The 72,089-nt window shown below is 40.0% G+C and overlaps 1 long non-coding RNA gene across 1 annotated transcript; it reads right to left on the bottom strand.

Moving 5' to 3' along the window:
• Positions 1-14,701: 14,701 nt before the first annotated feature.
• On the bottom strand, positions 14,702-65,941 carry LOC116595349. Its single transcript, XR_004287628.1, has 3 exons — positions 64,278-65,941; positions 17,183-17,294; positions 14,702-14,807 (listed from the first exon to the last, which is right to left on the bottom strand). It is a non-coding gene; the product is annotated as an uncharacterized LOC116595349 (long non-coding RNA).
• Between the last annotated feature and the right edge of the window lie 6,148 nt (positions 65,942-72,089).

Raw genomic sequence — 72,089 nt, 5'->3', positions numbered from 1 at the left:
CCACAGACCTGTACCCCTGAAGCAAACAATGCATTATATGTTAATAAAAAATATTGAGAATTTTAAAAATTTAAAAAATGGAAGTGTTTTCTCCCAAGCTATAGGGTTTTTTGTTTTATGTTCTCAGACCATCTCCTTCTAGAGCCCTCAGAACATTAAAAAATCCTCAGCTCAAGACAAGAGGAAGCTAACATGCCAGTTTGTAAAGGAATTCCTTGGGTCCTGCTTTTTCAGATGTTCCTATATGATAAATGCCCGATTCCTTCCTCCTCCCAGTGTGGATTCTGCTTCATCACAATGTCCTGATCATAAACACACTTCCCAGAGCCTGGCCTTTGATTGCTGTTATTGTTATTTACACCATTTCCCCTCTCATCTCAACCCATGTATATCTATCTGAAACTCAGATTTCATCCCCTTTCCCTTCATATGACTCCCCCATCTATGGCCCGGCATGGCTGGGCTTTCTCTGTTTGCCGCATAGAAATTTGTTTTTGGTTTTTTGTTTGCTTGTTTTTTTTTTTTTTAAGATTTTATTTATTGATTTGACACAGAGAGAGATCGCAAGTAGACAGAGAGGCAGGCAGAGAGGGGTGGGGGAAGCAGGCTCCCTGCTGAGCAGAGAGCCCGATGCGGGGTTCGATCCCAGGACCCTGGGACAATGACCTGAGCTGAAGGCAGAGGCTTAACCCACTGAGCCACCCAGGCACCCCAGAATAGAAGCTTTGTTGTACCAAACAACATCCCTTACATTCTGCTCCACTTATTCATGAACCTAGAACTTGTCCTTCATTTTATCTGATGGTCAGGTCTGTCTTTCCAGAGGCCATGACACCTCTGACACCCTGTTCCTGCATGTCAGATGAGCACAGAGATCACTGCTGTCTGTGAAGGGGAGTGGGCCATCAAGGTGGGCTGTACTGAGCCCCATGTTTATGCATAGGAGCTTTCTCTTCCTTTATGCTCCATGAACCCCAACTGGGATGAGCCTACTGGCAAACCAAGTCTCAACTGTTCAGCCCACTTGGCAAAGGGCTCTTTACAAGGCCTTCTTTACAAGGTTAGTTACTGAGTTAAGAAAACTCTTGGGGCACCTGGGTGGCTCAGTGGGTTAAGCCTCTGCCTTCGGCTCAGATCATGGTCCCAGGGTCCTGGGATCGAGACCCTCATCGGGCCCTCTGCTCAGCAGGGAGCCTGCTTCCTCCTCTCTCTCTGCCTGCTTCTCTGTGATCTCCATCTTTTCAAATAAATAAATAAAATCTTTAAAAAAAAAAAAGAAAGAAAACTCTTAATATGGTCATCTGTAGTCAGAGGAAAATCAAACCTTGATCAGCATGCATACATGCCTTGTGAGCTTGCCATTAAAAGAGAGAATTTTCTTTTTCAACTTTTTAAGATATAAAATTAATTAATGTTTGTTATGGCAAATGAAACAAAGTCCATGTTGTATACAGAAAAAGAATTGTCTTCCCTCAGGTAGCCTATGCCCTGACAGCACAGTCCATTCCCAGTGTCCTCCTAAGTCAAGCACTCAAGTTTGCATACACATGGTTCAGGGACTGTCTGCCGATTTCTTTTTATTGTGGTAAAATATCCATAACATAAAATTCACCATTTAAATCATTTTTAAGTATACATTTCAGTAGAATTAAGGACATTCATATAGTTGGGAAACCATTACCATACCTGCTCCAGAATTTTCATCTTCCCACACTGAAACTCTCTTTTGATTAAACAATAACCCCCTACTCTTTCCTACCATGATCCCTGAGAATCACCATTCTACTTTCTGTCCCTATGACTTTGACTTCTCTAGATCCTTTCTATAGGTGGAATCATACAGTAATTGCCCTTTAGCGAATGTCTGGTTTATATGCTATATACTATTTATAGCTTGTGTCAGATTCCTTTTTAATGCTGAAAAATAATATCCTATCTTATGTATACACCAAACTTTGTATGTCCATTTAGCCATCGATGGACATTTGGGTTGTTATCATCTTTTGGCTACTGTGAATTTTTTGGCTACTTTGAACATGGGTGTGTGAATATCTGTTCAAATCCCTGCTTTCACTTCTTTTGAGTGTATACCCAGAAATTGAATTGTTGGATCATGCAGTGATTCTATGGTTAATGTTTTGAGGAACCACCATCCTGTTCTCCATTGTAGCTGCCCCATTTTACATTCCCACCAGCAATGCATAAGGGTTCCACTTTCTCCACCTTCTTGTCAAGACATTATCTTCTGATTTTTTTTTTACTTTAATTGTGTTTATAATTTTCATATCCCTAATGATTAACAATGTTGAATGTCTTTTCACATGCTTATTGATTATTGTTATATCTTTGGAAAAATGTCTATTCAAGTCTTTGGACAATTTTTCATTAGGTTGTTTGTTGTTTTTGTTGTTTTGGGGTTATAGGAATTATTTTTATAGTCTAGATATTAATTCCTTATTAGATATGTGATTTAAAAATATTGTCTCCCATTCTGTGGATTGCCTTCCTACTCTCTTGATCGTGTTTTTTGATGCATAAAAGTTTTTAATTTTGATGAAGTCTAATTTATCTGTATTTTCTTTTGTTGTCTGTGGTCCTAATGCATGTCCAAAAAATCCCTACCAGATCTAAGGTCATGAAGCTTTTCCCCTAAAATTTTTATAGTTTTGGCTCCTATATTTAGGTCTTTGAGTTAGTTTTTGTATATTGTATAATGCAAGGTCCTGATTTCATTATTTTTCCTTTGATATCTAATTTTTTCAGCACCATTTGTTGAAAAGACTGTCTATTCCCCCACTGAATCTTTTTTGTGTCCTGTTGAAAATTATTTGACTATATATGTGAGGATTTATTTCTCTATTTTGTTCTCTTGGTGTGTGTGTCTGTCTTTACGTCAGTCCACACTATTTTGATTATTGCAATTTTGCATTAAGTTTTGAAATCAGTAAGTGTGAGACTTCCAACTTTATCCTTTCCCAAGTTTGTTTTGGTTGCTTGGGGTTTACCTTTGTTTTTAACCAAATAGATCATAGTTTCTCATGTAACTGCTCTGTCTTGCTTGACAGTGTGTCATGTACATTCCATTAGTGCATGGCTGTAGAGGTTGCTATTTCCACATACACATAATGTTACGGAAATGAGTCATATCACACATACTAGGTTTTAAAACACAACATTCTGTGTTTGTTTGTTTTTTTCTTCTTAATATGTCTCTCCTCCTTTTCTCCTCTTATATGCATAACTTCCCAATCTCACATGGCTCTTGTAAATTTTCCCAGGATCATGTGATTATCACACACACACACACACACACACAAACACACACACACACACACAAAGTTACACAAAAAATGTGGCTCTGTGTTCCCACATAAATACCTGTCCATGCAGAAGGCCTTGGTCCTCAGTTGTCACCCCATACATGCTTCTTTGAATTTCATGCTCTTCTGTCAATAATACTTCATTGAGACGACTCTGTGTTGATACTGAAGCGGCTCTATGCTTTTTGTTCTACTTTAATAACTGTAATTTTGCAGTGTGATAAACCGTTATTTATTCAATTATCCCCCCAACTTTGAAAATATTGCTGCATTTCAAAGATTTACCATTAAACACCAAGCCACAATAACAACATCCTTAAACATAAAATAGCTTCATCACCTGGTGTATCATTTCTATGAAATGGATTCCCAGGAGTGCAATTTCTGGGCCATTGATTTTTTACAAGTTAAAAGGCAACCAAAAGTAATAATCAACTTCAGCTGATGTTTCTCTTCCCCCAATTCCACCCAGCAATAGATTTCATCATAAATTGAACAGCAAATAAATTAATAGAAATTTTGTTCTAAAGCCCTAGAAAAGTATTAAGAAGTCCCATGGAATTTTTTGCCAGCATGATTTTCCCTCACTAACAGACAGAGAAGAGACTTTAGTGCTTCTGTTAACTCATAAGACCCTGCAGAAGATACTGCATCTCTCTGTACATTTCCAGGACCAAATGGACAAAGTTTATAGACATATAATTTGGTTTTATTGTCCAGTGACATTCCTGGGGAAATTACTTATCCTGGTGCAGCAGTGTCCCCAAACAGAGGTTGATTTGGGAGCTTTAAAAATAACAGGAACTCCTAAATGTGATCCAATCAGAGGGAATTCTTTGGAAGCAGGAGGGACTGGACTGTGGACAAACGTCAGCTATACTATCGCTGACAAATATGTTCTTTCAGGTACAAGACCAATTATTTCATTCAGTGACTCATTCAATCAGTATAGTTAATCAACTCTCATGGGAAGGGGAGTATTTGGAGATTTGACAGCATAAAAAAGGAATACTTAATCAAACACAGACCTCCCCAGTGATCTCAGGCAGCTCATTTTCCCACTGCCCCTCTCACCATACACAGACCCTGTCTCCTGAGGTAGTCACCCCTCTGCCACAAAGTCCCCAAAGAATCATCACAGTCTGACTCTCTCTAGCCTTCCTGTGAAAGAACATCAGTACCACACCTGGAATCACAGTCAGGTTTATTACCTGATGCAGCTCAGAAGACCATGAGGGCAGGAAGGACCTTGCACATTCTGGTAAGAGGGTGCTGGGAAGTTTGTGATGGGGTCAAAAATGGTGATCTGGAATGGAGCCATGAAACCAGAGTTTGTCTAGATTGGTTGCTGTCAGATAGTGGGGTAACTGTGTCTGGACCTTTTCAGGAAAACTTTTTCTTTATAACCTTGGTAGTTATGGAGACACCAACATTATTCACTGTACATCTACTGGGAAAGGTCCACAAGGATGGAGTTCATATTCAAATAGTTACCCAGAAAGCTTTCTTTGTATATTCCCATCATGCTCAGAACAGCTGACTAAAACTTACTAAGTCCATGTTCTTCTTCTTTTATGGTGCAGTTTATTAAAAACAAAAAAATTAAGTTACAGAAAATGCCAGGCAGCAATATACTGCTGCTCCACAATTACTCCACATGTTAATCATCCTGGGAGAATAATTGCCAGGAACAATAAGTGATTATGGGCCGATTTTGACTTCCTCCCTGTCTATTATGGAAAAGGCACTAAGATGCCTTTGCAGATAAGGACTCAGTGGCTCCAGAATTCTTTCCAAGCTTATCAGATAAAAAAAAAAAATTATGATGCTCTCAGATGGGTTTTATTTCTTACTGCATATGCATATATCTTAAATATATGATGTCCCTAGTAAGTGATGTGGTTGCATGTTTTCCTACTATGGAAAAGAAACAAATGAGTATCCTTTCTTAAGTTCTTGAAAAAGGTTGGTCATGAAGAGCGATATTAATCAGTTATTCATTTTCCTATCTAATGTTGTCAGAGAAAAAGACCTCCAACCAATAGTACTAAAACTAAAATCAATGATTTGTCAGTATAACCCCCAAATTTACTTTATAATCAATAATAATACAAAATGGCAATTCCTTTAGTTACTTCAGAATACATTATACAACTAACTCATCTCAGCATTTCACCCGAAACCCATATGGTTCAAAAGAAGACCTCTTGTAGTATTTTAAGAGAATGCTAATTTTTGTTCGTCAATATAAGGGGCTGGAGCAGCTGATTTGCAGTATTTCTTAATCATAATTATTTCAGGAATGATCTATGTTTATAAATTAAATTCTCATTTGTTCATATGATAAACATGCCTGATAAAGAAAAAAAAATATCTTCTGTGTCAAGGAGTTTGAATTTGCCCATGCAGAGATGAGAAAATTGTGAATCAGAAGAGTTTTACTCAGGCTCTTCATTTTCCACAAAAAGAGCACAGAACCAGTAGTGATATGTTTCATCTTGAAATTCACAGTGTTCTTCCTGCAGTCCAGATCCCTGCCTTCTGTTCCAGCAGGTGAAGAGATCAGGACCCCACAGATGCTATCTTGCACACAAGGGTGCTGATGAAATGAAGTGGAAGGGAATATCTAGAATATCCTTAGATCAACCTTACATTAATAGATTGTCCTGAGCACTTCATAAGCTTCAGGTGCCTACGTGGGTGAAAGCAGCTGGCTTCTGAGAAAGTGTTCAGATGCCTTGCAGCTCAGACATTGGCAAGAAGCTAATGGGAATGGCCAGCATGTGAGTGATGGTGGTTCTGCCCAGGACCTCCTTTCTCCACGGCTGTCACACCACCATTGGGATGAAATGTGGATGCTCCCTATGGCAGCACAGGCAGGGGAGAAACACTGTCCCACTGGATTCATGCTAAAGTTGCATAAGGGTGCAGAGCATAATGAACAACTCATTCTGAAGGTGAGGAAACTCTTCATATCTGTCAGCCCATGACAGTGGGGGCCCATTGTTCCTGTACAGAGTTATGCAGTCCATGACAGAGTGGGACTCTGCAGATTTCATAAGTCTCCAATTGTTTGCTCAGTCTCAAACCTCCAGAACCCTCATCCAAAGCTTACAGGTAGAGTATAGACTACAGACCACCTGAGCTCTGGGCTTTATTACCTAACATACAATCTTGTGGCATGCTGAGGAGAAGGAAGAAACCCAAAATGTGGTGAAGTTCTTTCTTTTCCACCTACAACAACTGTCATTTTAACACCTAATTGGTAGCTCCCCCATTCCAAGTGATTCATGCATAGTCACTGAATGAATCATGTCCCTACTGAGGGCATAATTCCCCAGAGAACCCTTCTTTCCTCTGTCTGTTAAAGAAAGGCAGGATCAGATGAGGAGTTTTGATCTAAAGACACATCGCTGTCCATGAGTGAGGCTCTGGGGGCCCAGACTGAAGCAAGGAGCTCGTTGGCCGGAGTGGGGAGAACAGTGGCAGGAAGTAGGCTCCCTCTCTTGTTAGCCCTTCCTTGTCCAGTCATGCTCTCAAGTGAACTGACCACTCTTGGCATTTGCTAGAACCAGAGTTTCTTTTCTTTTCTTTTCTTTTCTTTTCTTTTCTTTTCTTTTCTTTTCTTTTCTTTTTTTTAAGATTTTATTTATTTATTTGACAGAGAGAGAGTGATTATAAGTTGGCCAAGAGGCAGGCAGAGAGAGAAGGGAAGCAGGCTCGCCACTGAGCAGAGAGCCCGATGTGGGGCTTGATCCCAGGACCCTGAGATCATGACCTGAGCTGAAGGCAGAGGATTAACCCACTGAGCCACCTAGGTGCCCCAAGAACCAGAGTTTCTAGAGCTTTTTTTTTTAATCAAAACGAACCCCTGAAAAGAGACTCAAAATAGAAAGGTGAAAGCACCACTGGGAAGACATTTGTTCAACTCCCATCACACACATCCTATTGCCTTCAGTGCCACCTGGCCAGCGTCCCAGAATACCTCCTTCATCACTATGGCAACAGGTCCAAGGGTGTACAGGCCAGCTGATATCCTCCAGAAACCAGAATGAGTCACCTGCCTGCCCCTAGAAACCAGAATGAGTCACCTGCCTGCCCCTTTGCCTTCATCTTGTCCAGATGTGAAGATGTGAGGCATAGGGGAGCAGCAACCTCACCTGACACACTCACTGGGCATCACAAAAATGCACAGAGACCCTGCACATCAGGAGTTGTATCAATAACCAACAACCTTCTATTTATTTCAGAATTTTAAATACTATTAAAGAAGGAAGAAACATCAAAGTTTTCCTAAAAGAGTAAGGTTGAGTTTGGAAAGCTTTGAAGAAACATGAATTTATAGAGTCAAACAGGCCTAAAATTTTATACCTACTCTTCTTGGAATTGAGGGAATAAGGACATCCTCATGAAAGATGAGGTGGTGGTCCCATCCCTGAATTTTTTATGTTGTACCAAGCAGTTCTGTTTTATCACTAGATGTTGTCCGTGGTTGTAATTTTTCCCTTTGCCATTTTTTAAAAACTGACTGTGGCTTCCTGTTTGAATATCAGCCTGATCAGATCTGTGTCATAACTTCTCTCTACTCAGGATTTACTAGAATGTGATTACAGTGTAATCAGTTCAAAGAATGACGTTCAACACATCAGATACCAAATTATGCCAAAATGATGTACATAGATTTATAGTATTTAACCAGTTAGGATTAACTGCCCTGGGTTTTACAAGGAGCACCAAAAGCACTTGCAGGGGAAACCCAAGAACTGTGTCAATGCTGATGGCAAGATAGGCAGAGGGACACAGGTCCTGGAAAATGGGAAGGAAGACATCCACAGTGGCTTCTGCTTATGTGGGAAATTGTTGAATTTGCCTTCCTTTACTAGAAACACACTATCATTTCTGTAATCTAATATTATGTGTTTCAAGAGAGACAATCTAAATGTGTAATGGTCCATGCAAAGGCAAAACCATGGAGTATGGGTGCTTATAAGTAGAATGAATGAACTCACAAATCCTGCCTCAGTCAACATAGACAGTGGTAAGGAGAGAAGGCAGAGACAGACAGACACTGAGGAAGAAAAGGGAAAAATTGAGGGAAAGGTTCCCTTCATTTTAAGAGCTTTAAGCACTGCCTGGACCTGAGTCCCCTTGACCACTCTAGTTTCTGTCAAATTAATTAAGAGGACCCCTCCACACCCCAGACCATTACTCTTCTCTGAATAGTGTCCCAGCCTCTTTTGTCAAAACTTTGAAGTTGATCCCTCAGGATGCCCACAGAGACATAGGAAAGCTGGAGTGCTTTTATTCCTCATGTTATCAGCCCCAACACTATAGTGCAGTCCTGTCCCATCAGGAGCTGGTGTCATAGGCTGGACTCCCACAGGCAGGTGTAGTGATAGATGGGAGTGCAAACAGTGACTCCACGAGGCACTGTTGGCAAGTCAGGTATGAGAATCCTTACTGAGTGAGGGATGACAATCCTTCTGGGGACTGCTGGGAGTTAGTGCAGACTCTACTTTATCCCAGCTAAAGGTCAGGAGAGGTGGTGTCTCTATCCATTAAGCCCTGTCAGGCATTGGTTGAGGACTGTTCCCAGGTGTTCTGGCTCCTTCTCATCCTAGCCCATCCTTACAAGGGCAGGTAGAATGAACCTCCCCTCAGACAAACAGTGGAATGTGAAGGTAGTGGAAACCATCTGGTCTGTGTGGATGGGAACAGCAAGTGATAAAGGCTGTGGATGGGTCACCAAGAAAGTCTGCAACAGGGAATAGCATCTGACTGATGCACACAATATATATTTTCTCTAGTGCATAGAAACCTTTTCCTAGTGCTTTAGAAATAAGCTGGACTCCACAGAACATCCATTAACCATGTTTTCAGACTCTATGAAACAGTGTTTTCTTGTTGGTTACATTGTTACCTGGTAGAGATCTATTATTCAGTAGGACTCCACCCACTACTAACCAAGCACAGAATAAAGGAATGAGAAGGAAAACACTCCCCAAAATTTAAGCTCTCAGAGACATGGGGTTGAAGCAGCTCTGACTCAGGGATCTGTGTCTGTTTCTGATCAGCTGTGTAACTTTGGGCAAGTCAAAACCTTCACCTTCTTACCTAAAATCACATATCCATTATAGGGTTAGTTTGAAGATTATATAAATCCACACATGTGATTTGCTCAGCCCAGCACCTGTCATGGGTTCACTCTCATTAAATATGAGCCTCTTCACTCACAGAGGCATCTGTAAGAACAAAGAGGAAGAGATCAGATTGTATGAAGAAGCAACTGTCAACAAGTGAAATGTCTCTCCATCCCAAAGATAGGTCAGATATGCCCCCTGACAAATATTACCAGCAACTGCAATACCTGTGGCACTGACAAGAGCCGAGGGAAGCACTGAGGGATGCCTCATGGTCCAGGGTGGAGAGGGTAAGATTCAGGAGGGATTTACAGGAAGAATTTGTAAAAGGTGAGAGGGCTGAGGGTTGCTAGACGGGAGGGGAGAGATGGAGTGGCTGGGTGATGGACATTGGGAAGGCTATATGCTATGGTGAGTGCTGTGAATTGTGTAAGACTGACGAATCACAGACCTGTATTTCCCTGAAACAAATAATACATTATATGTTAATTAAAATAAAAAAAAAGGTGAGAGGGGCTTCTGTTGAGCTGTTGAGATCCTACAATGTGCCTTTGCTCAAAACTTCTCTCTCCTGAAAACCCTAGAGCACAAAGAGTGTCTGAGTGTCTGAGTGTCTGAGTGTCTGAGTATGTGTATGTGTCTGTGTGTCTATTTGTCCATGACAGCATCCCTTAGTGGAACTCAAGGTGCACATGTGAACAATAGCGGGGAAAATAACTGATGTCATTAGTAAGTGATTGAATGTGAGAGGAGATCCCTTTTAAGGACAAGGGTCCACCAATCTCTCACTTTCCAATCTTGATGACTTCTCCATATGACAATGTGGATGTCAGAGGTTGGGATGAGGGAAGATGCAAGGTGACTGGAGAACCTACTATTAATTTGGATTTAAACATGAACAATTGAGTTATTCCAGAGGCTACCTAAGATTAGAAGACTAGAGGCATTAGTGACTATAAAACTAACACTCAAAATGAGTCCTGAATTCCCACATGACATCAGCAAGTCACGTCTTAGCGGTTTTCAGAGTCATGTCTCCATAAAATGCACATCTGGCCTGTCCTACCTCTTGGAGTCATTGCTGTGAGGCATTGGGTCATTTTATTTCTCAACTGCTCAATGTTTACAGCACTTTAGAGAGAGAAGCTGCAGTGTGTAAATGTTTAAATTGCTTGGAAATCGGTCCCAAAATAAAATCTAAAATCCTCAGGCTAAGTTAGAAACAGAAGGAAAATAAAACACCAATTTCAATGGGAACCCAGAGTTTGAAAAAGTGATGTGAGCAATCCATTTAATTACATGTTTATTCATCTGTGGAGTGACGCGCAACCCACAGCCAGCCCTGGAGTGAGCTAATGGATGTACATGATGCTCATCTGGCTCCTTGCTCCACTGCCTGTCCTGATAGTAAGTGAAGGCAATGTAGGAACCAGAATTCAGGGTGCAGTATGAAATCATGGGAGAGAAGTTATCTTAGTAATTACTGCCCAAAAGAACAATATGTGAAACACACAGGGCTTTGCCAGAGCTCACAAAAGCGCCAATTATGAGAGTTAGTGGCAACAGGGCCAGACTAGCAGCTGAGATCCAGATGGAACATGGGAGAGTTCACAGGTTTCTTAGATATTCCTGAACTTCAAAGACAGTGTTTCTTAGATCATAATGTTCAAATGACATAGATCTGAATCACTGGGGTGTTGTCATGAAGAATAAATTGGGAAAAAGGGCAAAGTCTTGAATTTCTTGACATCCAATAAATATTCCACAAAACTTAGGATTGCAATTGGTGTATATTACAGAGTGGGTGCTATGAAGCCTCAATAGGAAATTGTTTTTACTTTTCTCTAATTTCTGCCTTCAAGCATGCTTTGTCAAATTCCCTTTTTAATTCCTTGATTTAATTTTAAGAAGCTTCAGTGGTTTTCCTCTTACTTCCAGTTACTACATCAGTCTTGTTTTTAGGTATAAAAAGCCAAATCAATGCCAACTGAAAAGTGCAATCTTTCATCCATCCAGAGCTTTCTGCTTTCCCCAGTTTGATGGCAGGTGGGGTGCACAGCAGACTCTCTGATCCCATCCATCCCTATAGCGCCTGAGGAAAAAGTTTACAATCTAGAAAATATCCAATGGGACAGTGGAAGCCTACTCTTCTGCCAAGCACCCTCTGCACTGCAGAACTGATTGCCAGTGTTCTCAGCAGTGTGCATCCTCTGTCCACTTACCATGCTCAAGCCATCTCCTTAAGGTCTATGCAGAGTTCTCACAAGCAGGGAGAAAGAACTCACCTTTCAAAAGAAACTTGCTATATGGAGAAATTGTCATTAAAATAAATATTTGAATACATTTTCATCATCACATAATTATACTAAGAACAAGAGAAGTGTATCAACTCAACATTGTTCTCATCTGCACACTATTCAGTTTTTTAAAAATCTCCCAAATGAAAAGATTCTGTGGGTTATGAAATCATTCACTAGAGTCAACAAGGAAGATAAAAGTTTAAAGCAAAATAAACGTCTGTGTAATAGGTAGATGGGACTGAAAAGTGATTACTAGGATTTAGAGTGAATAAATAGTTTTTTACATGCATAAGGTATTTTTGTCTGGTATGACAGCTTTTGAAACCAAATATCAAAATAAATCAATGTAAAACATGCTCTTGAACTGTTATTCTATAGAATGTCATATAATTTTTCAAAAAATTTGAAGCATATTTGATCTTATTTCTCTCACTAAAATATTATCTTCATTACCAAAATTAAATTTTTATAAATGCCCTTCTATCATATTCATCACTTATTCCCATATATTTAAAGTGTAGATATTAGGGGCACCTGGGTGACTCAGTCAGTTAAATGTCTGCCTTCAGCTCAGGTCATGATCCCAGAGTTCTGGGATCAAACCGCTCATCCATCCATCCATCTGGCTCTCTGCTCAGAGGAGTCTTCTTCTCCCTCTCCCTCTGCCTCTCCCCCTTGTCCATGCTCTCTATCCCTTTCTCTCTCAAACAAATAAATAAATCTTAAAAAATAAATAAAATGGAGATATCAGTAAAGTTGGACCTGTATACACATGTGCAAAACACACACATACACAGTCACATATTTTCATATCTTTCACTATTATTTGTAAGGTTACATGATCAGAAATCAAATTTCTCAAGGTGAAAATCAGAAGGGCATAATCTTGCATTCCCTTTGGATTTATCTTGACCCTGAAATGAGGATACCTGCAGCTCTCCACTACCTGCCATGTGGATCTGCCTTTGGGCCACGACCCCCAAACAGTCTCAGGCTACTGCAAAGCTGAAGTCTACATGACTCTACACCCTCTACCAGATACTTTGCCCAAGCTATTTTTGTCTCTATAGAAAAGAGACAGGATACTGTCTTAAGACTTATCTTTAGAGGTTCAATTTGGTTAAAATAAAGCAGAAAACACGACACCGTCTTTTGAGTAAAAATGTAGATTGGACTCCTGCAGTTAATCGTCTGCTTCCCTCTTGTCTGAGGTCAGATTCCCCTGGAGCAGATACTATGGAGTGATTTATTAATGTCTGAAGTGATGTGTTGGGAAGGAACCTTCTAAACACTAAGGAAGGAGTGGGGAGGATGCAGGATGGAGAGGCAGGGCATGATGCTAGTTGATGCTAGGCAGCATCTCAGGTCCACCTTGATCCTGCAGGGAGCTCTGGAACATTAATCTCTAGAGTTTGCCTTTCCAGACAAGTCAGGCAGGGGCTATGGCCACCCCAGGGAATGCGAACTCAAAGTACTTCTGGCTCTGTGCTCAGAGGATGCTTTTGCTGGTGACAGCTCTGGAAGGAAGCTGCAGGTGCAGTGGTCAGATGCCAAGCCCAGCAAGGAGCACAAGAAGTAGTCAGAGGCATTCAGGACAGCTGGTGGGACATTATCATTTAACCACCTTGCTCAGCCAGAGAACTATCACCCTACTTCATCATGGCTACCACCAAACTGACATTGTGTGTGTTCAGAATAAGCTCACCTTCTCCAGGCCCAATCTGGGATCTCACTCCAGCCACACAGTCATATGGACCAAGATGGAGGCCTAGTGTCCTAAGCCTGGTTTTTATTTTATTAATAATAAAACTGAAGCAAGAAAAATCATATCCAGCATCATTAGGGAACTAAATGTTTTGGATGATATAAACTTAATTTTAATGACAAAATCATATTTAAGTAGTTGTATGAAAAGCTTTCTAAAATAGTTTCTTTATCTGCCTACTTAACTAAAGACTTCTGAGTATAATCAATGTTTTCCTAACAACACAACATCCTAACTATGAGGATCAAGTACTATTCAGTAGTATCAACGCAGTGAGTGCTCAGTCTATTAAGAAAGGAGGCAATACTTGATGTTGCATTGAGAGGCTTTTTATTACTGGATATTTTAGTCCTTGAGGCAATGTCTAGCACTTTCTTTCATCTCCACACCTTGTACTCTGTCAAAGCATGCTGCTGATGGAGCCTCTTTTAGCAGCCAAGACATGCTGCTGATGGTGCTGATGGTGCCTTGTACTCTGTGAACGCATGCCGATGGTGCCTCTTTTAGCCTACACCTTGTATTCCTTAATTTTTATTTTTTATTTTATTTTTTAATTAACGTATTAACTTTTTCTTTTTTCAATGTTGCAGCTTGTATTCTAAGAAGTTTGATAAGTGGGCACCTTAAATCTGTCTTTGAACTGGAAGTTAACCTGACCTATGTTAGGACATGAGGAACACTTGCAGCCATAAGAGTCAGACTCAATACATGAGATTTAGGCACCTTTTTACCTTTACATGGACTCTTTCCATCCTTGTTCTGCCTGGTGCTTTAAATTTTAAGCCATGAGACTAAAGAGGACCTTTTCATACTGAGGGGTGCAGCTGAATCTATAACCTAGACCTTCCCCGAGACAGCTAGATCTCACCATTTTTCTATTCAGGACAAGTTGCAAAGAAAAGATAAGCATCTTTGTTGTAGTATGTGATGGATGCAAAAGAAATTAGAAGCCCCATCTGTCCAGAGTTCAATGCTAGAAATAGGAATTCTCTGTAGAATGTTAAAACTACAAATTACATCTATAATCATTTCTGGGGCTTCAGGTAACTTACTATATTTTCTGTGGCTTAGCTAAAATTTCACCAAAATAAAGAAATATAAAAATATAAGAAAGACCGCATTTGCTGTATCCCATAGGTTTTGGACCGAAGTGTCTTCATTCTCATTGGTTTCCATGAATTGTTTCAGTTCTTTTTTGATTTCCTGGTTGATCCAAGCATTCTTAAGCAAGAATCTGCTACACTTGAGAAGTCAGCTCATGGGTTTGGTTCATGAATCCAACCTGTGTGAGAGAGAACATCTGTCCCTGCATTCAGCAAATATATATATATATATATATACACACATACATATATACACACACACATATATATGTACATATGTACATATGTACATATATATGTGTGTGTGTATATATGTATGTGTGTATATATACATATTGTGCACACAAACTTGTGCTTAGCACTGAGCTAACCCCTTACTTAGCAAGAGTTGGGGTCCTGCAGAATGCATAACAAGGAGCACTGAGATGGACACTCATAGTACCCATCCAATAAACTATGGCAGGAGACAACATCACAAAATAAAGCCCCAGGCCTCTGGGTTCCTTGAAGATGGAACTCAACACAGAAGTCTGATCTTATTTTCTTCTAAAAAAGAGAAAGAAGCAAACTACAGCCACTTCTAGATTTACTACAAAGTTTGTCCTCTAAGTGGCTTTCCTGACATTTTTGCATACATCTTTACTGTGTATATTTTTTTCCTGAGTTTACATTTATCCTATTAGGTGCCTCTCTCATACTGGCATTAAAATAACAGGCACAACACTTTTAAATCAATGGCACTTCCACTCATCACATCTATACAACCCTTTAGTATATGATATGATATGCTCATTTTACTATCCCGAAAAGGAATCCATAGATAACATACCTGCTCATCTATATAATTTTTAAAAGTATGCCCTAATGACAATATAAAAGATAAATCATAATACATATTTTAAAACATAGGTGTTTGGGCATAAATAATCAGTTGCTTGCATCCAGATGCAAAATCACTGTGGACACAACAACAAAATGAGATCCATGCAGAATATTTATTTCCAAACCAAATATAAAGAGCTTTGTCACTGGTGCCATAATTTTCCAAGATGGTGACCAAATTCTGACAAAGTTTTAAAACACAGTGGCATCTTCCCTCAAGTTACTTGATTTTAGGATTCCTGTTTCAGTGTGTGTTAAAACTGGGTAACAATAAACTTGTTTTGACATGTAAAATACCATGAGGTTTTAATGTACAGGTAATGAGGCTTTTCAGGATCATAGGTCTTGTCAAGCAGGATATTCAATTGTGGTATAAGCCCTCACTATGGAATATTTCAGCAGAGGTGGGCTCCCCAAACCTGTCCGTGGCCCACTGTGTCTCCAATCTCCCTGGACAGTAGACTATAGGTATATGAGCAACTTTGTCCACTGTGGGTGGAAGTGATCTGTGGAACTTCTCTACTGAAGCCAGTAACAGCAGGGGTCTCCTCCTTTTCTCCCTCGCTGCCTCCCCCACTGAACAACCCACAGTGACCTGGGAGCCCAGGATGAAGGATGGCCCCACACCTGCATGAGGCCCCTTGCACTTGCAAGAAATAAACATGCCTCTGTTAAGATCCTGAAAATTCAGCATTTTCTGTTGTGACACCTGGTGTTTATTATCCTGTCAAACACAGGACCTATCCTTTGCATTGCGAGGTATTTGTGTCATGACCTGCACCCACTAAACACCAGCAGGGCTCCAGAAGTCATTATGACAAGCAGAGACAGTCTCATGAATCCCCAGAGTGCTCTCGGAAGAACCAAAACTTTAGATCCATAGCAAACTAAAAACCTTCGTTAGTGATTCTTCTTCCACTTTATGCCCAGGAATAGTTTCATGGCATTTGCTGAACTGCTTTCTAGTCCTAGTTAAAATTAAGGAAACAATCACCCACACCAATCAGGATTATAGTAACAAACACAGTGAGACAGAAGGCAAACAGCCTTCTGCTTCTGACCATCCATTCTTGTCTTGGACTCTTTTGTGTTCATCAGGACACTCTATGGGTTTTGCCTCCATACGTCAGACAGATTCACTGCATCTGTGATGTCCAGTAACTTGTGTGGAATGGCTTTGTCCAGGTTGAGAGTTAAGTGACAGAAGGCAAATGTGCTCGCTCAATGGGGTACTATGGGGGAAAAGGCCACAGTTAACCAAATTGTTTTCAGAGTCAATCTACCAAGGTGAGGCATAGGGCCCCACATTCCAGTGGCTCCCACTGGCCCAAGCACTCCCTGCCCCCCAAGTCATCAAGGTAAATGAAAGACCACATGCAGGGACTCACCTCACATTCATGGTGCTATCCATGGTGATACTTGGAATCACTGTCACTCACTTAATGATGTTGACAGAGTCATGAATCTGTCTGTCTCTTCCCTTAATATGCACTCCCAAGCTGACATTGTGTGTGTCTCCATGGTGCCCAAAGAACAGTCACTGACTGGCATGGAGGACACCTGACCCTGTGTTCTCCATCGATACCAAATTAAATCACAGCATATCGATTCTATTGATAGCAAAGAAATAAAACCAGCAGCCTGTGAAAGGAAGCCATAAATTGCTACTTACTCCAAAACCACACTCCAAAGACCATCTGCTGTGTTAGGTAAACTCTGAATCAACAAGGATTCAATAGAGGGGTCTCCTGGAAATCTTCAGTCTATAAGACTATTACCAAGCACTGCATTGGAAATTAGCAGAAAAAAAAAATGTGATCAGATTTTTTATTTTGTTTGTCTACATAAACTAGTTTGACCATTTATAGTCATTTCGCATATGACTAAAAGCAAAAAAGCTAAGATATATTTCATAGTATAAATAAAATATATTTCATAGTATAAATTTCATAGTATAAAATTTAGTATATAATTCCTGGACATATAATAGAAAAACAGCTGGGGTTTGGTTTTTGCCATCAATATTGGAGCAGATTTCATGCAAACCTGTCTTCTCTCTATACCACATTTTGTAGGGTGTGAATGCCAGTTTTTAAAAGACACAGGTTTTATACTGTTTAATAACATATTTAAACACAAAGACAAGACTCAAAAGAAATACCCCAGACAGCTAAGTGTACTCTTCCTTCATTCTGAGCATCTACTCTGCATCCAACATTTTCACTTTCTTGTGGATACAGAAGGGGGAGAAGACATATCCTGCCCTTGTGAAGCCAACATCATAGCAGGGGCCATTGACAGTAAACAGGTCACTCAGTAAATCACACAGGCATTAGAAGGTGAGGGCTATGTGAGAACCCAGTGTGAGGAACACAAGAAGGAAAAGCAGGGATGTGAGTGAAAGGAAATCCACTGAGAAGCAAAGCCCTGTATCAGAGAGGACAGGAGCCAAAAAAACCCTGGGGTGGGGGTCATTCTCCACAGGGCAAAGACCGTGAGCAGGGGCAGTGTGGCTGGAGCAGAGAGGGAAAGGGTTCAAAGGAATGTTGGAGAGTGACCTGGAGTGGGAATAAGTGGGAGAGATTTTAATTTTACCCTGAAATTAGGGTTTTGAACAGGAAAGTGAACTCATACAATTTATGTTTACAATTTTACACACTATAATGGCTTAAAGAGGCAGAGAATGGAAAGAGAACAGCTAGGAGACCCTTGTACTTGCTCCTAGAAAAGGATGCTGCTCCCTGCACCTGGGCAGGATTGATGGAGACACTGAGAAATAACCAGAGTCTGGATCTTTGTCTACATTTGCATATAGACTGACTGCAGGTATGGGAGAGGACAAATGTAGCTGATCACTCCAAGACTGGAGCTGCTGCAAGCATGGAAGTCATTCATGGAGGATGAGGGAACGGTGGGCAGGATAGATGCAGGAAGGGTAGGGGACAGATCTGGAGTGCACACGGGACGTGCCTTGTGGCTGAATATACAAGTTGGGCTTGCAGAAAAGAGGTCCTATTCGAGAAGTTATATTTGGGCAGAAGTAATAGATAGTTGACAGTTGCAGTAAAGAGCTGGAAGCAAGGACAATTCAGTGAGGATAGCACCATGAAGGGGCTCAAAACCAAATTCTTGGTACTACAGTACAAAAAAGTTGTGTTGTTAAGGAATCTGCAAAGCCACCTGAAAAAGCCAGCAGTGGGGTAAAAGAAAAACAAACAAGTGCAGCTCCCTGAGAGCAAGGGAGAGAACTATTCCTGGGGAGGGATTGGTGGATGGAATCAATGGTGATAAAAACGTAAAAAGGATGCCTCATCCTCCCAGCTTAATGCACATCTACATGTGACTCCACGTGACACCCTGTGTCTTTGTAAACATGTTTGTGAACCACAGAGCTGGTGAGCACATGTTTACATATGTCACCCTAGCACTATGGGCATGTGGTTAGTTGGCTATAAAAGATAAATACCTGCTGAGATGTCAACAACCTAAAGGAACAATGTATATATGGAAAACATAATCTTGTTTACTCAGAGGGTAGACACTGATGAGAATGATTTTGACTTCAACCAGTAGAGGGCAGGTTTGTCGAGCATGCCAGACCCTCAGCAGAAAAACCCACCTTGCCTTAGGCCAAAATTAGCCTTGGGTTTACAGAAGGGAGGGAGAGGGGGGATGGGGTAGCCAAGTGATGGGTATTAAGGAGGGCACATGCTGTGATGAGCAGCGGGTGTTATAATGAGATAAATCATTGAACATTATATCAAAAACCAATGATAAGATGGCTAATTGAACATAATAAAAATAGATACATATGTACGTACGTACATACATACATACATACATAAAATAAATAAGCCCTGGTCTGCCCACATCTCTCAACAGACCACAGGGCATGCTGACTGAGGGGACAGCTCAGCAGACAGCCAAAAGAGATCGCTGACATATCAGCAGAGGCTTGCCAGAACACTGGGGCCATTGGAGAGCCCGATCATAAGACAAACCTCAGCGGTGAGCCAGCTGGTCCTTTCTGCCTAGTTAATTCACATAATGGCTTTGCTGCTTAGTTAACCCTAATTGCTTAGTCTATTAATTGTTTAACTCCCTTGTTATGGAAATAAATGCATGTTTATTAATCAACAAGTGTTTTGTAGCTTTCTTAGGTTACTTTACCCATTGACATCCTCAATGAAGGAGACAGGAGCCTAGCACACACACAAGAGCCTGTCTGCAGAGAGTTGGAGAGGGGGTCATGAACTGAGGATGAAGGCAGTTAGCTGTATGGTGCAGATGCCAGTCTGTGGGGGCCTGTGGCTGGCAGAAAAGCTGGGTTAAGTGAGGAAGATGATGTGGGTTAAGTCCAATGAAATTATAAGAAAAGATATAATAAAGATAAAAGTAGAACTCAATGAACAGAAGCAAAGTTTAAATAGGATGGATCAACAAAGATAAAAGTTTGACTTATTAAAAAGCTAATAAAGTAGGCAAAATCTTTTTCTCCAAAACAGACTATAGAAACAGACCACACAGGGATCATTTTCCTGATGTTTTTCTCCTGAAGATTCCCATATCCTCCTTCTCTGCCTTGTGTCAGTGCTATTGCTCCCAGCCAAACATGCCAAAAATACCACCTCCTCTTGCTGGCTCATAGTCTTCAGGTTTCCATGGACTTGGTCTGACACCATAGGAACAATTCCAGCACACTCTGTCCTGTTCAGTGAGTTGGATGATTGCATGATTGTCTTATTAGGAAAGTAAGTCTTTTGCTTTGGAACCCAAAGTGCCAAATGCCAGCCAGCACTCTTGGTCTCTCTATACCAACTAAAACAATGCAGCAGCATCCTCCATGGCTGCATTCAAAGGGTTGCTTTGACACAGTTGGGCCAAGCTGAGAGCCAAAACAGCAGAGACTGGGACTCTATGATGAGAAATTTGTGGTCCCAATCCCTGCCTAAATCAGAGCTCCCACCCCAATAGACTTGGCAGGTGGTGATCCAGCCTTGGAGACAGAGAGGCTAGCCCATCCTTTAGTTAGAGTACCCTGCTTCTCTGAAAAAACCTTCCTGATTTAGCTGTAAAGAGCTTCTTGGAAAACCTTGGAATATCAGCTATAGATCTGGAATAATACAAAAGCAAATTAAATTCCACTTCCATATAATAATGATATGAAACTTGAAAGCAATTCTGATGCTCTCAGCCAGAGATGAATAACTTAAACATGCCAGGCTATGCAGTAGCGAGGTGGGTGGGGTATATGGTGAGGACTGCAGCCACCAGACAGCATGTGCCCATCCTGTGGGGAAGGCCATCATCAGTTCAACCCCACATGGTGGTCATAGGGCAAAATTATCCAACAATGCCAAATCTTTAGGTTTTTCTGAAAATAAATCAGGAATATAGACTTCTAGTGAAAATGAATTAGAGGGTTTTTAAAAAGATTTTATTTATTTGAAAGAGAGATAGCATGCACAAATAGGGAGAGGAAGGGGGACAAGTCATGGAGCCTAACACAGAGCTCTATCCCATGACTCTGAGATCATGACCTGAGCTGAAATCAAGAGTCAGATGCTGAATGGACTGAGCCACCCAGGAATCCCACACCTGAGTTGTTTTTTAATAGTAAAAACCAACATTTTCGTAATCAACACCAACTTTAACACTTCACTTTTCCAAGACATACTTACCCAACCCAGTTAGTATCCTTGATGTCACAAAAGTTTTAGACCTTCAGTACCAACACCCATAAAGAAAATTCTCCTCTTTAAAAGAATCTCACTTTTTTAAAGAATTCTTTAAAAGAATCATTTTCAGGAAATGGATTCAATCCAGGAAATGGATTCATCACTTTAATCAGATTCTTTCAGTGTAGTTACAGTTACCTTTTTTCCAAAACTGCAGATTTCTATTAATGCAATCTTTGCTTGTCTTGGCTTGTATCATTTGGTTTTTTGTTTGGCCAAATCAACCTATCCTGTGTGTATACAATTTATTTTTTTGAATTTTGGTGGAGTATTTTAATCTGCAACTCAAAATAAATTGAATTAAGAGAGGAGGTGGGAATGTGGGCTGCATTGAGCCTAAGTGATGGAATTTCTATGTATTATAAATGACAAAGTCTAGGGTGGGACTGGGGATTGAGTGGCTGAGGTGAGTAAAGGACAAGGCCACATTATAAGAGGCAGTCATGAACTTCCAAGGCATTGGAAAGAGCCTCCATGTAGATGTCCATGTGAGACGTGGACCATTGGGGAAGATGAAATCCAAGGAGTGAAGGGAAACAGCCCTAGGGAGTCTATAACTTTGTAGTCTTTATAGTAAGGAGCAGAGGTCAAGGAGGAAGAAAGGCCACACCACACCTGATTCAGAGGATAACAGGGCTGCAGAAGAAATGCATTCACCTAGAGCATAATACATGGGAGGCAGGTATCTTCTCTCAACTCCTAACACAGAGGTAAAGTCCTTGTCATGCCCAATGAACTCTCCTGGACCAGCTTATGGCTATTTCTCAGCCTTCACTCTTGCACCAAACTCACTGGAATTCCATCCACAGGCTTCCTCCCAGTTCCTGGAACAGGTCACCCTTCCTTTCACCATGAATGGACTGCTCCTCTGGGGAAATGTCTCCATACTGATTCCCATAGACACCCACCTTTCTCCTGCATTTTGTCAGTTCTCGGCACACTTGTCTCTGGAAGTGGAAATCAACTGAGGGAATCCTGTTGGGTGAGAGTCTACACCTGCATTTTTTAAACTCTCTGGACTCATTTTCCTCACCTCCCAATAGGTGTGGAGTGTTAATCTCATGGCCTAAAGCATGGGGGTGAAAGAGAAGCTGTCTGTGAATGGGTCCAGTTCAGTTCCTGGGCTTTGATAAATGATTGCCTAAGCCTATATAATACATGAAAATGTCCACTTCAAAAATGAAATGTAATACAAATAAAAAATGTTGGCTTGAAATAATCAGTGCCCCCATCAACCCACTGTCATTGCAAAGTGGGATCTTGGCTGGAAACATCAAGGGTGGTGAGAAATGAGGGATTCTCTTTCCCTTTCTCATTTTATTCCCATGTCCTGTGTCCCTGCTACCACAATTCTATTGAGGCAAGGTGTAGGAGGAGAAATATGGCCATGGGGATACCCAGATGTCAGCTGTGGGTTACTGCTAATGAGGTACAGCCCTAGGTAATTCAGAGAGTGTCACTCTGTCCAATCCAAGGAGTTTGCTGTAGATAAGCCTTTATCTCCATCTGACAACCTGGGGTTCTCAAAGGTTCTAAGGATAAAAATCACTTCAGAGGGACTCTGGCTCCCTCTGGCAAAACGATTGAATCAGCTATAGAGGTTTCAGCCAAAAGGCTTGTCAGAGTCTACTGCAGTTTCTCTTGCATCCCACAAGCCTCTGTGGAAAGCAGGGTCTTCAATACCTGGGCTTGACCTGTAGACTAGGAGTGAAGGCCAGAACACCACCTGAATGCTGCCTGGGGACCCAGTAAACTTTGTGCTACAGTCCCACACCACCGGCAGGAGAATGTGAAACACCCAGTTATGTTGATTTGTCATCTAGCTGCACAATTTTGAGTCAAGGAGGATACAAGCAACTCTCAAGAGGACAAAATGCCTAAAATCACTTTTCTACTGAAATGAAGCACCTGATGACCAGAATTCAGAATTTTTACTGAATAGTCCCAGGTGGATATTTTCTATAAGAAGATCAAAAAATGGAATTTCTGAAGTTCAAAATCTTAAATATCCAGAATTCAACTAAAACCTTCAAATCCCACTGACATCTTACTTTTTTTTTACATTTCTTTTTTTTATTTAATTTTGTTTTTTCAGTATTCCAAGATTCATTGTTTATGTACTACACCCAGTGCTCCATGCAATACATGCCCTCCTTAATATCCAACACCAGGCTCACCCATTCCCCCACCCCCCTCAAAACCCTCAGTTTGTTTCTCAGAGTCCACAGTCTCTCATGCTTCATTGCCCCCTCTGATTTCCCCTGATTCGCTTTCCTTTCCTTCTCCTAATGTCCTCCATGTTATTCCTAATGCTCTACAAATAAGTGAAACCTTGTGATAATTGACTTTCTTTGCTTGACTTATTTCACTCAGCATAATCTCCTCCCATCCCATCCATGTTGATACAAAAATTGGGCATTCATCCTTTCTGATGGCTGTGTAATATTCCATTGTATATATGGACCACATATTTTTTATCCATTCATCTGTCTAAGGACATCTTTGCTCTTTCTACAGTTTGGCAATTCTGGACATTGCTACTATGAACTTTGGAGCACATATGGCCCTTCTTTTCACTACATCTGTATCTTTGGGTGATTACCCAGTAGTGTAATTGCAGGGTCATAGGGTACTCTACTTTTAATTTTTTGAAGAATCTCCACACTGTTTTCCAAAGTGGCTGCACCAACTTGCATTTCCACCAACAGTGTAAGAGGATTCCCCTTTCTCCACATTCTCTCCAACACTTTGTTGTTTCCTCTCCTGTTCATTTTGGCAATTTTAACTGGTGTAAGGTGGTATCTCAATGTGGTTTTGATTTGAATTCCCTAATGGCTAATGATGATGAACATTGCTTCATGTGTCTGCTAGCCATTTGTATGTCTTCTTTTGAAAAGTGTCTGTTCATGTCTTCTGCCCATTTCAGACTTGATTGTCTATTTTTTGGGTGTTGAGTTTTAAGAGTTCTTTTTAGATCTTGGATATCAATCCTTTCTCTGTAGTGTCATTTGCAAATATCTTCTCCCATTCCATGGATTTCCTCTTTGCTTTGTTGACTCTTTCCTTTGCTGTGTGGAAGTGTTTTTATCTTGATGAAATCCCAAAAGTTCATTTTCACTTTTGTTTCCTTTGCCATTGCAGACATGTCTTGAAAGAATTTGTTGTGGCTGATATCAAAGAGATTACTATCTTTGTTCTCCTCTAGGATTTTGATAGATTCCTGTTTCAGGAATCTGAGGATTCTCACTCACTCACTCACACACTCATTCTCATCTCTCAAGGATGCTCACTCTTGCCACTGTTGCTCAACATAGTAGTAGAAGTCCTAACAACAGCAATAAGACAACAAAAAGAAATAAAAGGTGTTTAAATTGGCAAAGAAGAAGTCAATCTCTCTCTCTTCGCAGATGACATGATGCTTTATATGGAAAACCCCAAAGACTCCACCCCAAACTATTAGAACTCATACAGCAATTCAGTAATGTGGCAGGATACAAAGTCAATGTACAGAAATAAGTTGCTTTCTTGTATACTAACAATGAAACTATAGGAAGGGAAATTGGAGAATAAATCCCATTAACTATAGCACCAAAAACCATAAGATACCTTGGATTAAACCTAACCAAAGAGGAAAAGGATCTGTACTTGAGGAACTTCAAAACATTCATGAAAGAAATTGAAGACACAAATAGATGGAAAAGCATTCCATGCTCAGGGATAAGAGGAATAAACATTGTTTAAATTTCTATATTGCTGGGTGCCTGGGTGGCTCAGTGGGTTAAGCCACTGCCTTCGGCTCAGGTCATGATCTCAGGGTCCTGGGATCAAGTCCCGCGTCCGGCTCTCTGCTCAGCAGAGAGCCTGCTTCCCTCTCTCTCTCTCTGCCTGCCTGTCTACTTGTGATTTCTGTCTGTCAAATAAACAAATAAAATCTTTAAAAAATAAATAAAAATAAATGTCTATATTGCCTAGAGCAATCTATACTTTCAATGCCATCCTAATCAAAATTCCATCAGCTTTTTTCAAAGTGCTGAAACAAACAATCCTAAAATTTGTATGGAACCAGAAAAGACACTGAATCACTAAGGAAATGTTGAAAAAGATAAACAAAGCTGGGGGCATCACATTGTCTGATTTCAAACTTTACTATAAAGCTGTGATCACCAAGACAGCATTGTACTGGCACACAAAAAACAGACATCTTTCTAATACCAAGTTTTATAGGACTGAATATTATTTGGAAAGAAAGCATCTTATTGTTCTGAGTTATTTAAGGGTGCTTCAGATGTCTGAAGAGGTTATTAAGTTGGGCTTTGCTAGTTTAAATGGGGGTATTTTCTAAGTGTTTGAAATAAGAAACAAAAATTTCCCCCATCCCACCACCAAGTACTGTCACCAATTACCTATCTTTTGCTCCCTTTTCCTTCTGGCTAAAGAAAGGTAAATGGATGAAAGTGTCATAATTCTGGGTAAAGGACAAGTTGAAGTAAACACTAAAGTTCTTTTGTTGATAACCAATATAAGGCAACTACTTAACCTGAGCAAATCTAAGGAGCAAATAGAATTTGTGAGACGGTAACTGGGGTTCCTCAGGAGTTTATGGAAGGATTGACCATCTCTGCAGTAAGAAAGAAAGCAACCAGAGGATTCACCAGGAACCACAAACCTTCTCTGCAATGTTATCAGTTTACCTCAGGTCATACCACCTCCAGTGCCTGCATTCTTAGGTCTTCATATTATGATTTCTACTAAAAAACATTTGATAGGCTAAGCCTGGTTCCCCAACCAGCCTATAGGAGTCAGGCTGTGCCAGCAAGTTTACTGAGGTCCACCCCTGGGAATTACAGCAGGTCTTAGAAAGAGCCACAAAGAACAACCTGTCCACTGGTATTATTGTGCCCCAAATCCAGTTCACATTATGTTGCTATGACTGGCAAAATGGAAAATCAAGATTGATATCCAAGTGAAGGAAAACACAGTGTATTGAGCCCAGTCTGCCACACTATTGCCACAATGGCTTTGTCCACAAGCCCACTGAACAAGAACAATGCTGGTGGGGAAAGTGACATGCAGGCATCCATGGAGACCAACTCCTGATCAAGTCACTAATGACCAATTGTGTCATAGACCAAAAATACCTCCCCTATGTCACCTTCAGTTCTCAGCTTAACTGAATCCTCAGCACCATGAACTATTATGTGATAATATTCATTGTTTCTTGCCTGTACATCCTTAAAGGTTTCCTTGAATCTGTGATTTTCTTCTCTGCCTTTTCAGGATCTTTCCTCAGAAATACCCACCACTTCTTCACTCAAAAAACCCAGAAGTTGGGTAAGTGATTATTTCTCCCGAGCATGCTGGCTTCTATCAGGGTTTATTCCCCAAACACTATATATCATTTTGTCTGGGCAAAATAAGAAGACTTCACTGAGATGCATGTCAACTTCAACAATTTCAACAACTCTCCTTTTACATCTTGTTCAGATTCAAAATTCAGATTTCCCAAGAAAGAGAATCTGAATGGCCCAGCTTGGATCAATTGGCTACTGCCTGAGAGGTGCCATGATATAGAACAGCCATGAGTGACACAATCAGGAGCCCTCTGTGAGCAGCGCTGAGAGAGACAAGGGCTGTTGTGAGCCAGGAAGTTTACTAGAAGTCTTTGTAGAAGGCCAGAGCAAAAGTAAGTTCTTGGTTAGATTTCCTTCTTACAAGCAACCTGCTGCTCCAGCAAGGAACACCACCCTGCTTCCCTACTTTTAGGGAGCATGGAAAAGCATTCTATGTGTTGCTGTATGTGTTGCTGTAGCCGACTGACTTTGGGGGAAGGGAAGGTGGAATTGAAGTGGGTGCAGAGAACTTTCGCCCATGTCAATGAAGACTATCTTTTTAAACATTTATTCTGTTTTAGATAATGTTGAGATTTTATTCACTCTGCTTCACCATAAGGCAGCACTATGTTTCTTTTTTTTTAAGTTATTATTATTGGTTTTTTTATTGATTTATTTATTTTCAGAAAAACAGTATTCATTATTTTTTCACCACACCCAGTGCTCCATGCAATCCGTGCCCTCTATAATACCCACCACCTGGTACCCCAACCTCCCACCCCCCCGCCACTTCAAACCCCTCAGATTGTTTTTCAGAGTCCATAGTCTCTCATGATTCACCTCCCCTTCCAATTTAGCACTATGTTTCTTGATAAGGATGTCCTACAGATATGGTCTGATGGGAGCCTCTGCAATTTGAGAAATATTTCCTTGTAAGCCAGTAGGCTAAAGGCAAAAGTTTATCTCATCAAGACTGTTTCCACTCCTGTTAAAAATACCTCACTTATATTTGGAATTGGTCCTTCAAAGTCGCCTCTGACAGCATGGTTCAAGGAAAAACAATCAATCATAACACACTGACTCCTATTTCAACTATCAGTTCAAGGCTTGGGCAAGTGAACCATGCTGTGTCAGTCTGAATTCCTTCACAGGATATTTTAAATTGGAGCTTACTCTTCCTATATGATAGCCACACTTGGATGATATAACCCCAGAGAGACCCTCAATTATATTTGTGTATTGTACAAGAAGTAAGTCTGAGAATGATAACAAATTGCAGAGAAAACCAGAAATGAGAGACAGAAGGGACAGGAGACGTGACAGTGGTTACTTCCTGGATCCCAGCATACTTGAAGTCTCACTCTCTTTCCTTCCTGTAGTTTAGGAGCATAATCCAATGAGTTCCCATTTTTATCTTAAAGTAGTTTGGGTTTAGGTCCAGGAATTTTTTATATATTTTTTATTATGTTATGTTAGTCACTGTACAGTATATCATTAGTTTCTGATGTAGTGTTCCATGATTCATTATTTGTGTATAATACCCAGTGTTTCATACAATACATGCCCTCCTTAATACATCAACAAGCTCACCCATCCTCTACCCCCGTCCCTTCTAAAACCCTCAGTTTGATTCCCAGAGTCCATAGTTTTCCATGGTTAGTCTCCCCCTCTGATTTCCCATCCCATTCATTTTTCCCTTCTTTTTCCTAACATCCTCCATGCTATTCCTTATGTTCCACAAATAAGTGAAACCATATATAATTGACTTGCTCTGACTTACTTCGCTCAACCTAATCTCCTCCAGTTCTACCCATGTTGGTGCAAATGGTGGGTGTTCATCTTTTCTGATGGCTAAATAATAATCCATTGTATATATGGACCACATATTCTTTATCCATCATCTATCTTGGCTTCTTCCACAGTTTGGCTATTGTGGACATTACTGCTATGAACATTGGGGTGCGTGTGGCCCTTCTTTCCAGTACATCTGTATGTTTGGGGAAATACCAAGTAGTGCAATTGCTGGATAAGGTAGCCCTATTTTTAACTTTTGGGGGAACTTCCAAACTGTTTTCCAAAGTGGTTATACCAACTTGCATTCCCACCAACAACATAAGAGGGTCCCCCTTTCTCCACAATTCTCCAACACTTGTTGTTTTTGCCTTGTCATTTTTTGCCATTCTGACTGGTATAAGGTGGTACCTCAATGTGGTATTGATTTGAATTTCCCTGATGGCTGATGATGTTGAAGATTTTTTTCATGTGTCTGCTAGCCATTTTTATGTCTTTTTTTGAGAAGTGTCTGTTCATGTTGTCTGCCCATTTTTTGGCTTGATTATATTTTTGGGGTGTTGAGTTTGAGAAGTTATTTATAGAACTTGCAACCAAACAGAATTTGCAACCAAAAAATTCTGACTTTTGCAGAAACAATCAGTTGTAGAATTAGAGAAATCCAAACAATAGATTCCAAAAGGGTGCAAGTAAGTCACAGAGGGACAGGAGAAGACTATGAGGAGTCCCTGAAATCTCTCCTGCCCTACTGCAGTTGAGAAATGGCTGGTTACCTGAGATACAGATGCTGTTGGTATCCAGATCATAGTCCCTCAACATTCCCCATCCCAGTGCTGTCAACCCACAACAGTCACGACTGTGACCTCACTGCAAGCAGATTGAAGAAGTGACATCAGTCATTTTCCACTTACATAAAGGGGGTCAGATTTTGCTGCTGTAGGTAGAAGATTCTCTAAGTGTAAGAAGGTGGTTCAGGTGTCAGGCAGCCAAAAAGGATGACAAATTCCACTATGAGCTCCCAACAGATAAAGTCTGCCCAGTTCTGCTCTCAGACATGACCTTAAGGTCATGAGTCAAGAGAAATGTTTCCAGAGAGAAGACCCAGGAACAGCTGTTTTACCTACCAGAAAGCCAGGAATCCAGGAACATATAAAACAAGTCTTACCAACCTCATTTTCTTTGACCAAAAATATACAATAAAAACACCTGAGATTAATATTTCTTCTCTAAAAAAACAATTTCCACCATACTTAACGACTTTAGTTCTGAGAGCAAACTTAGATGCAGTTCATATTCCTACCTCCAGTCATCCAAGCAAGGGTCTGAGGTGCACTCTAGAACTTGCTTCAGGTTGGTTATTGTGAACCAATAACTTCCCTCTTTTTGAGTAAACCATGTTTATCAGATTTCTGTCACTTGAAATCCAATTAATTGTTACTCTGAGACTAAATAAGTTTGCCCTGAACAAAGCTTCCTTGTAACTGCCAGCATCCTCATTAAACTGAGAAGGTGCATCAGTTAGCTTTTGCTACATAACAAACCTTCCCCCAATGTAGGGATTTAAAATAATAAGTATTTATTCTTGCTTAAATTTATGTGTCCCTGAATATCTCTGCTGAACTACTTAGGCCTGGCTGATCTTAGTTGGGTTTACTCATGCCTCTGAGATCTACTGACAGGTTGCCTGAAATTTGGCTGGTCTAGGAGGACCTCAGTCACCAGTCTGGTGTTTAGTTGACTATCAGTTAGGGTGATGAGTATGACTGGGCCTCCTCCTACAGCAGGCTCACCTGGGCTTGTTCACAGCATGGCTTGGTAGCTTCCTAAAAGGAGGTGTGGAAACATGCAAGGCCTCTGCAATCCAGGTATGTAACTGTAGCTTGTCCCTTTCATTGACTCCTGTTGTCCAATTATGGTCACAAGGCCAATCCAGTGTCAGAGATGGAGAACTAGACCATGTTTTTTGAGGAGAGGAGGTGTGTAGAATGCTGACTGTTTTGCAACCTACCACAGCTGAAGACAGTCAAGTGTATGAAAAATTGCTATCTCCATAAGTGATGTGCTGCTCCCAGAGAACCGTCCAAACCTTGTCTCAGGAGGCCCTCTCAATTCCAATCCTTGCCCTTAAACCAGAAATCTTTGTGAGATTCATTTCCTTCATATGAAGTGTGATAAGGACTACTACATTTTATGTAAATTGCCAACAATGTTAACAACATGCAAAATCAACAAAGGAGAAAGGAACATAGGAAATAAATCAGACCAGCCCAAGCCACATTGATAAGATGAAAACAGAAGCAAATATTGAAAAGAACATACTCAAATTTTATGAAGTTTGAGGTATCAATTATAATCTTCCTATTGCCTAATAAAATCACTCAGGTATATGTATGAAAGAAGACATGATCTTGGCTAAAAGGAAATAGATTCTAGGGGATGGTTACATGAAGTCTGCATCTGGTGAGGAAAAATACAGAGGGTCCAGACCCAGTTGATGCTCTGGAATTTTACTCTTTCCAGCTTTATACACAACTATTTGTAAGTCAATTTTCCCAAATTATATAACGCAGATGATTGTAGGGACTAAGCTAAATGAAGCATATCTGCCTCCAGAACTAAGCGAGACCCTTTTTTAAAATTTATTTATTTATTTATTTATTTGTTTGACAGAGATCACAAGTAGGCAGAGAGGCAGGCGGAGGGGGTGGGGAGCAGGCTCCCCGCAGAGCAGAAAGCCCATTGTGGGACTCGATCCCAGGACCCTGAGATCATGACCTGAGCTGAAGGCAGTGGTTTAACCCACTGAGCCACCCAGGAGCCCTAAGCAGGACTTTTCTTAACCATGTGTTCATCTGGTCCACCTGTGAAGTATGTGGCTCTGCAGGATGTGGAAAGTATAACTTGGTCAAAAGCTAAATACAACCACAATTTCTCTGCACCCCAAATCTTTCAGATTCAGTCATGAGAAGAAGCACTGATGGAAGTCTGCATTTCTGACTTTCCTCTAAGTCAAGACACAGAAAAATAGTGATCATGTCAATTTCCAAATATAGCAAATTTCTCCCCCTGCCCTCCACCAAATTTATATTTCTACTGCTTTGTTTTATGGCATATACTAAAAGATTTTATGAGATTTGGCCCTATTAAACTGATATAAGAATGTAGTTTATGTTGTTCTCTACACTATAGAGTGTCTTCTTTATAAGGACTCAAAGAAAAACTTCCTCTCTAAATTCAGTACCAGAAATAACTGGGCTTTCCCTAAGCAACTGTTTAGTTTGTCTCTCATGGATATTGAAGTCCCTGAGCTGACTATATTCCTATCACTGCTTAATGAAAAGCTTATAATCAAACTTGTAATGAGGGAGGAGTTAAGATGGCAGAGGAGGAAAGGACCCCCATCTCAACTTGTCTTCTGAATATAGCTAGATATCTATCAAACGATTTTGAACACCCATGAAATCAGCCTGAGATATAAGAATATATATCTGGATATCTACAAACAGAAAAGTGACTTCTTTTTACAAGGTAGGACATGCAGAGTCATGAATCTGTGGGGAGGGAAGGTAAACAGAAGGGGGGAGGGAGATAAACAGAAGAGGGAGGGAGCTGCCATAAGCTGTCCCATTGAAAGTGCTATAACACCAGAGCGCAAAATCAGAATTCTTAGAAATCTGCTCTAGTAAGAGTCACCAGGGGGATCTGGAAATGAAAGGCAGAATTCTAGGTTAGGAACTGTGGTCTCAGGTTAGGAGGGATCACAGAGCAAGAGAAAATTCCTGAAATGGTAGAGAGCCTGAGCATTGGAGCCAGGAAGCAGGTTATGGTCAGTGACCCCACAAAAGGACTCTCAGATTGGATCTCCATAAGTCTCAAGCTTGCCAGTTAATAACCACTCTTTACTTGAACAGTCTGAAAAAAAAAAAAAATCTGGAACCTGTGCCTGCAACCAGGCAAAAACTCACAGAGTGATAGTGGCCAGGAAAGGGTTTTACGGTGGGACACAAGCCTGATTCCAGATCTTTGGATGTGCAGCCCAATGCTGCTTATGGTTTTAGGATCACAAAGGGCAGAAACACTCCTGGGCCCCTGAGATTACCTCTGAGAGAGTTGCTGTGGGCATATTTCATGGGATGCAGATGTAGAAACTATTTGTCCTGAGGGTTTTTAAAGAGAGCAGACAATGAATTTTCTGCTCTGGGCGAGAGGTTTGGCTTCAGCCATTTTTATTCTGATCCTCTGAAGAGGAAGGGAAAGCCACAGGGAACAAAAGACAAAAATTCTCTTTCCACTTAGCACATCCCCCTGACAGGAGGAGCAGTAATTCCACACCAGAATGTTACCTGAGAAACAGTGTGGCAGGCTCCTCCCTGAGAAGACAGGTTGAAAGAACAAGTGGCTGACAATCCTATAGATCTTATAAGACTAAAATTCCAATGCCAGGGAAAATTGTATATTGAGTGCCCAGTGTGGCCTCGGGACTTGTTTATTTTTCAAATATAATTCTCCCTTTCTTTTTTTTTTTCTCTTTTCTCATGTTCCCCCCCACACACTGTTATATTTTTCCTTTCACCTCATTTCAACAAGATGTTTATTATTCAATTTATTTTTCATAGTCGCTTTTAACTTGTATTTATACACACCTTTTTTTTTTATAGATATGAGTTTTATTTTAGCCCATTTTTCATTCTATTCCATTTTACTTTTAAATACATAAAGATTTTATTTTCCTTATAATTGTAGGATGTGTCCTCTAACACACAGACCAAATACACCCAAGAAAAACTGAAACACCACATTTTGTTGACATTGAGAGATTTTAACCCTCTTCCTTAGCCTCTTTTGAAAAATTTTTATTTTTTAAAATTTTACTCTTGTGTTTCATTTTGGCTTTGTTTTTTCAGTGGTGGCCTCTGACCATAGCAGATTTTGCTAGGGTGCATCTAGCTTGAGTCATGGTTAATATTTTGGACTCTTAAATTGCTCAGTCATCCCTCGACAGAATGACTACTAGGAGGAACTCTCAGCAAAGAAAATAACCTGAGAAAATGTCCTCTGCCACAGAACTAATGGATATGGATATAGCAAGATGTCAGAGAAAGAATTCATGATAGCAATCATGAAGTCAATAGCTAGGCTTGAAAAAAGCATTAGTGACAATATAGAATCTCTAAGGGCAGAAATGAGATCTAAACAGGCTGAACTTAAAAATGTCATGAATGGGGGAAGACAAGATGGCAGAGAAGTAGGAGGAGGCACCATTTCAACCTGTCCCTTAAAGTGAGCTGATTACCTACCAAAGAACTCTGATCACTCGTGAAATCAGCCTGAGATTAGAATTATACACTTCTGGATCTCTACGGGGCAGAAGATGCCAGTGGGCAGGTAAATCACTCCCAGTGGGCAGATAAATCTGATTGGGAACATCGGACTGATATCCGAAGATAAACAAAAGGGGGAGGGAGCCACCAAAAGTGACCCATTGGAAAGTAATACCCCAATGCAAGAGTGCCCTGTGATTGGGGCTCAGCATTAACTTGGAGCCTGGATGAAAGCACTCAAAAAGAACAAAGGATTGTAGGAGGAAATTGGGGGAGAAATTGGGGAAATCAGGTGGTTAGGGACAGGGTCTTAAGCCCTCCAACCCAGGACAGCCACCGCTGGTGCTGAGCCAGAGGGAGTGCAGCGAAGAAGCGAGGTCTTGGTCCCTGAACCCATGGTGTGCCTGAGAGCTTCTAGGTGGCAGCACCTGTGAGGGTGAGGGAGCCTCGCCAGCTGGCAGAACCACAGCATTTTGCACTCTGCACGCATGCACACGCATACACGCACATGCGTGGTGCGTGGTACGCAACCAGAGTCTGAGTCGTGCCCTACACCCTCCCCTGAGAGAGGTGCTTGCAGGCACCAGCCAGCCAGTGCTCTCTAGGACCCGGAGAGTTTGAGCACTCCCAGCCCAGGCCAGCATGAAAATCTCAGTGCAATATCTCTGCTTGGGACCTCTCTGGCTGTCTGGAGCTGCCCAGGTTTTGGGTATCAGTGAGAGTTCCTGTGACCCCAGAGACCTTGACTGGGAACGTGCTCTGCCAGCATCAGAGGGGGAATTTATGTGCTCTGGAACCCCCAGAGGGAAAGAAACTGAGGCTTCTGAGAGGGAGGTCTGGGTGCAGTTTGTTTTCCTCTAAACCTCCCAAAACCACCAAAAACCACCAAGGGGAGAGAAAACAAATGAACAAACAAAAAACCTCCAGAGAACAAAAGCCTGAAAACTGGTTTCCTCAGAGCCCAGCCCCTTGATGGGGGCAGGAGGAGTTAACTCTAGTAACACTGCCTGAAAATCCATGCAGCAGACCCCTCGCCCAGAATGCCAGCCAGCCCCCCCCCCCCACATACACACAAAAAGGCAAGAGGACAACCACCACTACTTCATAGATACAACTTTTATTTTTAATTCATTCCCACTATTCTGGTTCTTTTCATTATATATATATGTATATATATATATATATATATATATATATATATATATACATATATACACACACACACACACACATATGTGTGTATATATATATATTCATACATACATATATATACACATATATGTGTGTGTGTGTGTATATATATATATATATAAACTTTTTAACCTATTTGCCATCACAATGAGATGTTCAGTACATCAAATTCCATAATAACCTTTTAACCTGAAATTTTTGATACATATACCTGTTTTTTTCTTTTGCTTTTCTATATTTTAATTAATTAATTTATTTTTAATATTCACATAGAGATAAGCTTCAAGGTAATCCCCTTTCCCTAATCAATGCTATCCCTATAGATAAACCAGTTTTAATCCCCCTTTATCTCAGGAAGGTTGAGTCCTTTAATGAAGATACCAAGACATATCCAGGAAGAACCAAAATAACCTTCCTCACCCACAGTGAGAATTTATAACCAGTCTCCCATCTTTTTATTCGGGTCAGTATTTCTGTGTATTTGTTTTTGTCCTGGTAGTATATAAATTTTATACTTGGGGTTCTTTTTGATGAGGTTCTTTTTATTTATTTTTTTTCCCTCTTGTCATCTACTCTTGTTGGTCTTCTTGTTTGTCTGTTTTTGTTTGTACACTTCATAAATCTTACCTTAGGGCCCATTTGGGCTGGGCCTTCTCTTTTCTTTTACCTTTCTTTTTCTTTACTGTCTCTCTCTCTCTCTCTCTCTTTTTTTTCTTTCTTCTTTCTTTTTGGTGGGGACCTTCAATTGCTCAGAAGCATTCCAGTGTGCACCTTGCCTGCACCACAGTTAAGACATTCAGCTACACATCCATTCAGCCATCTCTCACCAAAATGTCTAGGAGGAGGAATGCCCAACAGAGGAAAAATTCAGAGACTGGGCCCTCTCCATCAGGCCTATTGGATATGTATATAGACAGTATGTTGGAAAGGGAATTCAGGCTAACAATTATCCAGGCAATAACTAAGTTGGAGAAAGCCTTTGCTGACAAAATGGAATTGATTAGGGAAGAAGTGAAAGCCACCAGGGATGATGTTAACAATGTCCTCAATGAATTCCATTCTAATTTAAATTCTCTAAAAGCTAGGATAACTGAGGCAGAAAATAAAATTAGTGATGTGGAGGATGAACAGATAGAAAAAAAGGATCAGGAGGAAGCCTGGAAGAAACAGCTTAGAAGCCAAAAAACAGAATTAGGGAAATAAATGACACCATGTAGTGTTCCAAGGTCAGAACAACTGGAATCCCTGGTGGAGAAAGAAAGAAGACTACAAGATATAGTTGAAGAAATTCTCCATGAAAATTTTCCCAATCTCAAAAATGGAACCAGCTTTGTTTATTAGAAGCAGAAAGGTCTCCCCCCAAGATCATAGAATCTAGAAACACATTGACACACCTGATTATGAAAATGATGAACCATAATTTTAAACAGGAGCTCTTCAAAGAAGCTAGGACAAAGAAATTCCTTATGTACAGAGGAAAGCCCATCAGAATAACATCAGACCTGTGCAGAGAAATCTGGCAAGCCAGAAAGGGCTGGAAAGATGTATTCAGGACACTAAAAGAAAATGCAGCCAAGAATACTTTATCCAGCAAGACTGACATTCAAGATGGATGGAGAAATAAAGAGCTTCCAAGACCAGCAAGGTTTAAAAGAGTATGTGAACACCAAGCTGACACTGCAGAAAATAATTAAAGGGGGGTTCTGTAAAAGAGGAAAAAATCTAAGAATATCATTGAACAGAAATATATGGAGACAATCTATAGAAACAAAGACTTCACGGGTAACACGATGTCAATGAAAACATATCTCTCAATAATCACTCTCAATGTGAATGGCCTAAATGTGCCCATAAAATGACACAAGGTTGCAGATTGGATAAAATGACAAGACCCATCCATATGTTGTCTACAGGAGAGCCATTTTGAACCTACGGATACATCCAGACTGAAAGTGAAAGGATGGAGAAGCATCTTCCATGCCAATGGGCTTCAGAAGAAGGCTGGGATTCTTACATCAGATAAATTAGACGTTAAACTAAAGACTGTAGTCAGAGATAAAGAAGGATACTACATCATTCTTAAAGGGTCTATCCACCAAGAATATCTAACAATTATAAATATTTATGCCCCCAATACAGGAGCAGCCAACTACATAAGACAACTGTTAATTAAGATAAAGAGTCATACTGATATGAATACATTAATAGTAGATGATCTTAACCTGCCACTCTCAGTAATAGACAGATCATCCAAGCAGAAAATCAATAAAGAAACAAGAACATTGAATGACACATTGGACCAGATGGACCTCATAGATATATACAGAACATTCCACCCTAAAAGAACAGAATACTCATTCTTCTCAAGTGCACATGGAACCTTCTCCAGAATAGACCACATACTGGGTCCCAAATCTGGACTCAACTGATACCAAAAGACTGAGATTATTTCCTGCATATTCTCAGATCACAATGCTTTGAAACTGGAGCTCAACCACAAGAAAAAGTTTGGAAGGAATTCAAACATCTGGAAGCTAAAGAACACCTTGCTTAAGAATGCTTGGATCAACCAGGAAATCAAAGAAGAACTTAAACAATTCATGGAAACCAATGAGAATGAAGACACTTTGGTCCAAACCTGTGGGATACAGCAAAGGCAGTCCTAAAGGGGAAATACATAGTCATCCAAGCCTCCCTCCAAAAAAATTGAAAAATCCAGAATACATCAGCTGTCTTTACACCTTAAAAAACTGGAGAATCAACAACAAATTAAGCCAACTCCACACATAAGTAGGGAAATAATCAAGGTTAGAGCAGAGATCAATGAGATAGAAACTACAGATACAGTAGAACACATCAATGAAATTAGAAGCTGGTTTCTTGAAAGAATCAATAAAATAGATAAACCATTGATGACACTAATCCAAAAGAAAAGAGAGAAGTTCCAAATTAATAAAATTATAAATGAAAAGGTAGAGATCACAGCTAACATCAAGGAAATAGAAACAATCATCAGAAATTATTATCAACAGTTATATGCCAATAAGTTAAGCAACCTAGATGAAATGGATGCATTTCTGGAAAACTATAAACTTCCAAAATTGAACCAGGAAGAAATGGACAACCTGAATAGACTGATATCGAGTAACAGGGTTGAAGCAGTGATCAAAAGCCTCCCAAAAAACAAGAGCCCAGGACCTGATGGATTCCCTGGGGAATTCTACCAAATATTCAAAGAAGAAATAACACCTATTCTCCTGAAGCTGCTTCAGAAAATTGAAGCAGAAGGCAAACTTCCCCAAACCAGGCAAAGATGCCACCAAAAAGGAGAATTTCAGACCAATATCCCTGATGAATATAGATGCTAAGATTCTCAACAAGATCTTAGCAAACAGCACATTAAAAAGATTATCCACCATGACCAGGTTGGATTCATTCCTGAGTTTCAAGGATGGTTCAACATTCACAATTCAATCAATGGGACAGAACAAATCAATAAGAGAAAAGAACCACATGGTCCTCTCAACTGGTGCAGAAAAGCATTTGACAAATTCCAACATCCATTCTTGAATAAAATGCTTCAAAGTATAGGGATATAGAGGGAACATTCCTCAACTTCATAAAATCTATCTATGAAAAACCCACAGCAAATATCATCCTCAATGGGAAAAAGCTCACAGCCTTCCTGATGATGACAAGGATGACCACTCTCACAACTCTTGTTCAACATAGTATTAAAAATCCTAGCAACTGCAATCAGACAACAAAGAGAAATAAAAGGTATTCAAAATTGGCAATGAAGAAGACACTCTCTCTCTTTGCTGATGACATGATACTTTATATGGAAAACCCCAAAGACTCCACCCCAAACTACTAGAACTCATACAGCAATTCAGTAGTGTGGTAGGATACAAAGTCAATGTACAGAAATCAGGTGCTTTCTTATACACTAACAATGGAAATACAGAAAGGGAAATTAAAGAATTGATTCCATTTATTATAACACCAAGAACCATAAGATACCTGGGAATAAACCCAGCCAAAGAGGTAAAGGATCTATACATGAGGAACTACAGAACACTCATGAAAGAAATCAAAGAAGAAACAAAAAGATGGAAGACCATTCCATGCTCATGGATCAGAAGAATAAACATTGTTAAAATGTCTATACAACTAGAGCAATCTATACTTTCAATGCCATTATGATCAAAATTCCACCAGAATTTTTCAAAGAGCTGGAGCAAACAATCCTAAAATTTGTATGGAATCAGATAAGACCCCAAATTGCTAAGGGAACATTGAAAAAGGAAAACAAAACTGGGGGCATCACGTTGTCTGATTTCAAACTTTTCTACAAAGCTGTGATCACCAAGACAGTATGGTAATGGCGTAAAAACAGACACATAGACCAGTGGAACAGAGTAGAGAGCCCAGATATGGACCCTCAACTCTATGGGCAAATAATCTTTGACAAAGCAGGAAAAATGTACAGTGGGAAAAAAAAACAGTCTCTTCAATAAATGGTGCTGGGGAAATTGGACAGCTATGTGTAGAAGAATGAAACTCAACCATTCTCTTACACCTTACACAAAGATAAATTTGAAATGGATAAAAGACCTCAACGTGAGACAGGAATCCATCAGAATCCTAGAGGAGAACATAAGCATAACCTCTTTGACATCAGCAACTTCTTTCAAAATATGTCTCCAAAGGCAAAGGAAACAAAAGTGAAAATGAATTTTTGGGACTTCATCAAGATCAAAAACTTCTGCACAGCAAAGGAAACAGTCAAGAAAACAAAGGGGCAACCCACGGAATGGGAGAAATATTCAGAGAACACAGACAAAGGGCTGATATCCAGGATCTATAAAGAACTTCTCAAACTCAACACACAAAAAAACAGATAATCATGTCAAAAAATAGGCAGAAGACATGAACAGACACTTCTCCAATGAAGACATACAAATGGCTAACAGACACATGAAAAAATGTTCATCATTACTAGTCATCAGGGAAATTCAAATCAAAACCACACAGAGATATCACCTTACACCAGTTAGAATGGCCAAAATTAACAAGACAGTAAACAACGTGTGTTAGGATGTTGGAGAAAGGGGAACCCTGTTACACTGTTGGTGGGAATGCAAGCTGGTGCAGCCACTTTGGAGAACAGTGTGGAGATTCCTTAAGAAATTAAAAATAGAGCTTCCCTATGACCCTGTCATTGCACTACTGGGTGTTTACCCCAAAGATACAGTTGTATTGAAAAGAAGGGCCATTGGTACCCCAATGTTCATAGCAGCAATGGCCATGGTCGCCAAACTGTGGAAAGAACCAAGATGCCCTTCAGTGGATGAATGGATAAGGAAGATGTGGTCCATATACACTATGGAGTATTATGCCTCCATCAGAAAGGATGAATACCCAACTTTTGTAGCAACATGGACGGGACTGGAAGAGATTATGTTGAGTGAAATAAGTCAAGCAGAGAGAGTCAATTCTGATATGGTCTTACTTATTTGTGGAGCATAAGAAATAACGCAGAGGACATGGAGATGGAGAGGAGAAGGGAGCTGAGGGAACATGGAGGGGGAGATGAACCATGAAAGACTATGGACTCTGAAAAACAGTCTGAGGGTTTTGAAGGGGTGTTGGGTGGGAGGTTGGGTGAGCCTCGTGGTGGGCATTATGGAGGGCATGTATTGCATGGAGCACTGGGTGCATAAACAATGAATTCTGGTACACTGAAAAAAAATTTAAAGAATTAAAAAGAAGAAAAAAGGAAAAAAATGCCATGAATAAGATGAAGTCTAAAATGGATGCTCTAACAGCTAGGGTAAATGTGGCAGAAAAAGAAATCAGTGATCTAGAAGGTAAGCTGATAGAAAGGAAGGAAGTGGAAGAAGATAAGGATAGGCAGCTAGTAGTTCATGAAGATAGAGTTAAAGAGATCAATGATAGCATGAAATATTCCAGTGTCAGTATTACTGGAATCCCAAGGGGACAGAGAGAGAGAGAGTGAGAGGACTACAAGGTATATTTGAGTAAATAATAGCGTGAACTTCCCTAATCTGAGGAAGGAAACAAGCATTTGTGTCCAAGAGGCAGAGAGGACCCCTCCTAAGATCAATAAAAATAGATCAACATTCTAATGTATAATAGTGAAGCTTGAAAATATTATAGCCAAGGAAGCTATCCTGAGAGAAGGTAAGGAGAAGAGATTTCTTATATGCGGAGACAGGAGCATCAGAATAACATCAGATCTGTCCTAGAAACCTGGTAAGCCAGAAACAGCTGGCAAGACATATTCAGGGTACTAAATGAAAAGAAAATTCAGCCAAGAATACTTTATCCAGCCAGACTATCATTCAGAGTTGATGGAGAGATAAAGATCTTCAGGACAGGCAGAAACTGAAAGACCATGTAACCAAGCCAGCCTTGGAAGAAATATTAAGGTTGATTCTGTAAGCAAAGAGAAATTCAAAAGTCACATGGACCAGAAAGAAACAGAAAATCAACAGAAATAAGGACTTTAGAGGCAATACAATGCAACCAAATTCATATCTTTCAATAGTTACTCTGAATGTAAGTAGGCTGAATGTTCCTATGAAAGGACATAATGTTCCAGATTAGGTAAAAAAGTAGGACCCATCCATATGCTGTCTATAAGAGACTCATTTTGAACTTAAAGTCACCTCCAGATAGAAAGCGAGGGGATGGAGAACTCTTTATCATGCCATTAGATCTCAAAAGAAATCAGGGATAGCAATCCTCATACCATACAAATTAGATTGCAAACCAAAGACCATCATAAGAGATGTAGAGTGACATATATCACACTTAAATGGTCTATCCAACAAGAAGATCTAGCAATCGCAAATATCTATACCTCCAACATGGGAACATCCAACTACATAAGCCAACTGTTAACCAAAATAAAGAATCATATTGATGATAATGCATTAATAGTAGCAGACCTCAACACTCCACTCTCAGCAATGAACAGATCATCAAAGCAGATCAACAAACACACAAGAGGTAAATATATACAGAAAATTCCACCCTTAAAAAACAGAGTACTCATTCTTCTTGAATGCACATGGAATGTTCCCCCAGAATAGACCACATACTAGATAAACAAATCAGGTCTTAACTGATAGCAGAAGACTGAGGATATCCCCTGCATATTTTCAGACAACAATACTGAGAAACTGTAATTCAACCACAAAAAGAAATATGAAAGGAACTCGAACATTTGGGAGTTAAAGAGCATCCTATTAGAGAATGAGTCGTTCAACCAGTAAATTAATGATAAGCATAAACAAATCACGGAAACTAATAAGAATGAAATCACATCAGTCCAAAATCTATGGAATACTGCAAAGATGGTCTTAAGAGGGAAATACATAGCCATTCAAGTCTCTCTCAAAAAATTAGAAAAATCCCAACTGCACAAGCTAACCGTACACCTAAAAGACCTAGAGAAAGTACAGCAAATAAGATCTAAACCAAGCATGAGAAGAGACATAATGGAGATTAGAGCAGAAATAAATGAAATAGAAACCAGAAGAACAGTAGAACAGATCAATAAAACTAGAAGCTTATTCATTGAAAGAATTAAAAAGATTGAAAAACTGTTGGACAGACTTTTCTAAAAGGAAAGAGCAAGGATCCAAATTAATAAAATAATGAATGAAAGGGGAGAGATCACAACTAACACCAAGGAAATAGAAACAATTACTAGAAATTATTATTAACAACTGTATGTCAATAAATTAAGCAATCTAGAAGAAATGGACACATTCCTGGAAACTTATAAACTACCAAGACTGAAACAGGAAGAAATAGACAATCTAAACAGACCAAAAATCAGCAAGGAAACTGAAACAATAATCAAAAATCTCCCCCAAAAAAACAAGAATCCAGGGCCAGATGGCTTCCCAAGGAAATTCTACCAAACAGTTAAAGAAGAAATAAAACCTATTCTGAAACTGTTTCAAAAAATAGAAATGGAAGTAAAACTTCCTAACTCATTCTATGAGGCCAGCATTACCCTGATCCCAAAACCAGGGAAAGACCTCACCAAAAAGGATAATTTCCTGATGAACATGGATGCCAAAATATTCAACAAGATCCTAGCCCATAGGATCCAAATGTACATTAAAAGGATTATCCATCACTATCAGGTGGGATTTATTCTTGGAATGCAGGGTGGTCAGACATTCCCAAATCAATCAATGTGATACAGCAAAAAAGAGAAAAGACGAGAACCATCTGATCCTTTCAATTGATGCAGAAAAAGTATTCAACAAAACACAGCATCCCTTCCTGATTAAAGTTCTTCAGATTATAGTGACAATATAAAATCATACTATAAAAGCCATCTATGAAAAGCCCACAGTAAATATAATTCTGAATGGGGAAAAACTGAGAGCTTTTTCCCTTAAGGTCAGAAATATAATAGTGATGCCCACTCTCAACACTATTGTCAACAAAGTATTAGAAGTCCTGGCCTCAGCAATCAGACAATAAAAAGAAATAAAAGGCATTCAAATTGGCAAAGAAGTCAAACTCTCTCTCTCCATACACATGATATGTTATATGGAAAACCCGAAAGACCACACTCCTAAGTTACTAGAGCTCATACAGCAATTCAGCATTGTGGCAGGTTACAAAATCAATGCACAGAAGTCAGTTGCTTTTCTAAATGCTAACAATGTAACAGAAGAAGAGAAATTAAGGAATTAATTCCATTTACAATAGCAGCAAAAACCATAAGATACCTAAGAATAAACTTAACCGAAGAGGAAAATGATCTATACTCTAGAAACTACAGAACAGTTAAAAAAGAAATGAAGTAAGACACAAAGAGATGGAAAAACATCCTATGCTCATGAATTGGAAGAATAAACACTATGACAATGGCTATGCTGCCCAGAGCAACCCACACCTTAAATGCAAACCCTGTCAAAATATCAATGGCATTATTTACAGAGCTGGACCAAGCAATCCTAAATTTTGTATGGAACCAGAAAAGTGCCTGAATTTCCAGGAGAATGCTGAAAAAGAAAACCAGAGCTGAGGGCATCACAACACCTGACTTTAAGCTCTATTACAAAGTTGTGATCATCAAGACACCGTGGTATTAGCACATAGATTAATGGAACAGACTAGAAACCCAAGAAATGGACCTTCATCTCCATGGCCAACTAATCATTGACAAAGCAGGAAAGAATGTCCAATGGAAAAAAGACAGTCTCTTCAAAAAATGGTACTGGGAAAACGGAACAGCCACATGCAGAAGAATAAAACTGGACCATTCTTTTGCACCATACACAAAGATAAATTCAAAATAGATGAAAGACCTCAATTTGAGACAGGAATCCATCAAAATCCTAGAGGAGAACAAGGGCAGTAACCTCTTTGACACTTGCCACAGCAATGTCTTTCAAGACACATCTCTAAGGCAAAAACAAAACAAAAATGAACTTTTGGGACTTCATCAAGACAAAAAGCTTTAGCACAGCAAAGGAAGTAGTCAACAAAACTAAGAGGCAACCTACAGAATGCTTGAAGATATTTGCAAATGACATTACAGATAAAGGGCTGGAATCCAAGATCTGTAAAGAACTTCTCAAACTCAACTCCCCAAAAACAAATAATCCAGTCAAGAAATGGACAAAAGGCATGAACAGATACTTCTCCAAAGAAGATATATAAATGGCTAACAGACACATGAAAAAATGTTCTACATAGGGATGCCTGGGTGGCTTTGTGGGTTAAAGTCTCTGCCTTCAGCTCAGGTCATGATCTGAGGGTCCTGGGATTGAGCCCCACATCGGGCTCCCTGCTCGGCGGGGAGCCTGCTTCCTTCTCTGTCTCTGCCTGCCTCTCTGCCTGCTTGTGATCTCTCTCTGTCAAATAAATAAATAAAATCTTAAAAAAAATATATATATATATATATAACACTACTGATGGGAATGCAAGCTGGTGTAGCCACTCTGGAAAATGGTATAGAGGTTCCTCAAGAAATAATACTTGGGGTGCCTGGGTGGCACCTTCCTTCAGCTCAGGTCATGGTCTCAGGGTCCCGAGATCGAGTCTCACATTGGGCTGTCTGCTCAGCAGGGAGCTTGCTTCACCCCTCTCTCTCTGCCTGCCTCTCTGCCTAGTGATCTCTATCTGTCAAATAAGTAAATAAAATCTTTTAAAAAAAATAGAGCTACATTATGACCCAACAATTGCACTAGTAGGTATTTATCCCCAAAATACAGATGTAGTGAAAAGAAGGGCCACATGGTACTTCAATGTTCATAGCAGCAATGTCCACAATAGCCAAACTATGAGAAGAGCCAAGATGCCCTTCAACAGATGGATAAAAAATATATGGTTCATATATACAATGGAATATTACTCAGCCATCAGAAGGGAAGAATACCCAACTTTTTCAACAACATGGATGGTACTGGTCGAGATTATGTTTAGTGAAATAAGTCAAGCAGAAAAAGACAATTACCAAATGGCTTCACTGATACGAGGAATTTGAGAAACAAGATAGAGGATCATTGGGGAAGGGAGGGATAAATGAAACAACACAAAACCAGAGAGGGAGACAAAACATAAGAGACTCTCAATCTCAGGAAACAAATTTGGGATTGCTGGAGGGGACAGGGAGGGAGGGATGGGGTGGCTGGGTGATGGACACTAGAGAGAGAATGTGCTATGATGAATGCTGTGAATTGTTTAAGACTGTAGAATCATAGACCTGTACCCCCGAAACAAATAATACATTATATGTTAATAAAAAAAGAAATAAATTTCTAGTATTATAAATAAATATATATGTAATTTTATAAGGTTTTTTTTTTAAAGATTTTATTTATTTATTTGACAGACAGAGATCACAATTAGGTAGAGAGGCAGGCAGAGAGAGAGAGAGGAGGAAGCAGGCTCCCTGCTGAGCAGAGAGCCCGATGTGGGACTCGATCCCAGGACCCTGAGATCATGACCTGAGCTGAAGGCAGAAGCTTAACCCACTGAGCCACGCAGGCACCCTATAAGGTATTTTTTAAGCCTCCTTCAAATCATTGGAATAAAACTGAGCAGAAATAATACCTTAATGTGAAGATATATCCCTTGGGTTAAGAAATAAGCTACTATCCCATCCCATGGTTGAAATGCGCAGATCATAGAATTACACTTTTGATATATGGATGCATTCATGTAACCCACACACCTATCATGATAGAGAATGTGTCCATACCTACAATGTTCCTCGGCATACAGATTGGCCTTGAGAGCAGGTATACCATTTACCAGCTAATAGTCTTTAGACACACAGCCCAACTGTCCTTGGCACAACTTCCTCCTGGGAAAAACAGGAAAATCATACTCCCAATGTGGATGGTATAAAGATCCAGGCCAATATGTAAAATATGCCTGGTATAATCTGAAGCACAATAGGTGGTCAATATTTGTTCAGTATAAGGTGCATCTGGAGCACCACATACACATTCAGAAACCAAATCTATACTATGCAAAATATCTCCACAGAAGTGATAAGATATAGCCAAGCCTTCAAATTAATTTAACAAATATTTTGGACTCATAGAAATATCTGGATTTTTACCTCTGAATAACTAGACAGTGAAGATTCTAATTATGAAGTCATCTTGTTACAGCAGTGTTCTAAATCCCATTTGATCCTAAGTATATCCAAATTCTCTTTAAAACAAAGTCCACCTACCAACCTAAATTTCATTTTCCATAAACAGTTTTCTCTAAAATGGTACAAATTGTGCCTTCTTGCTTATTTGCTGACTACAGAAACTCCATGTCATTTTGCCACATTTGACAAGACTGGTTGAGACATCACTTGAAGACTATACTGTGTATCTCTGCAGCTAAGTGCCCAGATTCACTTGTTTTATGTAAGTTGGAGTTAGAAAAACTCACCAGAAACATCTTGGAAGAATTGAAAGGACTCCAAGTGTGAAGTAGAAGTGGTCTTGGGAGCTGCCAAAATCCATGCCTACTAGCATAGTGACCCCTACTTCTTCTGCATGCAGAACTCATGCTGCCTGAAACTCAAATAGTACTTTTCTTTCCTGTCAAATTTGACTTTTTCTTAGGTAAAGGTGAAAAAAAAACCCACAAATGTACATAATAAATATAAAGTTTTAAAGGATCTTGCCTAATCCCAAATAACTCAGCAAAGTAGACTTTCTACAGTAAGGTTGAGCAGAATCTTACAAAGGCCCAAATCTAATTCCTGAAAGGTTAAGTTCTTTGGAGCCAGATGATGAAAATATAAATATTTCAAAAATCAATCCAGTCCCTTTCACCCTCAGTTCCTGCAGATGCAACATGGGCCCAAGGTTTGCAGGGCCTAGATATTCCTTTTCAAACATCTCCCTGGGAACCACCTGGTTGCCTCCTCAGAGACAGCTGTCCTAAACCTTAGCAGATAACAGAATCCTGCTCCCACCTGGGAAAGGGTTATCCCAGGTGTTAGGAGTGTTTCCCTATGCTAATGATAAATGTTAGCTCCATTTGGCAACCCCCCAACCTGTTTAGAGATCTGCTGGACAGGAGTGCCCCTGATAGCTTTCAAGGAGCCTCTATATCCTTATCAGGGTAGAAATGGTGCCAGAGATGAAGGTGTCAGGCATAAGGGACTCTCTTTTAACAGAGAATATAAAAGGGGGATTTGCATTGTTAAGTCATTTGGGATCCTCAAAGTCTCATATGTGACCCAAAAGAAAAGACAAGAATACAGAAAACTAGGTGGACTTCTACTCAATTTTATTCAATGTTCATAGAACTTTCCTCACACGCTGCTCAAAAAGTTGCAATCCTGATATAAGATCCAGAATTATTTCTTTTTTTTTTTTTTTTTTTTTTAAAGATTTTATTTATTTATTTGACAGAGAGAGATCACAAGTAGATGGAGAGGCAGGCAGAGAGAGAGAGAGGAGGAAGCAGGCTCCCTGCTGAGCAGAGAGCCCGATGTGGGACTCGATCCCAGGACCCTGAGATCATGACCTGAGCCGAAGGCAGCGGCTTAACCCACTGAGCCACCCAGGTGCCCGATCCAGAATTATTTCTAAGTAAAAACGTAGCTTGTTTGACAATTAGGATATTCTTCACTATGTGTGTGTGTGTGTGTGTGTGTGTGTGTCTCACATGCACAGTTTGGATAAATGGCTGTAGAAAAATCTTAATAAACCATAAAACTGGAAGGACACAGATCATATACTCTACTAGATTGCTGCTAGAGACTTCAGTGATATTCACCCTGTGTTATTTCCTATTATAATTGAAAGAGATTAGCACAAATTCAGTAGCTTAATTTAACAGAAATGTATTAATTTACAGTTCTGGAGGTCAGAGGTCTGGAAGGGGTTTCATAGGGCTGACATCAAGGCATCAACAGGGTTCTAGAAGGGAATCTATTCCTTGTCCTTTCAAGTTTCTAGATGTGCCTGCATTTCTTGACTAATGGTTTCATCACTCCAACCTCTGCCTCTGTTGTCACATCTGCTTCTCTGACTCTAAAACCCTTCCTCCATCCTATAAGAACCTTGTGATTACATTATGCCTACCTGTATAATCCAGGTTAATCTTACCATCTCAAGACCTTTAACTTAATCACACCCATAGATCTCTATCCCATGTCAGGTCCAAGCTTGAATGATTCAGACATGGATGTCTTTGGGGACATTTCTCTGCTTCCATACAACTCATCTGTAATTCTACCCTCCTTCCCTCTTGAAAGGCTGCTGTCAGGACAAAACCGTCGTTATTCCCCATGACATCCATTCCTCAGCCAATGGTGACTGCATCAGAGGTGGGAGTGTGTCTTCAACTCCGTCAGTGAAACATCCCTCTGAGGGTAGATATATATATATGACAGAGATTCCACTGTGGAACTGAGCTGAGTACTCATGTGTACTCAGGCTACTGATCTGAGCTTTGGGTCATAGGAAAGCACCAGCATGGTGGAGAAAGCAGTGTACAGACAGAAGTAATGCAGATGCATAGATACAGGGAGGGTGTAGTCAAAGGGCAATCAGGTGGGAGTGATGAATGACTCTTTTTACAACCCTGCCATCCTTCTCACTTGCTGTGTTCCTGGATGAGGCATCTGGTTTGATATAACTAATCTGCTTAATACTTAAATAGATTTCTGTTACACACCCCAAATGCTACACAACTATGATAACTTAAGCAGGAGAGTTTAAAAGATTAAACTACAGACCTTGTTTTATCTCCTGCTCCTGTATAGCATCTGCTTGTTTTTATATCCTCTGCAAAACAAGATGACTCAAGACCATCAATACACAGTGTGTGCCTGTAGAAGTAGATCTTCTACATCAATGGGGGGGAAATGGGAGGAAATAAAATTACACAAGAACTGAGATCATATACCCCACAGTGGGAACGGAAAATTGGGGCCTTTGACATGTTCAGAAGGAAGGGAGTTTCTTGTATTATGGCCTTTCAAGTTAGTCAAGCATGGGGAGCCTGGACTGGATACATAAAATAAAAATCTCATCAAGGCATAGTCAACAACTACACAAAATAATGCACCAAACATGACAGTTTGATAATAAGAAGAACCCTTGTGTTTGAATTGCATCAGGCTCCCCTCCTCCAGGGAAATTTAATGGAATTAAGTCTCCTCTGTTCCCACTTAGAAGTTCATACATAATCATAGCAGGTTATTACACAGACAGAAATACAAGACTGCAAAGACAGAGCTGGTATGTAATGCAATTTATTTCTACCAGTAACAAATCGACCCTTTGGTAATGGAAGGAAGATATGATGGTAGAGGCTAACAGAAAGTAACATTTTCTCTCCAAAATGTTGCAGCAGATGCACCTTTCTTGTGTGGGCTACTTAGGAGCTAAAAGAATTGCTGCTATTTCAGTTCTCCATGTGGTGAACTCATCAGCCTCTACTGATATCAAGATGACTTAGCACTGCTTGGCCTCTGCCAAGTGACTTGTGCACATATATTTCTGGAAATTTATTAACTTTTTTATCAACCTAAGCAGGACCTTATTCTAAATTTTATTTTAATAATCACTGATGCAGTAGAAAATATCAGCCAAGACAATACATCAGTTCCTAAACCCAAAGAAAGGCAAAGCTTTTGAGTTTATTTAGTAAGTTCATGGTAATACATTACGAAAGTTCTGTCTTGCAGTCAGAGTGGCCTGCTCCAATTCCTGGTCCTTTCACTTTGTACAGGGGTGAGCGCTGATTGTTTGCTTAACACACCTACATCTTGGTTTCATAGAAAACCTCCGACATACTTGAGAGGGGTTTAGTGGAGATGGATTGAGGTACTGCATGCCTCACACCCAACAGGACTTCAAACACAAAGCAAGTACCTGTCGTGTAGTCGTCTTCCCACTCCTTCTTCCTATGCTTTGTTTTATGGAGCAGAACTGAGTTTAACTAACTCTATAAAACACTGTTATAAAGAGACTTCTAATTCCAGATGGCTTTTTAAACTCAAGTAACTACATCCCTTTGCTCAAAAAGACTCTAATAATTTAAAGACACCAAAATGACAAATAAATAACCAATAGCCCATGATGAGCAGGAAGACTCCATGCCATAAATATGTCAATTCCTCTCAAATGCAATTATAGTCAAAAACCTCAGCAGGCTATTTGTATGTATGCCAATTTTAGGTTTCTAAAACCTAACGGTTAGATAGAGCAGAATTGGTCAAGACATGACTGAAGAAGTAAAAGAAAATGGAAAGGGCTACCATACCAAATATTATTAAGCTACAGTAATGAAGGCCACTGAGTTATTCATGCAGGATTAGAAAATTGGCAGTAGAGGAGAAGGGAACCCAGAAACACCCCACACAGAAAAGGGTACATTGTCAGTCCCTAGGGGAAGAAAGGACTGCTGAACAAGTAAAGACACATACTCATTGTTATCTATAAAACAAATTGAATTAACCCATCACCTTATACACAAAAATAATTTCAAGCTGGAAGGAGAAATTATGCTACGTTATCATAGGTTATTCTGTGATAAGTAACCCCAAAATTTCACTGACTTGACCTAACAACATTTATTTCTTGCTCACATCAGATTTTCTGTAGTTCTTAGAATTCTCCAGGGCCACCATTCTCCACACTGCAGCTAATCACTCCAGGGTGCTGTGATCTTGTGGCCACTCCACATCAATATGCGCATCCCTAAGTGTAGCAGCAGTGAATACAAGTTTAGGAAATCCTGCACAGGCTCTTAAATGTTTCCACAAGAACTGACACATATCCCTTTTTGCTCATGTTTCTTTGGGCAGATAACTTATAGGACCCTGCCTGTCTGAAAATGGACTAATGCTACATACAACAAGAATAAGCCATTGGAACAAAACGTTATTAGAAGAAAAAAAAAAGTCTCTGAAGAAGCATATATTCTTATAGCATTTTTATAAATTGCTAAAAACTTTATTAAAAATAAATTTAAAACTTATTAAAAATAAATGTTATTTAGACATATGTTTTTAAAGGTCAAACTTGTATATTTAAAAAGAGAATGAATAAAACTGAATTCAGAGTGATGGTCATGTTTGTGGACAGAATAGAATTGGTAAAGGGGAGATACATACGCTGATGGGAGTAGGTGGAGTTGTTTCCATTCTTGAAGCTTTGGCCCAGGATCACTGGGTATTGAAAGAAAATCAACATTTCCAAGGGAATTAACCATGGTCAATAAAAATAAGTCATTTCATAGGAAATGAGATAATTCAGAAGAGAATATTTATTAAAAAAAAGATTTTATTTATTTGATACACAGTGAAAACAAGAGAGATCACAGAGGAAGAGGGAGAAGCAGACTCGCCACTAAGAGGAGAGCCTGATATTGGGCTCAATCCACGACCCCAGGATCATGACCTGAGCCAAAGGCAGTCGATTAACTGACTGAACCACCCAGGCACCCCAGAAGAGAATATTTCTTAAAAAAACTAATGCATCTTCAGATGTTTTTGAGAGATACATATTTGAAGAAAAAAAATTTCTTGTTCTTTGATCCTTTCCTGGCAGCCTATCATGTCTTATAGATGGAGTTCCTTAAACACGACTTAAGAGATTTTGGATTTTTAAAAATATTATTTTCTGAATTATCTCATTTCCTATGGAATGAATTATTTTTGTTGACTTTGGTTGTTTCCCCTGGAATTGTTTACTTCTACTAATAGTAAAAATAGTTATTTGTGAAGTGAAAATAAAATCATTAGTAAGGCTAAAAGATAATAACAAAAACAAAAACTTATCAGACTCTAAAACAAAAGTTAAGATGATGGAACATGTCAGAGAAATGGTTGCAAAACCCAGCGCAAAACGTTCAAAAACATCGCACAGTATAATACATATACAGAGAACAGAAATGTTATTAGGATTAAGATGGCTATTTGTTATACTTTTTCCAGAGTGTACATATTTCCTGATGTGTGGTGTATCGTTTCAAGCTGCAGATTCAGCTCTTTCTTCTAGAAAATTTGGTTTCGTTACATTTGGGAAAGAAATTTGTTTCCATTGCATTAGTTCTTCATCCTCACAAATCCCAATGCATGCATGTGATCTCTTTCTCTGATGTCATGTAATGTCTAAAATGAATTCCTGTTTCTCTTTTAATACTTTGTGCAGTGATGGTGCTTAATTTATTTGAATCTCTGGACAACTATATGTTCAGACTCACCCTCTTTGGTTAACTTATCTTCTGGCATATGCTTTTTACTTCATTTTGATTTCATTTATTCTTACTAATATTTAAGCACAGATCATCACTGCTTATTTCTTATTGTTGAACCAGGACTGATGAAGCATGATGGACAGAGAGAAGGAAAGAAGCATGTTATGGGAACTCATTCTATTTGGTCTTCTCTGTTTGTTCATGTATCAAAAGACATTCATTCATATGCTTTTCTGTGATTAGCAATTTACCTAAAGAAGTTATTTTCTATTCCCTAGAAGGTGTATTTCTCCTCAATTTTCTACTAGAAATATTGGTAAAGTACCAAACTCTCTGAGTTATATCTGGTCCTTTCATATTATATCCCTCTTTCTCCTCAAACATTACCTTGGGCTAATAAGTAAGTCTTAATCAACAGCAGTGGAATGGATCCTACTCCACTCTTCCCTCTTTGCCGCTCTTTTGTGTAAATCTACATCTTCCAAAACTTATTCACTTGCCTTTTGAAAGACAACCCCCCCCCAACTCCTAATGTCATTGTAATTATACAACCTTGTGACATGTCTTAGGACACATACTTACACCTTTGGAGAATGTGGATCTTGCTTGAGATTCAAAGGAAAAAAAAAAAAAAAAAGCACTTCAAAAACTCCAGGAAAAACATACACATACATGTAAACTTTCAAGAAAGATATGATGTAAATGTGAATTCACCTAAAATGTTGTCTAATGAGCATTGGAAGGAAGTAGCTTGTCTTTTACAATAGAAATATTCTGCTCTGCTTGCCCCAGGGTCATAATATTGGGCTTGGAAAAGGGATGCAACTCAACCATATGACTAGGCACTGGATAAATATTTACTGTAAGTTTTTTAAGGAAATGTGTTGGTTTTTAACTCTTAAACCAACCTACAAAGTACATAAAACTTAATTTTGTACAGAATATAAAATAAATGTTACCAGGGATTGGAGAGTGTGTATAGAAATGGAGATGACAAGAGATGGAAATAGGATTATAAAAATATGTAATTAATCATATCACTTATATTTTTATGTAACTAATACAAGTACTTTCTGAAATTTGGAAGAAGTCTGAAGAAGATAGGGAAGTGATTTAAGGGAACTAAATTTTAAAATTTCAAAACAGAATTACTCGATAATGTCTGAGAATTATTTTAATATAAGTGAAATTACTGAATGGGCTATGACTATTTTGGTGGCAACAACCAAAACTCATAGAAGAAAGGGTTGAAAAACATGGTAGGGGAGGAATTTGTGGTGTGCAGGGGGCTATGTTTTTTATTATAGAATCATGCTTTTTTTTTAATTTTAATTTTTTTTTTTAAAGATTTTATTTATTTATTTGACAGAGAGAAATTACAAGTACACTGAGAGGCAGGCAGAGAGAGAGAGAGAAGGAAGCAGGCTCCCTGCTGAGCAGAGAGCCCGATGCGGGACTCGATCCCAGGACCCTGAGATCATGACCTGAGCCGAAGGCAGCGGCTTAACCCACTGAGCCACCCAGGTGCCCAATTTTAATTTATTTTTTAAAATTTCTTTCCATTGTTCCAGAATTCATTGTTTATGTACCACACCCAGTGCTCCATGCAATATGTGCCCTCCATAATACCCACCACCAGGCTCACCCAACCTCCTATACCCTGCCCCTCCAAAACCCTCATATTATTTTTCAGAGTCACAGTCTCTCATGGTTCATCTCCTCCACCCTTTCCCCCAACTCCCTTCTCCTCTCCATCTCCCTGTGTCCTCATTGTTATTTCTTATGCTCCACAAATAAGTGAAACCATATGAGAATTGACTCTCTCTGCTTGATTTATTTCACTCAACATAATCTCTTCCAGTCCCGTCCATGTTGCTACAAAAGTTGGGTATTCATCCTTTCTGATGGAGGCATAATACTCCATAGTGTATATGGACCACATCTTCCTTATCCATTCATCCACTGAAGGGCATCTTGGTTCTTTCCACAGTTTGGCGACCATGGCCATTGCTGCTATGAACATTGGGGTACCAATGGCCCTTCTTTTCAATACAACTGTATCTTTGGGGTAAACACCCAGTAGTGCAATGACAGGGTCATAGGGAAGCTCTATTTTTTATTTCTTAAGGAATCTCCACACTATTCTCCAAAGTGGCTACACCAACTTGCATTCCCACCAACAGTGTAACAGGGTTCCCCTTTCTCCACATGTTGTTTACTGTCTTGTTGATTTTGGCCATCCTAACTGGTGTAAGGTGGTATCTCTGTGTGGTTTTGATTTCAATCTCTCTGATGGCTAGTGATGAACATTTTTTCATGTGTCTGTTAGCCATTTGTATGTCTTCATTGGAGAAGTGTCTGTTCATGTCTTCTGCCCATTTTTTGACATGATTATCTGTTTTTTTGTGTGTTGAGTTTGAGAAGTTCTTTATAGATCCTGGATATCAACCCTTTGTCTATATTGTCCGAATACCTTCTCCCATTCCGTGGGTTGCTTCTTTGTTTTGTTGACTGTTTCCTTTGCTGTGCAGAAGTTTTTGATCTTGATGAAGTCCCCAAAATTCATTTTCACTTTTGTTTCCTTTGCCTTTGGAGACATATTTTGAAAGAAGTTGCTGTGGCCGATGTTGAAGAGGTTACTGCCTATGTTCTCATCTAGGATTCTGATGGATTCCTGCCTCACTTTTAGGTCTTTTATCCATTTCGAGTTTATCTTTGTGTATGTGTAAGAGAATGGTCGAGTTTCATTCTTCTATACATAGCTTTCCAATTTTCCCAGCACAATTTATTGAAGAGATTGTCTTTTTTCCACTGTATATTTTTTCCTGCTTTGTTAAAGATTATTTGACCATAGAGTCAAGGGTCCATATCTGGGCTCTCTACTCTGTTCCACTGGTCTATGTGTCTGTTTCTGTCCAGTACCATGCTGTCTTGGTGATCACAGCTTTGTAGAAAAGTTTGAAATCAGACAACGTGATGCCCCCAGTTTTGTTTTTCTTTTGCAATATTTCCTTAGCAATTTGGGGTCTTATCTGGTTCCATACAGATTTTAGGATTGTTTGCTCAGCTCTCTGAAAAATGTTGGTGAAATTTTCATTGGAATGGCATTTAAAGTATAGATTGCTATAGGCAGTATAAACATTTTAACAATGTTTATTTTTCCAATCCATGTCTGCTCTAATCTTGATTATTTCCCTTCTTTTGAGTGGAGTTGGCTTAATTTATTGTTGATACTCCAATTCTTTAAGGTGTAAAGACAGCTGGTGTATTTTGGATTTTTCAATTTTTTTGAGGGAGGCTTGGATGACTGTATTTCCCCTTTAGGATTGCCTTTGCTGTACCCCATAGGTTTTTGACTGAAGGGTCTTCTTTCTCATTGGTTTCTAATTGTTTAAGTTCTTTTTTGATTTCCTTGTTGATCCGAGCATTCTTAAGCAAGGTGGTCTTTAGCCTCCAGGTCTTTGAATTCCTTCTAAACTTTTCCTTGTGGTTGAGCTCCAGTTTCAAAGCATTGTGATCTGAGAATATGCAGGGAATAATCTCAGTCTTTTGGTATTGGTTGAGCCCTGATTTGTGACCCAGTATGTGGTCTATTCTAGAGAATGTTCCATGTGTACTCAAGAAGAATGAATATTCTGTTGTTTTAGGGTGGAATGTTCTGTATATATCTTTGAGGTCCATCTGGTCCAATGTGTCATTCAATGCTCTTGTTTCTTTATTAGTTTTCTGCTTGGATGATCTGTCTATTACTGATAGTGGTGTGTTAAGATCTCCTACTATTAATGTATTCATATGAGTATGACACTCTATCTTAACAGTTTTCTTATATAATTGGCTGCTCCCATATTGGGGGCTAAATATTTACAATTGTTAGATCTTCTTGGTGGGTAGACCTTTAAGAATGATGTAGTGTCCTTCTTTATCTCTGACTTCAGTCTTTAGTTTAAAATCTAATTTATCTGATATAGGAATCACTACCTCAGCCTTCTTTTGAGGCCCATTGTCATGAAAGATGCTTCTCCATCCCTTCACTTTCAGTCTGGATGTATCCTTAGGTTCAAAATGGGTCTCTTGCAGATGACATATGGATGGGTCCTATCATTTTATCCAATATGCAACCCTATGCCATTTTATGGGCACATTCAGGCCATTCACATTGAGAGTGAGTATTAGAAGATACGTTTTTATTGACATCATGTTACCTGTGAAGTCTCTGTTTCTATAGATTGTCTCCATAAATTTCTGTTCAATGATACTCTTGGGTTTTTTCCTCTTCTATAGAACCCCCTTAATATTTCTTGTAGTGCCATCTTGTTGATCAAATACTCTTTAACCATGCTGGTCTTGGAAGCTCTTTATTTCTCCATCCATTTTGAATCTCAGTCTTACTGGATAAAGTATTCTAGGCTGCATGTTCTTTGCATTTAGTGCCCTGAATAGTGCCAGTCCTTTCTAGCTTGTCAGGTTTCTTTGGACAGGTCTAACGTTATTCTGATGGGCCTTCCTCTTTATGTAAGGAATCTCTTCCCCCAGCTGCTTTCAAGAGCTCCTGTCTAAAATTATGATTCATCATTTTCACAATCATGTGTCTCGAGGTCTTTCTAGATTCTATGATCTTAGTGGGAGACCTTTCTACCTCTAGGACACGAATGCTTGTTCCATTCACCAGATTGGGAAAATTTTCATGAAGAATTTCTTCAACTACCTCCTCTAGTCTTCTTTCTTTCTCCTCCCCCTCAGGGTTTCCAATAATTCTGACATTGGAACACTTCATGGTGTCACTTATTTCCCTAATTCTGTTTTCCAGGCTTCTAAGCTGTTTCTTCCAGGCCTCCTCCTGATCCTTTTTCTCAATCAGTTTGTCCTCTAGATCACTAATTCTATCTTCTGCCCCAGTTACCCTAGCTGTTAGAGAATTTATATTAGTTTGGAACTCATTGATAGCATTGTTAACATCTTCCCTGGTGGCTTTCACTTTTGCCCTAATCAATCCCTTTTGTCATTAAAGCCTTTTCCCAACCTAGCCATTGCCTGAATAATTGTTAGCCTGAATTCCCTTTCCAACATGCTGTTTATGTCCATATCCAATATGTCTTATGGAGAGGGTTCAGTCTCTGAATTTTTCCTCTGTTGGGCATTCCTCCTCCTAGTCATTTTGGTGAGAGGTGGCTGAACGGATGTGTAGCTGAATGTATCAACCATGGTGTAGGCAAGTTGTACCCTGGAATGCTTCTGAGCAATTGGGAGCCCCCCCCAAAAAAAAGAAAGAAAAAAGAAAAAAAGAAAGAGATACAGGGAAAAAAAAAAAAGAAAAGAGAAGACCCGACCCGAATGGGTCCCAATGGTAAGATTTATGAAGTATACAAAAAAAACAAACAAACAAACAAACAAAAAGACTGACAAAATAAATGACAAGAAAAAAAAAAAAACAGCCAAAATGAACCCCAATTAAAAGGTTTATATACTACTGATGAGGGAGCAGGTTGGCTGAGAACAAAGCAAAAGCTGGCACCTTGCACCCCCTCTCCATCCATTCCCCTCGTAATATGTGTGACATTCCTCAGGCACCCCTGATTGCCCTAAAAGGAAAACAAATAGTTAACTTGCAGAGATCACAATCCTGCACTACAGGAGTCTCCCTTGGTTTACCAATGTCCTAGAGATTTACAACAAAGAAGATATCTTAACAATAGCACAATTTCCAGAGGCAAATAGCTCAGTTCCTCAAGCCCTAACAAAAGTTAAATTTCTTATAAACCCAAATCTCACTAACAAGGACACTTGATAGGAGAAATATGAAACTTTATCTCTAGATCTCCAAGATAGTGTCAAGAATCTTTCCCAAGCATATGACCCACTGATATATATCTAAAGGGTCTCACAAGAAGATTTTTACTACTAGTAATAAATAACCTTTTTCCCAATAATAGCTAGCCCCTCAAGGTCCTGGAAACCTTGCTTCCAAAATTCCTTAGAGACTAACATCACCCACTTTGTTCTCACCTACCCAACTCCTGTGTATATAATCAGCCACTCCTCGGGATAATGGGGCAACAGCTCTTTCTGCCCACAGGTCCTGTCCCTGTGTTTTAATAAACCACCATTTTGCACCAAAGATGTCTCAAGAATTCTTTCTTGGTCATTGGCCCTGGACCTCAGCCCACCGAACCTCACCTAGGTTCTAGAACTTCATCACTACCAGAACAAAAACAAATACACAGAAACACTGACAGAAGAAAAAGATGAGAGGATAGTGATAAATTCTCATTGTGGGTGAGGAGGGTTATTTTGATTCTTCCTGGGCTTATCTTGATATCTTTGTTAAAGGGCTCAACTTACCTGAGATAAAGGGGGATTAAAACTTATTTATATATAGGGGTAGTATTGACTGGGGAAAGACTATTACCTTAAAGCTTATCTCTATAGAATATAAAAAAAATCAAAAAGCAAAAGAAAAACACAGGCATATGTATCAAAAAAGTTCAAATTATTATGGAATTTGTACCGAACATCTCATTGTGATGGTAAATAGGTTAAAAATATTTAAAAATTAAAAAGAACGAGAAAAGTGGGAATTAAAAATGAAAGTTGTATCTATGAAGTAGTGGTGGATTTCCTTTTTTCTTTCTTTCTTTTTATTTATTTATTTATTTATTTATTTTTGACTGACTTTCTGGAGTGGGGCCTGCCTCCTGGTTTTTCAGGCAGTCTTGCTAGATTTGAGTCCTCCTGCCCCCTCCTGAGGGAACTGGTTTTTCAGGCTTTTGTTCTCTGGAGGCTTTTGTTTGTTTTTTCTTTCCCTCCCCTTGGTGGTTCTTTGGAGGTTTAGAGGAAAGCAAACTGCACCTGCACCTCCATTTCAGAGAGAAGCCTCAGTCTGTTTCCTTCTGGGAGCTCCGTAGCACCTAAATTCCCCCTCTCTTGCGGGCAGACTGCAACTCAGACCCCAGTCACGCAGCAAGTGTGCAGTGCAAAAGGCTGTGGTTCTAGATAGCGTTGGCTGGCATCCACACCAGACTCTCTCATGCACACCACCACCCAGACGCTCTCACGAGCACCAGTGGCTCAGAGACCAATACTTAACTTCTTCGTCACACTCTCTCTGGCTCAGCGTCAGCAGTGGCTGTCCTGGGTCCATGGGCTTAAGCCCCTGTCCCTAACCACCCAATTCCACCAATTTCCCCTTAAGATCTGTTGGGTCCATGGTCAAAGGAGCAAGACTGATACAAAGCAAAGGTCAAGCAGAGCTTTATTTCACACCAAGCATCAAGAATCAAACTAACCGGCCAGGGACATCTCTTGCAAAGAGGCGACCCCTCCCAGCCTCACGGATTAACTTTTATAGAATAAAGACCATGGGATTGAGCCTGGCCACACACAGGTGGCCAACTGAATTACAATTCACCTTATAGTAGTTATTTGACCAAGACTATCACTCTGGTCAGAATTCGCGCCCAAAAGGCAGGGCCCACATTCTTGGGTGGTTAGGTAGGTGCTTTCCTGATTGGATGTTTCCACCTGGCTTGGCTCATCCTTGTATTCTGGGCTCTGTTACCTCTCCCTGACCTGATACGTCCTGGTATATGGGCTCTGTTATCAGGGGCTGGTCAGTCATATTTTTCTGGTTTCCCAGACTTGTTTCTAAGTAAGTTCCTCTGGGGGGGAGGGGCAGGGTCAATCTAAGTTTACTGCATAAACAACAAAATGGCTTGCTCTGGCTAAGCAGACCCTTCTAGATATTTAGCTCTTTTTGAGTGCTTTCAACCAGACTCTAAGTTAATGCTGGTCCCCAATCACAGGGCACTCTCATATTGGTGTATTACTTTTCAATGGGCCGCTTCTGGTGGCTCCCTCCCCCTTTTGTTTATCTTCTGATATCAGTCCGAGTCCCCACTCTGCTTTACTTGTCCGCTGGCATCTTCTGCGCCTGTAGAGAACCAGAAGTGTGTAATTCTAATCTCAGGCTGATTTCATGGGTGATCAGAGTTCTTTGGTAGATAATAAGCTCACTTTAGGGGACTGGTTGAAACAGCGCCTCCCTTATTCCCTGCCATCTTTTCTCCACCCCCCACCTTATTTCTCATGTTTTTTTTTTCTTTACTATGTGTGTATTACTTTGACAAATATTAAAACATAATTTTTTTAGTTACTACTTACATACAAAATAATTGTACATCTACTGTTTAAATTTCTCAACATTTGAGCTCACTGATTCCAAACACAATATCACCATGTTACTGTCTGGCACCATGTGGGTGCTTTCTGTGGCAATAACTCTAAGTTCTCTTTGCCTTGAATTGCTCTGCAGCTGAAAATAGGCCTGTTGACCTATCAGACGTAGAAGGAAGGTGACAACCACCACTTGTCTGAATTCCTGTCTGGAAAACTAATGGAAATGAGAACAACAGTCTTTACTCATACTACAGTTTCCCAAAATGATTAATGTTGGGGAAAGTCCACTATACCTCTGCCCTTCTCAGAATTAAGACCTGTCTTCACTATTGGGTTAAGAGCAAAATAACTTTGTTACATTTTTTTGTTCAGGTCAGTGTCTCTGAAGCTGAACGCTATTTTTAAGTATCTCACATGATCAAAAATGATAAATTACAGTGGCATTGCTGGTGTTATATTGAATATTTATCTCTGCTACAACTCACTCTAAGTCAGAGCAGTTTCCAAGTGGCTATTATGACAGTCAGAGCTCCTGTAAGCTAACTCACATGCAAAAACAGAACTTGCAACAGCCAATTATCTAAATAGATGAAAGGGGAGACAAAACACAGTTCACTGACTGGAATTCACTTAGGTAATTAAAGAAGTCTAATCCTCCAAATGGAGAAACAGTAAGAATCTAGATGTGTTTGAAAGCAGCTTTGTGTCTTTCAAATAAGTTGAGAGAAGTATATTCAAGCTAAAGAAACCCAGACCAGGGTCAATAGTTAGCTGTTGTTGAATGCCTGAGGGCTGGTTTCAAAGCTAATGATTACACTCTCCTCTACACCCCAGAAGGCAGACTAGACCAAATGGACACAAGCCTGAGGATCAATAAGAAGCTAACTTCTCTAATGGTTAGAGGTATTCCTCTCAATTTTGAACTTCCGGAGAGTTGGGGTGGCTTGGAAAGAGCAGGAATGCAACAAGCAGAGTCAGGGGAAAATGCCCTAGGACCCTGGACAGCTCCCTCTCACTGCTCTGGCCTTTTTTCCATCCCCTTTACTTTTCATTTATCATTTTTAAAAGAGATCCAGAAGCCATAGCATAATAAAAATAGTCTTATAGTTATTCCTGCCTGAGACAAGGAAAATTAGTATATTTCACCCCTGCTCCCCTGGTTAGTTCAGCATAAATATTTTCAGGACCCAGGTTTAGATTTTCCTTTTTCTTTCAATCTGAATGTGGACTAATCTTTTTAAACTTGGGTCCAATATTCAAGATTCAAACTTTGCAGGTAGGACTAAGAATATCATATAAATTGAAAAAAAGATTAAAATCCAGTAGATAAATAGGTGAAGAAAGTAAAGGGAACATTCATAAAAGACACTATTATTGGTGAATATATAGGGAAATTTAAACTTATTATGAATAATAACAGCAACAACAAAGCATCCTGTCACAGGAAGGTAGGAAAAAAGAAATTAGAAGTCTCATATATTGCTTGGAAGCTAACCAGCCACTAAGACCTGCCTAAGCTAGGGGAGGACCTCCCTGGGAATACCAGGTGTGGTGGAACCTTTAAGAACTATTTAGAATGTCTAAGCACAACTTTTATATTCCTGTTAGCTGCTCAGACTGACCCTTTAGTGTAGAGCTGCCTTTTACCAACTCTTCTCCACCCCATCTTAAACACACTAGACATGTAGAAACATAAAGTTACTTTATAGAATTAAGCTCAAAGTTCACTTTCTCTAACAAGACTTTACTGAGATTTTCATTGAAGAAAATAAGAATCCAACTCTCAGCATACTTTTTTGAGTGTGTTTCCTAGGCCATGTGTCCCTCAAAGATAAGAACTATGGATTGTCTATTTAAGGATCTATGGATTCTTTGTTCATTTCCAGGGTAGGTCACCACCAGGCACAATGATTTTATTTATTGAAAAATTATGGGAGAATTGTGCAGGTGGTTCTACAGAAGATACCACATGGGATATTAGGACTTCTTGGTGCTCATCAAATGGGCTAAAGCAGGGAGCAAAAAGCTGTACTTACACTATCATCTGTTCCAGGTTCTTGGCATAGACACCAGTTGCAAAGTTTTTGTCTGAGAAGTGGATCTCCTTCCCAAGTTTCACGACAAAACAAATAAAAAGGCCATATTGACTTTCTCTGGGTTTAATGTTTGTTTATTTTCATGCATGCAGACTCATGAGTGTGATGGATCCCTTACTCTCATTTGTTCATAATTTTTCATCAGCTTCCTGTCACTTAAAATAAAATAGTTGATTGACAGTCCATGGGAGAAGGGCATTTACATTTTAACCTACTCAGTAAAGCAGTACACTATGTACCATGTGGGAGAATCTTACATATTTTATGCCTAGAGTTTCCAAAAGCATTTGTAGGCCAGAGAAGTAGTCGGCTCCTTAGGGTGGTGCTGGATAACCAATATTCTGATCCTGGGACATAACTTATCTGGGACCATCTTCCTGGTAGTTATTAAATTTATGGCTCTTAAGTATCGTTGCTTTTCCTACTAGAAAGTGGAGTCTGTTAGCCATCACCTTGAATTTGTAATGGGCAGACTACAATGGAAGGAGCACTGTTTAGCTTCTCAAAAAGAGGTGGAAGAAAGCCATGCAGTCGGGGCGCCTGGGTGGCTCAGTGGGTTAGGCCACTGCCTTCAGCTCAGGTCATGATCTCAGGGTCCTGGGATCGAGTCCCACATCAGGCTCTCTGCTCAGCGGGGAGCCTGCTTCCTTCTCTCACTCTCTCTCTGCCTGCCTCTCTGCCTACTTGTGATCTGTCTGTCAAATAAATAAATAAAATCTTAAAAAAAAAAAAAAAGAAAAAAAAGAAAGCCATGCAGTTTCCACCTGGTTCTCTTGGGATGTTCTTGTGGGACGAAAGCCAGATGCCCTATAAGTCCAGGTTCCCCAAATCCCCCATGATGGAGAGGCCATGTGATACATCAGCTTTGTTTATGAACAGGCCTGGTTATTTAGCCCAGTTGAGCCCTCTGCGAATTGCAGGTCCAGCCAAGGCTGACTACAGCAGCATGAAAAACCCAACCAAGAATTGCTTATCCTAGCCTTTCCTGAATAGCTGACCCACAAAACTGAGCAAAATTAATGAGGCTTTAAGCTGCTGAGTTTGGGGATAATTTATTATTATGAGTCAATTGTCAATAGATATCGCTTAACCCCAAAGAGAGTCACCTGGAAGTGTACTCTATTCATATTAGGGCAGGCTGCACTTTTCATTTCTCATATAGCCCTAACTTCTTCCAGTCCATGATGTGCCTCAAAGAGTTAATCTATATGAAAATACTTTGTACACCGAAACTGTAAACTTTGTCATAAGCATGCCAGAGAAAATGAAACACCATATAAAAACAAGTTGTCCTCATTATTATAATTGTTGAATTTTCCAAATAGCAAACTTGGAAAGACGCTTTTAATTCAATGCCCAATTTACAGTAAATCTAATGGAGAGAGATGAGAACTATACCTGTCATTGGTAGCAGGGCAGAGCCTAAGCTGTCTTCTTCCTTCTCTTCTCCACCCCATGCCCCTGTGTTTCTTAGTCATCCTCACTGTTTCTTCTTGAACTCTTCTGCCTCTTCCTCAGAATGCCAATCTCCACGCTCCATTTCCTCTGATTCCTTTGCTTCCCCAGAGTACTGAAGAAGTGAGCTGGCTTCCTTTGCTGGTGGAACTGGCCTGTGCTGAATCAAATGAACACAGAGGACCAGGAGGACCCAGGTCCCACCTGGTAATATCATGAAAAAATTCTCCTGAGGAAGCTTCTACTGGGATCATTATCTAAGTGATTAGGGGTTTCCACTCAATTTTCCGGCTCACTATTTGCTATGTGTGCCTCAAAGCATCAGACATCAGAGGAACTAATTAGTACTTAATTGCCAGCAATGAAATCTAAAGAAGTAGAAAGAAAGACAATCCCCTCATTATTTCAATTTTCCCTGCATTGTCCCCAATTACACAATAAGTCACTTTGTTTTCTAGCTGTTACCATGACACCCACGTAGGCCATGGAGTCACTTAATTTCAAACTACCTTTAAAAACAGGTTCTCTGAGGAACAGATATGTGGTCTATGCTGATGCAATTAAAGAAGCTAATTTCAATTTTGAAGCACACAAGATGTATGCAAGTTAATAGCTTTGCAGTGTTTGGCCTCTAAAGAGAATGGGAAGCCTGTTGTTCAACTTTAATAACCTGTGGGACAAATCTGAGCATTTATACAAATTGGAAACCTCACTCGTAACTGATTTTTTTCATACAATTGCTTCCTGATAGGTAAATATTTGGATGCTTTTTGTTGTTGTTGTTCTGCATCTGGCTGTCATTTATTTAGAGTGTCAAAAAGGGAAAATGCAGTGGAAAAGGCACATCATGGGAAAGCCTTGCAAGATGGACACTGTTCATGGAGCTTTGTAGCAATGACAACCTGGCCCCCATGCCATTCTCAATGCCTTGTTGCTTTACTTCCCTGTTCAGAGGTCATTTTATGCAGGTGATAGACATTAGCATTCCTCCATAGAATGCTAATTTAGGGTCCTGAAGTCTGCTAGTGGCTTTCCTCCACTTGAAAGCCTCCTACAAACCCTTTGTATGGTGCATCAGTAAGAGGATGTGGGAGCCACAGGGAGCACGAGACATGGGTGTGCATGGCCTGCAATGCTCATGCCCCTGACGGATGCCCAGGAGTGCCACATTTCCTGTGAGAATGGCATTGCATCTAAGAAGACAACTGCAGTGATGGTACTGTGACTGTTAGAAAGCCAACTACTCTGTCTCCTTTAACCATTTGACAAGCATACAGGCCAGGAGACTCTCCACAGTCTCGCTTTGAGTAAAAACTGGAACTCATGGAAGCAGTAAACACTGTTGTAAAAGAAGCTACAATCCTGGATGCAAATCTCAGATCATCTCTTACAGATGCATGACTTTGAGGAAGATGCTTAATATCTGTAAGTCTTAGTTCCTCATCTATGTAATGGGCATTTAATGGTGTCTGCCTTTTAGGAACATGAATTTAGCTTAGTGGGTACATAGAAAATACCCAACAAATCCTAGCTTAAGAATAAAGTTTATTTTAGGGACACTTGGATGGCTCATTAAGTTAAGCATCTGTTTTTGGCTCAGGTTATGGTCTCAGATCAAGTCTGCTTCTCCCTCTGCCTGCTGCTCCCCTGGCTTGTGCTCGTTCTTGCTCTCTCTCTCTGACAAATAAATGAATAAAATCTTTTAAAAAATAAATTTTGTTTTAGGCTTTTTCCCCAGACCTTGAGAAAAGGATCTGAAAGCAAAAAGTTGGTTTGAGTGGTAGCTGAAAGGAGCATGGGGGGAAGTAGTGTGAAGCATTGAGCTGTCCCCTGGAACCCCTTCAAGAAAGAACTTACCCCTCTTTAGTAAGGAGGAGAGATACCCCCAAAGCCACCAGCTTCAGCCACCTCTCAGGATCTTCCTCTGCTTGGGAGCTTCAGCACATGTTTCCCAGGCAGCCCCTGCAGCCAATGACTACACACAGAAGGCTTCCGGGGCACCTCACCCTCAACCAACATGGGACTCATCCAGGAGAAATCTCACAGGTTGACAGACACTTCCTCAGACTACACCACAGCCAAGGCTCTCCCTGCCTGATCCTGATGCCCCTTTCCTTTTACTGGTGTCATATCTACAAGATAAAATCCTTCTCCTGCTCCCATATGCCTCCTCCCCTCTGTTCCCTTGTACAGGCATTGCCTCCAAGAAACTGCTTGTACTCTTAAGTCAACATCTGCTTCCTGAGAACCCAAATGACACATGCAAACATGATGTAGATAGAAAAGGGAGCCAGTTAGTGAGCAGGTCAATGCAATGGGCAACTCATGTGTAACTGGGGACCTCTGGGAATTGATGTGGTATTTGTCCCAGATTTGCCTAAAAGGGTAAGAAAAAGGAAATTTTATTTTCCATCCCTGCCCCCAACTGCCTTGGCTAAAGGCTGCTCCTGAGACACTGAGGGCTGGTATTCCTGACTACCCCATGCAAGCTTGGAGAGCAAACTCCCAAAGGGAAGTGCAGGTGTATAGAGAAGAACTCTAGGGGTGGGTATTAGAGCAGTGAATGCCAGGAGTACAAACAGAAATTTGAAAACATCTGCTAGAAAAATAAAATTAAATTAAAAAATAATTTGTTGGCTACTCCCTTTCCACTCAGTGTCAAAGTGGGAGAAGAACAGGAAGGGGATATGTGATAAGAACTCTGCTGAAGGATGGCCCAGTGTTACCACATCAGTCCCCAGGGGCTGCCTCTAACCCTGTGCCCACCTGTCTTCTGGTCCTCCAAGATGAACCTCACCACTGCCACCACACTACTAATACACTGAGCACTTTCACCTGTGTACTTACACCTTCAATTTATAAAGAATATCACAGAAGGGCTCCATGTTGCCCAGTCCCTTCACTGAAGACCTCTTCAATCTCCCATTTTGGGAAGAGTGGACTTAATAGAAGGAGTTGTGATAGACACAGTATTTGTAACTTAACCAAGGAAGAAACAGAGTAAACTGGCAGTGTTTAGTGGAAAACTCTGAAGCACTGCAGGCCAAAACCAAGGATGAATGGAACAATGGGCAAGAACTTTCTTCCTCGTGGCAGCTCTGTTCCTTTGTCAAGGGATGGGCAGATGGTTGGCAAGACTGTTCACTGCTACAGAGAAAGCCTCAGAGAAGTAAAAAGTAAGCACAGATACCACACAACCAAGGTACTGATGTTTATATACTCAAATATATAACCCACTAAAAGGAATAATGTAAAGGGGACTTGGAAATGTTTAGATTGGCTCTCCCACCTTGGCCCTATCCCAACTTACTGAAACCATTGAAGACCAGGACCAAGTCCTCATTCACCAAGTGTCCATATAAGAGGGGAAAATATTACAAATTCCCTTCTCACTCATCACTGGAAGGAGGCTGCTCCCCCTCTTCCATCAGCCAAGTACTTGGAAACCATTGTCTTTGATCAGGTACTTGGTCTCTGATAGCATTCTAAATGATTTTTGGCTCTGAGAGAACTTGTCCTGGGAATGGACCTCATCTCAGAAATCAGCCCACCAAGGACCCTAACCCATATGCCTGGCTACTACCCATCTTATTTCTCCTGGCTGGGTCTATGGAATCTCCCCCTGTGCATACCTGGAACACCTTTATATTGGTTTTTGTTTTCCTGGGTTATCTCTAAACATCCTTGTTTCTGCTGTGTCAGAGGAATGTTTTCAGATGCAGCATGTCTTAATTATATTTTGGATAAGGTTGAGATCTAAATACCTCAAAGGGAAAAAAATCTAAATATGACTAATTTGGACTCCTCTTAAAGCAGATCCCAACCAAAGGACTAGGGTGCAAGTGCTTAGTAGGAAGGTGTCCCCAGAAAGCACAGAAAGGAAATTAAAATACAATATCCAAAATGTTATTTCCATACAATGGAATACTATTCATCCTTAAAGGACAGAAATTCTGATACATTGTACAAGGATGAAAACTGAGGACATTATGTTGAGTGAAGTAGGCCAGCCACAAAAAGACTGTCTTTTTGTTATCAGGGACTGGGAGAGGAAAGAAATAAGAAGTTACATTATTTCCTGGATACAGTTACATTATTTCCTGGATACAGAAGATTAAAAAATATACTGAGATAGATGGTGGTGAATTGCACTTTAATGTGAATGTACTTAATGCCACTGAACTGTACACTAAAAAATGACTAGGATGATAAATTTTATATTATGTGTACTTTACCACAATATAAAAAATCAGCAGGAGATCTACTGTTAAATAAAAGCCAGTGATGGTGGTGAACTAAGACCAGTCCTAAAGTAAAGGGAAAGGACTAAGCAGAGAGCTGTACTTCATCCATGTAATAAAAAACATCAAAATAAAATAGAGGACTTGAGAATGAGAAGTTTTCTTGTGCTATCTTATCATAATTAGGTCATTTTAGCTGCCATACTTGGGAAGGGAGTGGGTTTGATTCTAGTGGTTATGATAATTTTGTAAAATAAATCAGATGCCTGATTCAGCAAGCTTTGCAGCCATTTGCACAAGTTTAGAATATAAATGAAACCGATTTTTCTCCCAAGATCATCTGGGTTAAAAAGCAATAACCCATAAGAAATAGATGAACCATTTCATGAAATGACATTCTGAGATCTCATACTCTAAAGTTATTAGCAAGGCAACAGATCTGCATTTTAACATCATTGTATTACTCAGTGACTATGCCATGAGCATGGCAAATGGAAATGGTTGGTGGTGCCTCCAAGGGAGAAACAACAAAGTGCTAGCCATAAGGTAGGAGGATTTTGGAGTGTTACAGAAAACACCTATGGGGCTTTATTTTATTTTATTTTATTTTTTCAGTGCTCCAAGATTCATTGTTTATGCATCACACCAGTGCTCCATGCAATATGTGCCCTCCTTAATACCTACGACCAGGCTCACCCATTCCCCCACCCTCCTTCCCTATGAAACCCTCCATTCGTTTCTCAGAGTCCACAGTCTCTCATGGTTCATCTCCCTAGCTTTTAATAAACATGGAGTTCTTGAGGTCTTGCCTGTCTCACCAACAAGCATCCCCATATATTTAGAGGAATCTCCAAATGCAGAACATATAAAGCACAAGAAGTTTCCTTAGCTTTAGTTTGCACATGATCCTGGTAGTTTACAATCTGTTGGGAGCACAGAACAATCACAGATGGTATTTCCTTCTAAGCCAACATCACAAGACTTCCAGGAAGGTCAGAGAGAAAGCATACATGATCAAACCCCAGAAGGCCTGGTCTTCTATTCCTCCAGTGAGGAGGGACTAAATTGCTTGCCCAATATATTCAGAGGAATGAACAGTGATTTTAATAAGGTTCTTTTTAAGGAATTTTTATTTGATGGGCCTGAAAGAGGATGGTAAATGAAGGTGAGATTTATTATTGGATGTATTTTTGGAATCTCTGTGTATATATAGGTATTATGAAGATAAGACTATAGGAAATTTTAGCTGGAAGGAACACAGATTATTTACTCCAGACTGCTCACAATCTGAAAATGAATTAAACCCCCAAACTACTCCTAATCAAAGGAGTAATTCATAACATCCTTCCACAATTTCACAAAGAAATAATACTCATAACTCAGAACAGTCCTTTAACACTATAGTGAAAAGGTTGTAGGAGGATCCCTGAAAATCTCACCTCCAGTACCCACAGCCCAACTATGACATTCACTAACAGGATTTTAGGACCTAGGCCTGAGATGGGTTTGGGCAACAAACTAGTTTATCCATCTCCTGGTGAGTCCTCTGTAAAAAGGTCACAGTGCTAAGATAAAAGCATTGGGGTGCACATTTGTATTTGGGGTTGAAGTAAGGAAAAGAGACCAAAATTAACATGGAAAAGTGGGCACGTGATTTAAAAAAAAAACAAACAGAAAATCAATAGAAATTAATATCCTATTCTTTAACCACATGATTCATGTGAACTTGACATGTTCAGTGTAGTTCTTGAAGTGCCAGAAGGACAGCAGAGTAGGCATTAGGCAGATGAGAACTAGGTATGCTAGAGGAGGTGACGCTTTCTGATGCAGACTACATGAGGGAGGTGGAGGAGCCTGTCCAGCCTTTCTAGGGAGGGTCGAAGGACAAGCCCTGGACCGGGAACACTTGGGTCAGGGCTGGAGAGGGAAAAGGTAGCAGAAGTATGGAGCTCTAGTCTAGGTCTCAAGTCTAGCAAGAAGAGGGCAGGAAAGCTCCTGCACCACTGGGCCCTTGCAGCTAGGGGGCTTCCTTTCACAGTACCAAAGAGGGGGGAATCCATAGGAGGAGGCTGGGACAGGGAACTTGAAAATAATGGTGAGGATGTATGCTTAGTAAAGGATGCTTTTGTCACAATGCCAGAAGATAAAGTCAAGAATAAAGCAAGCATGGACTGGTTTCCAAAATCCTGATATACTAGTGGTCAAATGTATGTGAAGTAAAATGTGAATAGGAACAAAGTAAATATAAAAGTAGGAAGAGGGTACAGTGTTTACATAGCAAGTAATAAATGTTGTGATTTCTTTATTTTTGAGAGGTATTCCAAAGTTTTGGACAAAATCTGAATGACAGAGTGGTGAGTGGTTAATAAGAGGAAAGAGAAATGCTCTAAATAATTTAGGCTGAGGTCAGAGTGTATTTCTAGGGTCTTCCCTACTCCAACCATAGGGCCACCAACAACTCAGTCAGCATATTTCCTAAGTCCTTACTAAGGAGGTTTCATAAAACCAAAGCCCTACCCCAAACCTCTTGGAGTCATCAGAAATTAAAGCTAAAAGTGTCTCCCCACCTTTATGAAAATCAGGATAAAGTTGACTATAAAGACCACCACAACCACTTCCCCTCTTCCTATGCAGAATCATCTCAAATTAACTTCTCTGTCACTTCAGGGGTGAGAAGACTTCCATCAAAACCCCCCTGCAGTGGCTGGCCAACCAAAATCATCACAGTAGCCACAGGAAAGGAGAATGTCCAGCCCTGTCTGATTCCATATCAGCACTGGCCTTGAGACCACATGCATAAGATTTGGAAGGCCAAAGAAGAGAAGCAGTCTTAACACTCAGAAGGCCAGTGCAGATCCCAGGCCCAGATGCAGACTGCTAACATTGCCACCTATGTACTGGGGCAGCATGCATGGCTGGGCTGCAGCCCACCCCACCTTCCAACTCCACTGGATGTATTGCTTCAGTTTCTCTGAATCTGAGTCAGATACATGTGCAGCTCTGTGGATGAGAGCACAAACTTCTTCAAATTGCTCCTATTGTCCATACTGGAAGTAGTGAGACAGACATGGGTTCCAGTTTCTTTTTGTTCTTTCCCACTTCACATCTAGTTCTTTGGCCTCACTCTTAGCTTCCCATTACCAGATACAATAGAATGGCCTTCCACAGATGTCCCCCAGCTCCCACAACTACATGAGGTATGAACCCTACAGTGGCCCCTGGTCCATGTCACTCACAGTGTTCAGCTTCTTTGGTTCTCTGCTCAAAATTTATGCCATAGGTTGTGATGATTGTGACATACTAGGGTCTTCAACCCCACAGATGTCAGCTCTGGGTTTTTTGCCCTTAATACTTATTAGATGGAGTTCAATAAAAGGATAATTCTGTTTATCTGAATTATTCACATTCATCATTTTGTAGCCAATGTTGCTGGGCCTCTGATAGGGTGTTACACCTCTCTACTATACTGTGTCTGTAGATTCTGCCCACTGAAGAGACCAGCAACCCTGAAGAT

The sequence above is a fragment of the Mustela erminea genome, chromosome 7 (genome assembly GCF_009829155.1).
Source record: "Mustela erminea isolate mMusErm1 chromosome 7, mMusErm1.Pri, whole genome shotgun sequence".
NCBI classification, from domain to species: domain Eukaryota; kingdom Metazoa; phylum Chordata; class Mammalia; order Carnivora; family Mustelidae; genus Mustela; species Mustela erminea.
The sequence above is the reverse complement of the archived record's forward strand: the minus strand, read 5'-3'. Positions and strand labels throughout refer to the sequence as shown.